The 72,089-nt window shown below is 38.9% G+C and overlaps 2 protein-coding genes and 1 pseudogene across 4 annotated transcripts in view; 1 reads left to right on the top strand and 2 right to left on the bottom strand.

Moving 5' to 3' along the window:
• Positions 1-19,301: 19,301 nt before the first annotated feature.
• gap43 (growth associated protein 43) lies at positions 19,302-56,891 on the top strand. The gene is made up of 3 exons (XM_066699131.1): positions 19,302-19,587; positions 34,022-34,667; positions 56,329-56,891. Exons 1-3 carry the CDS (start codon positions 19,558-19,560, stop codon positions 56,415-56,417), a joined length of 765 nt encoding a protein of 254 aa, XP_066555228.1. The 5' UTR covers positions 19,302-19,557; the 3' UTR covers positions 56,418-56,891.
• Positions 56,892-61,224: 4,333 nt separating this feature from the next.
• On the bottom strand, positions 61,225-63,002 carry LOC136747114 (piggyBac transposable element-derived protein 4-like; annotated as a pseudogene).
• An 8,961-nt stretch (positions 63,003-71,963) lies between these two features.
• Positions 71,964-72,089, bottom strand: part of lsamp (limbic system associated membrane protein) — a 614,372-nt gene continuing 614,246 nt past the window's right edge. For all 3 annotated transcript variants that reach the window (XM_066699129.1, XM_066699128.1, XM_066699130.1), the window contains one exon: positions 71,964-72,089. This exon is cut by the window's right edge and continues 6,519 nt beyond it. The gene's annotated coding sequence lies outside the window, so the exon portion shown is untranslated.

The raw sequence follows: 72,089 nt of genomic DNA, 5'->3' as shown, positions 1-72,089 counted from the left end.
GGGAATATCTTCACCAAGATCTCTGTGCTTGTCACCTCCCTTACAGACATTTCTCATGTGGAAGCTGTCTTGGCCCAGTCTGAATCCTTCAGTCTGAACATTTCTGTGGTCTCAAGACAGTTCTCTTTTTACTACACCACGTATTTGGCTGTAGACAGTATGTAGCTTGTAATGACATCCCCAGTTTATGAGGGAGCGCGACGCGTGAAGCAGTTTTAAATAATTTAACAGCAAAAATGTATGTAAGACATTAGGAAGCATATTCAAAAACAGTACAACCTAACCTGTAATGTGTGTAATTTAAGCACAGACTATGACAAATGTTAATTGAACACTGTCATTTCATTTCACAATTGTCTCTTTCTAGATATATTAGTTATTCTATCTAAATGGCTGTACAATTATTTTCTGTCTGTCTGGTGGTCTGTCTGTCTATCTGTCACTGAGCACATACCATTTTTAAAGCAAACAGCAGGAAAAGAGCACAGGCGAAAATAACATGCAAATAAGAAATTGTTGAATACACTATGACCCCAGAAACATAAATCACTTTTCTAAACTGTCTGGGTAAACTCATTATAATTCAGCTACTTGGTCAGCAAGTGATAGCTATAAAATTGAATGTGACTAGAATAACAAGTTACCACTGATGTAGTTAAATCCAACCAGTAATGTGCTATAATTCTACGAGGGTGAAATGGATAACACTTGAAATGCACGGCAAGCAGGATGATTCTAGCGGAAAAGCTCATTGATGAATCATCACACAGGTTCACGATTACACCATGCATCATCTTCCTGTAAAAATCTTTAAAGAAAATACCGCAATATGTATTTACTGATTTAGTGAAGGATCAATACATACAATACATAACGAAACCACAGTAGTTTGATATTTATACATATAGAGGGAACATGCCTTTCGCCAGCTGTCACCATTCTGGTAGGTATTGAACAGCCGTTTGTAATATAGTTCTGTACTGATTTTGGATAATGAACCTTCGAAGTTCAGAATACTGAATGATTCGCTGTCTGGTGAACTTAAATAGATATTAAAGAGTGTTGATTTGTGCCTTTTAGCCTCCTAATGCATTTGAGAGCTGCTATTCCCATTTTACTCAACCTTGCAGTTCATACTCGCCTGGCTGGGCTGCGAATGAAAATATCCACAGTGTGCTCAAGGTGATGACAGGTTCTTCTCTCGCCTAAATATGCGCCCAGGGAAAGATAGAGAGCAGTTCGGCCAAACAATCAGTCATATTGGTTATCCTTCATAGAGGGTTGATGGGTTGAGTATCACAGTAAAAGCATGGTAAAGAGTAGTAGAGGATAGTAAATTCACTGAGAGGTTACTATGAAGTACATACTGTAAGAATAGGAATAGGTAAAGTGCATTGGGTTCCATCACTGTGTCTTTTATATGCTCCAGTGTCCAGTGGTGAGCCAGAGAGGTCTTCACAAGCACTCACTGAGGAAAACTGCCATTGTATGTGTGAAGGAAAGCAGCAGTGCAAAAGTAACACAATCAAGTTTGATTTTGTTTTTCCCCTTTAGCCTTTCCAAGTACAGTGCATTTTGGTTTAAGGCCCTGCTCACAAAGCCACTGGATTATTGACACATGGTATCTTCAGACAAGTGGATAGAGGAAACAGGATCAGCTTCCTAAGCCGCAAAATCCTCCCTCACATGGCGTGATGTACTTTTAAGGGGCTTGCCAATCACACTAAACTTAGGCCGACTCTTATCTAATCGGAGATCCAACACTACCTTCTAATTATGTCTGCCACGTTCTTCGAAAGACGAGACCAGTCCCAGGCAGAAATCAACATTTTTTATTTTTTTTTCCATTGCTAACTTTGATATATTTTTTCCCCTCACCAGTATGTCAGCAATTCTATCACAAATTAAATCTTCTTCTGAAAGAAGCTCCATGGAAAGAAAAATGATACTGCTATACAGAAAAGAATGAAATAATAATAATGAAAAGAAAAACATTTCCATCAAGGAGATTACACTTTTAGTTAGTATTTGAAGTACCCCCGACTTTAGACCTGTAAATCTGTTCATTTTTAAGTATATTTAAAAGTGTATTTATGCACCAGACACAGTTCCTTTTTAAAGCTGCAATCTCAGATTTTAATAACTCTGTCCATCAGCTGTGCAGTACAGGAAAGGCTTGCATATTATTCATATTGTTATTGTTATCTGCTGTGAGGCCAATCAGTATTTTTCTTCTTCCTCTCCCTGTGAGATGTTATGTGGACTCAGCGTCTCTATGGACTCAGTCTCACCCATCTCTCAGTCCTGCTTCTATTTTTAAAGGCTTCAGTGGTGGGTCGTCAGCTGGTATTAAGAAACATCCAGAGCTGCAAGCATTAAGCCACCATTTCCCCACTGAATTCAGATGCCCCCTCAGATTTGTGTGCCATATATCCACGTCTCTACCTGGCTTTACCCAGTGGGGCTTTAGGAATGCCGATTGCCTCCCCATTGTTGTGTTTCTTCTTTCTAGTTCCTTGTGATAATGTGACCTTTCACTCTGACAGAATGCATCGCATTGGAGCCATCACAGGTCAAAGGTCACGAACACAAGACCAGCACAAAACAAATAAATACTATCTATGTTCTTCATTCTCTACGGAGGGAATGGGACATAAAAGAAAACACAACTCCCAAAAGTGTGTTCTTTGTATGTTTTAAGAATTTAAGGCTGCCTTTTTAATGGAGGCAGACACTATGTGTGATCAGTATAATGCGTTGCTTCATGGGTGCGGTCAAATATGCGGTCAAACCCGCTTTATTTGAATGCAGCTCTGTGTGGTCATAACATTTGCCATAACATTATGAGTGTGTTATGAATAATGATCCACCTGTTATGATGCATGGAGAAGTTGTCATAATGTGTTATGAATGCTGTTATGACATTATGTAGGCTTTATAAAGGCATTATGTAGGCTATACAGGGCTGCATTCAAATAAAGTGTTACCCAAATTTGAGTATTTTGTGTCAAGGTGTCAAAGGTGAGGTTTTAAATTATTTCAGATAATGCCTATTATTAATCTATGGGAAACAAAAATACAATACAATTCAATACAATAATTTTCTGAGTTTCTTTCCCCCTTTAATGTACAACCTATTGGCAAAACAAGGTGTGCCTCTGTGACCATTCAACCTAATTCCCACTCAGCTACATTAGACTTCAAGAGCAGCTCATTTGGGACAACAACAACTAACAATAATAATAATAATAATAATAATAATAATAATAATAATAATAATAATAATAATAATAATAATAATAATAATAATATATACAATTTTGGTTCCTTTGAGCTGTCAGCTCTGTTTCTAGGGACATTTCATTCAAATCGTATCTATTGATTCTGTGGAGATCCATGCATGACTCAGTGGCATTTAGGGGACGCAGCTGCTGCTGTTGCAGTCGTGTCTCTTAGGTGAATCAAAGCTTCTCTCCACGTCTGACCAAAATGGATTCACAGTTGGGTAAAATATATGCATTTTTTACACAAGTGCAGGCTAAAAGCTTGTGGCAAACCCTAATGTGAAAGAGAAGTGAACAGTGCAATATCAGCTGCCTGCATTGAGATAATTTAGCATTGGCCCAGAGAGACATTAATGGCAACATTATTGGGAGATTTACATCTTTACTTATTACACATCTTTCTCTGGATTGTTTGCTAGTTAAAAGCCCAATCTTTCCTCCACATGCGCTGAGTAGAACGTAGTGGGAAGGTGGCTACAGGGTTAGGCTTTTGGTGCAATTCTATAACTCATCATTGCAATGAAATTGTGCACATATAGTAAATAAATTGCACAGAGGAGACTATATGGACCATTCTTTTGTAACGTTATCATGAAGGGGAAAAAAAAGATGCATTATTCTGCTTTAAGGGAAATAATATGAGCAAGAAATGTGTCTGGAGATGCACTGTGAGTAATGTAACACTCTAAATTGTTTAGGGCTACTCCAATTACCCCCATGACAAGTGTAGTTGTGTCGGGCTCTTTAGGTGGCCCAGCAGTAGATGTCAGCACAAGAAAACGACTCCAGTCCTGAGGGTGCCCAGACAAACAGATTTTATAATCGTTCTGAATCAGCAGCACAAAAGCAAATGTGGCCTTTAAGTAAACTGCAGCAGTTAACAAACTGAAAATGCACTAGACTCCTGTAGTAAGGCACATATATCTTACAAACACTTTTCCCTGAATATTTCAGTTTCCTTCCTGAATTTATTTTGGCACTATTGATGTTTGTCTCGCTGGTGCGGGTGAAATGAATCACTCAGTTCCCTGTCTTGTCAGGCCCATGAAGATCAAAAACTAGAATCTGCGTAAAAAAAAAAGAAAGAAAAAACGAAAATTCTTCTGTATGACCACCCCCACAGCCCCCCTCACTGGCATAAAGCACTTCATGGAGAAGATCCAGTCTGACACTTAAATGTTAAGTTTAAGAAGTTGTATCCCTCTGGATGGAGCATATTTAGATACTACAACTACTTTTGAAGCACACAAGTCTTCACGAACCAGCCAGATTACAAATGCTGATTAAAAACGCAATCATTACAAACAAGCAAGGAAAAAAACCTTACCAGAGGATTAAAAAAATAAATATATATATATTATTTTTTTTTGCCTCCTCCCCTCTGCTTTCTCTATCCAGCCTCCTCAGTCCTCTGAATCTTGGCTGTCACTATAGCCAGCTGCTCTGCCGGGGTTTCCATGGCAACACTGCTGTGATGTAGAGCGCAGAGCAAAGGAACAAGGGAGAAAGGGAGGCTGGGAGTTTCTGAGGAAGAATACCTGCACTCTCTCACACAATAAAGCAATTTAGACCTCTCTCTACCAGCACAGCCAACTCGTCACAAACTGAGGGGGGGGGATGAGTAGGGTAATGAATGAAAATGCTCAGCAGTCTACACATTTTTACCCTATCATTCAACTTCCGAAAGTCAATCACACCACCGACACAGATGAAACCAGTCCCAACTGTAGTTTTCATTTTTCATTTCATTGTGATTCTCAAGGTTTTTAGTTAAGGCTTTGAGACAATATCCTGATTAGACAAGGGTTTGCACAATTTGCAATTCTCCAGCACTAGTCTGGAATACTGTTGGGATTAAAATGAGACATCTAAAAGCATTGCTTTGCTCTGTGACTTTTGTCTCCTTACGTTAAAAGGCTGCTAACATTAATAGAGTGAATTGTTGCTGCAGATGAAAAGAAAGCAGGCGGGCTTGTACTTTCTGGGAAATTCATTTGATGCTTCCAGAAGATGTGGTATTATTCAACCTGAATTCGCAGCTACATTTCCTGAAAAGGGTTTCTTAAAAGGGTACATCTTTAAGGTCAAGCTTTCCCATCAACTGAAGACTGTGAACAATGTTATCACAGTGGCAACGGGCCTCTCAACTGGCCCCCAAAAACAATACATCAGCTTTATGGACAAACATATTTTTTGTCTGACATGATTTCAGGAGGTCAGATTAGTCATCTATGACAAACATGATCCACGCTTCATTAGCACTTTTCATTCTGAATTAGATAATAAATGCAATGATCAGTTAACAGCTTTCAACTAATTAGTCTTCTCTGCAGACGATGGGGGATGGGGGAGGAGATTTGGGTTGTCATCCCTCCAGGAGTGTTCATGAATGAGAGATTAATCTCCGGGACCCTGAGTAACTCAGGAGGAGAAACACTCAGAGGAGTAATCTAGATGTCTATTGAAGAACGATTTACATTAACCCTATTATTAGCTTCATACATAGTGTGCACAAGTGTTGGAAACAATTGAGAATTTTCTAAATGTTTAATTAAATGCACAAATGACTTTAGATCAGGTGCTGCAAATTACAGGCATTAGTGCTTCATAATTTCGTATATTAATATATTATAATGTCTCATTACCCAGGTACAAGTTGAAATCAACTAATTATTAACTGCATGTTATTAACAAACGGTTCACTTAATTGAAGTAGATTTCTGTGTTAACATGTTTGTTTATAAATCATTTATAAAGCAGTCTCTAAGATGGTCATAAACACTAGGGCTATCAATGCTGACAATTAAACGTATACAGCTTTTATCGGTGAGGCATGCTAGGTACAACATGTTTTCTACATTTTCTGCATGATCATTCCTCTCACAGCAGTTGACACAGTTTTGCTTTATTCCCAGATGTTGTGGAGTGAGGTTCTCATAAATATAACTCCTTGGAGAATGCCGACTTCAGCAAAATCGGAGTTGCTAAGATGGCGTTAATTGTTCTGGCTTTAGGTGTATAATTAGACCCCACTGTGAGCAGAGATTGATGTATTAGGCCCACAGAGCCCATTAGTTTCTGGCATGATCATGGGCTATTTTTCTTACCATGCTACATAGATCATCACAGAGCGAATCGATGATAAACTCACAGTGAATAGCTTGCTGCCTTTGCATTATATATTCTGACAGCAAACTATGTTGAGTGAATGGTGAAAACATTTTGTGGTATCAAACATTTTAAACATTAAACATGTTAAAGCCATCGGAGGTGAAGACTGTGTTGTATGTTCAGATTTCAAAAAATGAATAGGCAAGATGAAAAAATGTAATTAAAGTGGGAGTGTGGATATGTTACAATACATTATTATTATTATTATTATTATTATTATTATTATTATTATTATTATTATTTCTTGGCAGACGCCCTTATCCAGGGCGACTTACAACATAAGTGCAAACAAAGTGCAAAAATACAGAGAAGTACAAGGCATCAATCATTACAAATTCAACTTAGCTAAAACATAGCAATTCAAAATAATACATTTTACAAATTCCAATTTACAATTTACACAAGTAGACTTGTAGACTTCCTACATCCTGGACGGTGAAAGCTAAGTGCTGTCAAGATGTAGGGTTACAGACAAGGGCTACGGGAAAGGGAGCAAGGAGGAAAACAATCAAGAATGCGAGGAGCATAATAAAGCTGAAGTGCTATCTAGCAGGGATAGAGGACTAATATTACAAGTGCTGTTGGAAGAGATGCGTCTTGAGTAAGCGCCGGAATGAGGTCAAGGACTCTGCTGTTTTGACTTCGGTGGGCAGGTCTTTCCACCACTTAGGGGTCAGGGATGAGAAGGAGCGGCTCTGGAGGAAGGAGAGTGGAGAGGAGGCAGAGTTAGTCTTCTGGCGCTGGAGGAGCACAGTGCTCTGGAGGGGATGTATGGAGAGACGAGTGACCTGAAGGTAGCTTGGTGCAGTGTGGTCGAGACAGCGGTAGGTGAGGGTCAAAGTCTTGAACTGAATGCATGCCGGTATCGGGATCCAGTGGAGGGAGCGGAGCAGTGGAGTAGCGTGTGTGAATCGTGGCAGAGAGAATACCAGACGAGCCGCAGAGTTCTGGATGAGCTGGAGCGGCGGGTAGTGGATGCAGGCAGGCCGGCCAGGAGGGAGTTGCAGTAGTCCAGGCGGGAGAGGACCAGTGACTGGATGAGATCCGGCGTATGTTGCTCAGGAAGAATCTGCAGGTGCGCGTCAGCGTGGTGATGTGCTGGGAGTAGGAGAGCGCAGGATCGAGGGTGACTCCTAGATTTTTAGCGAAAGAAGAAGGAGAGAGTGTGGTGGATTCCAAGGGGATCGAGATGGGGAGGTCAGCAGAAGGTGAGGAAGAGTGGGGGAAAAAGAGGAGATCTGATTTGGAGAGGTTGAGCTTGAGGTGGTGCGAGTGCATCCAGGCAGGAATGGCAGACAAGCAGGAAGAGATGCGTGAGGGGATGAGAGGGTCAGAAGAGGGAAAAGACAGGAAGATCTGGGCATCATCAGCATAGAAGTGGAAGGAGAAACCATGGGAAGCGATGAGGGGGCCCAGGGAGTGGAGAACAGGAGAACAGGAGCGGGCCCAGGATGGAGCCTTGGGGAACGCCTGTGAGGAGAGGTTGGGGGGTGGATGAGGAGCCTCGCCATGTCACTTGGTAGGACCGGTCATTGAGGTAGGAGGAGAACTAGGTGAGAACAGTCCCAGAGATCCCAAGGTCAGCGAGGCAGGAGAGGAGGATGGAGTGATCAACGGTGTCAAATGCTGCAGAGAGGTCAAGGAGGATGAGGACTGAGGAGAGGGAGGCCGCCCGAGCACAGCTGAGGGAGTCAGTGACAGCCAGGAGAGCCGTCTCAGTGGAGTGAGCTGTGCGGAAGCCGGATTGCAGAGGATCAAGGAGTGAGTGTTGGGACAGAAAGTCCGAGAGCTGACGGTGGACCACCCGCTCGAGAGTCTTGGAGAGGAAGGGAAGTAGGGAGACAGGGCGGTTGTTCTGAGGAGAGGTGGCATCAAGGGTTGGTTTCTTGAGCAGTGGGATGACAGCAGCTTGTTTAAATGCATATAAGCTTCAGTTCAACCACTTCTTTATATTCATAGACGATTTTGAATGATCAGCAAGCTTTATTGGAAATCCCTGACCATGGGAGCAATCATGAGTTAGAGGGGAATACAGTGCTCAGAGACTTTCCTGGACCCCTTAATGTGTTGACTGGAAGCGGTGTGACACCTACTGACAAGTTTTAAATGAATATATGCAAGGCACTCAAGGTAGCTTATTCTCATATCTGTGTTTCACCATTTATTTGCAGCAGCAACATTTCCCATAATACTCCTTGCTTGGGAAGTAGTTAAGGAGGCGTACTCTGAATTTAGCACAGTCACAGTAGCGCTAATTCTGTTCATTGTCTGAGTGAAAGGGAAGGGGAAAAGATATCATTGTTATTATAGGTAAATTACCACTGCCCCTGTTTTAATGTGAAGTTAAACATATGCTTAGCACTGCACAGATGGGATTTAATGCGATGCTAAAGTATCACTTTTGTTGTAGTGGCAGTGAATGTCAGGCCATGTTTATTTTATTATATATTTTAGGTTTTCAGCTTCCTTGTCTGCGCTGACAGTATGATAGTCGGTACACTGTAATACAAAAACAAGGTCAAACTAACCTTAACTCTCTCTCCTCTATGAACTTTTTCTTTCTTCATAGTTTGACAGAAGTTATTTTGTTAGAACAGTGTTGCATAAAATAATAAATCAATATTGTGGCACCGTGGGGGTTGACCACAGTGCTGGGCGGGGTCTAGATAATACTCTTATGGTGGGTGTCTTTGTAGCATTCAGTATCCCGAATAGTGTTTATTCTAGTACACTGAAGTAAAAGCACAGTAAACTGTATTTAAATGGAAAGGCAATTAAATAAGATAAAAAGGAAGAAAACGCTTTTGCAAAGTATATTCAAATGAATGGAAAACAAAAGGCAAACAAAATCTTTGGAGCCAATTAAGGATGACAAGGTCAGTCACAACATGGGAATTATTTGTTTTGCTATTACAAATATGCTCACAGCTGTTTTGGTACATTAGAGTGACACCCCCCATCCGCCCCCACCCCCCCATTCCAGTTTCACAGCACTTCTGCAGTCCTCTGTCTTTTATGTTGCTGCAGCTGGATACTGATACTGCATTATCTTTGCTATAATAGAAAAGCCAAAGAAAATCTGGAAATAGCAAATTGTAATTATCAGATGGTCTCTGGCTGTTTAATTGTACATCACCATCATTAGTACTCTACCCACGGAAGATCTGCTTCATGAGCATTTTAAGGAAGAGATGAAAATGATGAGCAAAATTCCAAATTAAAACGGCAATCATCGGAGTCAATGTGTTGTGAATCTCAAATAATAACGGCACAGTGTCTGAACCCATATGGAAAACAAGTATAAGGCCGTAGGTTTTCAAAATATATTTCTTTATATTTTCTAAATGTGTTTCAATATTTTTAATGGCCACGATAGTAATAGATTTATAAAACATGTTTTCACAATGTGTTATATATTACACACACACACACACACACACACACAGTGCATTCTTTTTCTCTTTAAAGGTAACATCTTTCAATAAAAAATAAAAACTAGGCAAATGAAAGATCAAAGTAGAATAGGACCTGCTAATAATATCATTGTTGTATAACAGAGCAACCAAAAGCAATCCACATAATATTGACATTATATCAATACTATGCTTCAAGATATTTGACCTAGTTCATTGAAGCTTAAGACCAACCAATTATGTCTAACAGATCAATGCCAGAGAAATCTCACAAGAATTACATTGAGCTGTATATCACTATGAAACAGATTCCTTGTTATGTACAGTTCTGTTCAGCTTGTGGTCTCAACAGGTTTGTTATGAAATTAATTAATCAAAAAACGTAGGCCTCTCAGACGAGTGGCTAAATACACTGTGTGGCTTCAACAAGTACATTCATTTCAGAGGCTGGGAAATAAAAATCACACCTTCACTGAAGGGTGGAGGGAATATATTTACATCATCCATTACACTTCCATTATCTTCCAATTTTGCTTTCCAGGATCTGCCTATATAAGGTGATGTATATGTTCATGTCTTTTTTTTTTTTTTTGTGTTACCAAGGTTGTACATAAACTGCAGAGAAATTGAAGTCAGGCCAATTCAACTATGAAGCTGCAGTCTGGATACGAAATCTGTACTTTTTAACCATGAATGCTGTTGTCCCCACACAGTATTTATTTAATGTTGTCTGAGAGCGTTGAATAAATAGCTGTCTAAATCATTTCAACACTTCAAACCACCATTCCTGCTCTAGTCCCATGGATAAGGAAAGGCATAATGAAATTATCCTTATTCCGGGAATGCAAGGACAGCTCAGTCTTACAGCACGTCTTACACACGCCGTCTTACAGTAATCAACATTATAGAAGCCTCTTCAAATATCAGCCCATTTCGTTTCCTCGTATGAGTCATACTCGTACCCAAGGGTTTGAAGCCAGCTCAAAAAATGGCTCTGCGTCAACAGTGAGATTTACAATGTTAATTTATTAAGGCCTGACTCTGAGAAAGGGCCCAGTGCTCTTTAAGGAGGTACAGGGGCATAGAGTGTTTCTCATTTGGTGCGTCTCTGAGTGAATGCATTGGTAACCTGCACTCATTTTTTAAATCGAGTCCTCACACGGGCAAAGTGTGGAGCCCAAATCTGGTATCCCTTAGGACTGAGGCTCACTCATACAGGCAGGGTGCATCTCACACTGACTGTTGAAACAAGCCTTCAATTTTAGGTACCTTCTTTGTGGTTTGATCTAAAACAAATAAATCAGTGAATAAACTCTAGTTTCCAGGTTGTTTATTTCATGCCACACTGGGGATGGGATTGTAAAAAATAAATACATAAATTACAAACAAAAAAATCCTTGGGAGTATGTCCCATAAAACACACTCTGTCGGCCTCCATAAATGTTTAAAATTGAACATGCCTGCACGTTTTTAAAATAAAGTGCTGCTCCTGCATTGGCTTTGTTAATTAAACGGCTTTTAATACAGTTTGAATGTGTATGGCTCTACTTAAGGCACAGATCCCTACAAACTCCAATCTCTGACTCCAGCTGCACTAATCGACTCAATGGAACAGCCTTCATGATCAGGGCGATCTCAGACCATATCTCAGTCTGTTAATTGCATTTCCTTCCACTTATTATAACTGTCTTCCAAACTAATCTGCACACTAAGTTATGCCTGAAAATATTGGATTCCCTAATTGATTGTGAAGTATTATATCAAGTGAACTCAAACCATTTTCTCCCCTCTTTTGAGTTGATCATTATTGGAGATCTTACAATAAAACTGATACTCTTAAATAGTCGCATATACATACAGACGGGTGACAAATTAAAGGAAAAACCTGAATAAATGAGTGGAGGAACATAACGAATGCAGATGCCTCCAAAGAGGTGTACTGCATGATACAATTAAGCAATTAACATCCTATCATGCTCTGTGGCATGTATAAAAATGCTGAGCAGGCCCAGCTGACCTCGATTTTGGATCAAGATGGCAAGATGAAAGGATCTAAGTGACTTTGAAAGAGGGGTCATTATTGGGGCACGAATGGCAGGAGCTTCAGTCACACAGATGCTCAACTGGCTAGTGTTCTGGACAAGTGGGCGAGTGCATGTGTGGGACACCAAGAGAACGGGACAGGCCTGACTGCTTGACCCCTACAGTGAGGGGGTCCGGAGGCTCTGTTATGCTGTGGGGGGCATTTTCCTGGCATGGTTTGGGTCCACTTGTCCCCTTAGAGGGAAGGGTCACTGCAAATCATTACAAAGTTATTCTGATTGATCTTCTTTATCCTATGGTGACACATTTCTATCCTGATGGGAGTGGTCTCTTCCAGGATGACAATGCCCCCATCCACAGGGCACGAGGGTCACTGAATGGTTTGATGAGTATGAAAATGATGTGACTCATATGCTATGGCCTTCGCAGTCACCAGATCTCAACCCAATTGAACACCTATAGGAGATTTTGGAGCGAAGTGTTAGACAGCGCTCTCCACCACCATCATCAAAACCCCAAATGAGGGAATATCTTTTGGAAGAATGATGTTCATCCCTCCAGTAGAGTCCAGAGACTCGTAGAATCTGTGCCAAGAGCATTGAAGCTGTTCTGGGGCTCGTGGTGCCCAACACCTAACTGAGACACTTTATGTTGTTTTTCCATTTAATTTGTCACCCATCTGTATATACTTTCTACTAAATGATTAAGGTAAATGTCAGCAAGGAGTTTAGGAGAGAGCCATTGGTTTAGTTCTGGGGGAAACAACCCTAATTTATTTTGATTTTTAATTCATTAACATAGTTTTCAGCAACAACAACAACAATAAATAATCTTCACCTGACAAAGATCTAGGGCTGCTGTAAGAAGGAATACAATTTTAACTGCTACATGACTTTGTCATCCTTTCACCCCCCAAATATTTAATGACGTACAACATTTCTGTATCCTCTGCAGAATCGTGAATCTCAGTAATGCTGTGCTTGCATTGCAATTTAACATTTCATATACAAAATCTTTCTTGGGTAAAGATCTTCTATGTGACAACTGAATTATATTTTGGCCCTGATCCCTCTGCTTTAATAGTAACGGTGTTCTTGCGAGAATCTGTCGAAATGCTTCCTTCAACAGTATTGTCCCGTGAATTGAAAGCAGTATCTGATGTATTCCTCCGACTTTATTAAAAAGATGCTGAGCTCTGATAAATAGAAACACACTGACTTAGAGATGCTTGATTTCAGCAAGAGCCAAGTGTGAGTGCTGTGAATGCTTATAAACATGATGATTAGCATTTTCTTGGGTGAAATTTTAATTTGTACTAATTATTATAGTTATTGTGAGCCAGTGTAGTGAAAGGGAATGTCTAGTTTTACCATGTTGGTATCAGCTGGGATTTAATTTCCTGTTGTTCTCTGATTGTGATTGGCTCGGCCCTGAACATGTGCACAGAGGGTAAGCATGGCTACCAAGATAACAACAGATGATTACCTCCCAGAACTTCATATATTACCTCCAAATTACACACTTGTCCATCCTGCTGGTGTGTTTGGTATTGGATCCTAGTATCTCATCCAGACAGTGCCGAGACTATGAGTGTGTGATTTTGAGAAATGGTCTAGAAACTCAATTAACTGTATTGAATCAATTTAGCTGAGGAACATTTGAATGTAGAATGGGTGCTTTAGCTAAATCAAAAAACACCACAGGCTGAGGATATCCTACTGGTTCGGAGTTAAATTATTGGACAGAGAAATTGTTTTAGTCTTATATCGGGTGAATTTTTGCGTATTTTCACACAATTCGTCATGAAAACCTTCTCCAGCTTAATACTGCTGACCAGCCCAAACAAAATCAATACAGCTCCCTCTTGTTTGATGTGTCCCCCGGGACGTTTAATGTTCCCAAAGCAGATGGCACCTCTTAGCAGAAACACTTCCAAACACAAGGACATTGTGGGGTGTGGTTAGGCCCTGATCTGTAGTCATAGCTGCGCAGAGACACGGGCAGGCATGCTCTTCTAACAGTACATTAAGTCACAGCTCTGGAACAGTAACGCTACAGCTATCTGAATGATTCGGAAATGACATTATGCTGCTGGATGGGTCAATAGGCCAATTTGTCCATAACCAGGTGGTATATCTTTGTGCAGATGCTGGTGAGATTCCACTCCTCCAGTTTGTAATTTCAGTTTCGATACCATTAAGGGCAGAGAGGGTTTGGTCAAGCTTGACATTGTATAACATAAAAAATTAAAAGTCAAATTTCAATCAATAAATAATATCTAAAGGCTGTGAAGTACAATTGCTACTTTCATCTTCCTTTGTTTGGTCAGTGAGGGGATAAAATACCAAATAAAATAAAGCGTAAATAATCCCAGCCCCTCATATTTCAAATGATTCACCTTAGTTTACTCTTTCCCATGTACCATGTACAGTAGAGTAGATTGAACATCATGCATGTTGTCTATGCAAAATCTTTTGTTGAGGTGTTTGGGTGAAAGGACCATTGCTGAACACATTTGGCAGCCATTAATACACATACAGCTGTGATTACAGACTTTTACAGGGAAAAAAAACAACAACTAATCGGCCAACATTGAAGAAGCACTTAGATATAGGTCATGTCCAGAATGGCGAATTAGTAGGAAATAGATTACATCCTGCAGGTTATCTCTACAATAAATCACTTCACAGTGTTTGTCACAAGGGGGGGATCCCAACTAAAAAAAGTGTTACTCGATGAAGGAGGATGTGCGATGTAAATGGATTTTATCTGGATCTGACTCTTTCTCTGTCTATCATGAGAAAGAATTGCTGGGAATTGGAATTGCTGCTGTGGACTTTAACCACCGTTAAATTACCAAACATTTCTTCCATGTTTGACTCCAGAACAGCACAACTGGATGAGTCATGGGAGGAATTATGCATTGCACAAATCATACCTCTGTGGCCTTGTTTTAATGCGGTTTTCAAATAAACAAGAACATCTCAGATGCAGAATTACAATTTGTATGTCTGAGGTATAGGCTTCCAAGGGTGTTAATGTGTGCTATGAAAGAATTCACCATAGTCACTGCTGTGGCCAATTAGCGCCTACATAAACCCCTATAATCCATGCTTCTGTGTTCTGTGCTGTGAATGGTACAATGGATTTAACTGTGAAACATTTCAGCGACACTCAGACAGACATTGGAAGCCAAAAAAAGGTGCGTCTGTCTACTAAACTGAGCACACCAAATCCCAGACAGTAAGAGGTGGCATTTAGGTGATATGGCACTGCTGTTTCCATCAATGGATTCACAATTGCATCATCTGTACCAGTTGATTGTGAATGATGTACGTATTTGAAGGAAATTAACCCTGTATTAATAACATCCATCCAGGGAAAACTGAAAGAGTTAAACATAATAATTCCTGTAAAATGACCTCTCTCTTCATAGTTTCTTCTCGATTTTATTCAAATAAGAGACTCTTCCAATGGAAATGAAACAGGTTTGTTGATTCCCAGTGGCTCATGGCTGGATTTCGTATGACAGTTCAATTCTAGGGTCTGATTGCATTTACCAAACAAATGTATTTATTTATTTTTAATTATATTAATCATAGGAGTAGTAGTCACAGTATAAAAAGAACACATGGGTGTTCGGACCACAGTTTATCTGATGTTTTGCTTCCTTTCCTTTCCCTGCCAAACTGGGCTGTCTGTGATCATCTCGTCCTCAGGGGAAACTCTGTGGACTAGTGATGCTAAAGAATCCCCTGTTCTGGCCAGGTGAATAATTAATGCCGGAGGGGACGGTGCTCAAATCAATGAGATTTGTCAGAAAAGCCCTGTGAGGCATTCGACTCGGCCTCTTTAATCTCTGGGCGTGGCTGCAGGAAGCTGAAATTCAGTGGCTCACGCAGGCCAGACTCTGCACGGTTTTGTTAACCATGCAGCAGCTTTGCCGTATGGGGTGCCAGACATAATATTTTTCAGTGATCCTCCATGTAGTGTGCCCTTCTGTCACCTTGCAGCTTGCAGGTTAGCATTGATGGGTACATATTTTACCCCTTAATTTGTCAGCCAATATTTCACATACATTTCTCCTATGATATGCTTTCTGTGAGGGTTTTTACACAAATTCAGAAACCAAAATCTCAACTGCTTTATTATGGATTATAATGTTGCTAATTGAGTTTTTTTTATTTTATACAATTTTATAAAAATGTAAGAAAAGTGAAAAACCAACACCATCATCAACACCATCTACACCACTGTAATAATCATCATAAATAAAATTAATATTTTTTTTTAATATACAAAATATGTTTGCATTGGTGATATTGTGTTGCAGTAACATTGTTATTAACTGAATTTCTTTTCACACAAAGACCATCTGCTGCAATTTCCTGCTGCTTTACGTTTTTTATCAATGTCTTACTTTTAATAATACATTCTGTAGGACTTTGGAAATGATATGAAAATAATTACATCTATGAACGTGTGCATTTTAAGAATAATATTGTATAAAGGCAATCATGATTCTTACTTCTAGTTCATAACAATATACAGGAAATGCAGTTTGAACTTAACACCTTTAAACAAAACCATAGCTGCAAAATTCATGCATGAGTCATTTCACATCATTAATTAATTTAATATTAACTGGTAAGATTCTTTGAAGACTTTTCTCTTCCCTTCATTGAACATGGTCCAATATCTCATTAACAATTGATGGTTTAGCAGAGAGAAAGAGAGAGAGAGAGAGAGAGAGAGAGAGAGAGAGAGAGAGAGAGAGAAACAAGACTCTCTAGTTTTATGATGCTGTAAAATAAGTAATTACATTTACGGGATGAAAACTTCTTTCCAGTTAATGTTACGTAGGCTGTTTGTAAATTTCTTTTTAAAGAAAACACAAATAAGTTGTAATGTTATCCAGTATCTTGGCTACTGAGATCATGACCCCAAAACTATTGTTTTAAAAGCTCTCTGTGATTGTTTTATCCAAGACAGCAACTGTGCAAAAATACAATAAAAATGAGGCTGCTTTCACCTAGACAGATTTGGACACCTATAAGTGTGAGAAATGAGAGGTGATATAAACACCTTCACTATTTCAAAATCCCTGACCAGGTCTTTAGCAATACCCTGAACAACAGACAGAAGGTTGAGGCTTTACAATCTAGAAAATAGGAAAATGTATGGTCTGTCTTGCAGGAACCCAGACAGAGTGTAACCACAAGGAATTTCTGGATCTGAAATTTCTCCAAAGTGAAAAACCATACAGAAAAAGTAATTAGTGGAATGAAACAACAAAAATGAACTGTGTGATTAGGGGGCTAATTTTAACGGAGGCTTTATCCATTGTATTGGATGTTATTTTCAGTTTAACCCTTAAAAGGCTGCTCACGTAACAAGCATGAATTTAGCATCACACTCCATGTCTTTTTGGTTATTAAGAAGTTATATACACAATATACATTTCAGTTAATCCACTGGTGAATTAATCCCATTGTACATTCATTTCAAAATACTAAAGCACATATTTTGTATTTTGTCAGTTTTAATTATAGATGTAACCTCTTATTTTCATTCTACATTAAAAATATGTCACATCAAAATGTAAAATGAGGTCACCCCCACCGTATGTGACCCTATTCCCATTTCAGATTATGGCATATGCCTCCGAGTTGTTTTCTATGCTGCATTAGCAACAAGGAGTGGGAAATAAAACTGATTGAGACATTGAAATAAGTCTAAATTATTCACCACGTTGTAAAATGTACATTAAGCTGTGGGCGTGGCTTTGGTGTGGATGCCGATGAGAAGACACTTGTGGAAGAATCCTGACCGTTTACCTTTGCTCAAATACCAGGTCTGACCAGGGGAAGGGCTGCCATTTTGAATATGCAGGCCAGGCTTGATGGAGGCGCACAGAATTCCCATCAGGAATGCAGTGTAACATCACTTATACTATATTACACACATATAATATTCTGGACCAACTTTGTCCTGAAACACTGCTGATCTGGTGGATGGAGAGAGGAGCTGCCTGGCACAGCTTAGTCCTGCTAGGTGATGGTATTGCGAGCTTATCCACACAGTATCCTCTCTTTTTCCCTTTGATAGTATTGGTAGAGTATTGATTTCTAACTAAGCCTGATGTGTTTCTAAGCGCCTTCGTGCTTTTTCCCATCTGTCCAGTGAGCTATAGTGCTGGGCTGTCCTTATTCCACCTTTCAACCTTTCAACCCCTCCATGGATACGTTTGACAATCTGGTCATTTTTAAAAGGAAGACAAATCTCTAGTTGGCCGGCCTCTCCACTGTGACTGTGATTTATGACACTGAAGAGCAGCAGCATCTTGTGAGATTCTATCTAGTTTCGAAACGATTTACTTTACTCGACACAAATGAAGGGCCGTAAAGGAAAATATGAAGGTTAAATTAACCATATGCCTTCAGCAAAGTGGCGCTGAAACTAAATCTGATGTTGATCAATTCTGCCCAATAGTAACATTACACTTTCAGGATTTACAGGTTGGTTACAGCAAGTCGGGCAGCACAGAACAGAAAATGTGTTTGCTGGAGTGGGGGACCATGTTGTATTCAGGGCCACAATCCTTAAAGAAAGAGTGGGTGCAGCTCAACTAATTCTAACAGGGATGATCTACCGAAAAAGTTTAATAATTAGCGATGAATAAGGTGCCACTCATTATCTCCGAGTGAGGAAGGAGGATGCTGTGTAGGAGGGAAACGTCAGATTGTTCTATTTCTTAGTTTTTTGTGACACAAATTTTGACAATGAGAGTGGCAGTTTATTCACTGGTCACAATGCATGTAGGGAGTCATTTAGACAGGATTGTAATGATCATGTCTGGTGAGTGTGTATGCTTCTCTGTGTGCATACAGTATTTGTTCAGGGATACTGGTGAGTATATTTTATCATTTTTGTTGCGAGTAATTGATGCTTTGTGATTCAATTTAACAGGTGTAAAAGCAGAGGGGAAAAATAGGTCATCGCTGTTTTGCAATAGTCTTTATTGCGGTTTCCTTAAATAAATGATAAAAAAAGAAAGATGCACAAAGAAAAAAAATGGGCTTTTACATAGCAACTAGTGCATTTCCAATTTTTTTTAAATGGGAATGCCCCCTTATTCTGATTCTTACATACTCAGAGCCACCACCCCAAAAAAACCAAAAAAATCGTGCAAAAATCTGAATTGTCTGAGGCCAGATTGTAGGCATTTAATAATTCATAAGGACAGCAAGACTGGGAGGGGTGGTGGTTCTGGTAGTGGTTACATGTGGGATGGAGGAGGAGGATGAAAAGAGAGCTGGGTGGGTTTAGTTCAGTCTAGAGGAGGGGGTGAGGGGGATGCGGGGGTGCGGGGAGGGGGGTTGGAGGGTGGGCTTGTAGTCATTGTAAGCCAGCAAGTCACAGTGAGGCGCTCCGAGCCAGACTGTGTGAGAGTGTGTGCGCAAATTGTGATGAGTAAAAGCATTAGGCGACTGAGCTGCTGATACAGCCTGGGTGTGTGTGTGTGTGTGCGAGCGAGAGAGAGAGAGAGAGAGAGAGAGAGAGAGAGAGAGAGGGAGGAAAGAGTGAGAGAAAAAAGGGAAAGAAGGAAAAGAAAGGAAAGGAGAGGAAAGGAGGATACTACAATCATGCTGTGCTGCATTAGAAGAACAAAACAGGTAACTGCTCTAGAATTTTAAACCACGGTGTCTGCATGTAATGCTTTAATTATGTAGATATACATCACATTTTTTTGGCCATTTTCTTAACCATTTTATGCTTTTCTTCTGAATGAGTGTGGACAGACATGTGCAGGTTTTAAAAGCATGCTTAGTTACTGGTTGCACATTATATAGACTGAAATGCATACTTACCATACAATGGTTTTAAAATAAATCAGAGAATGAACAATCACACTAGAATATTAACTTGTTGTACTTGTGGTAGAGCTAGATATACTGTATGGTGTGCCGGCGTAAATGCCTGTAGGTTGCATCTTTAAAATGATGTGTGGCAATAGCTGCTTCAATAGCTACCTATCTTTCTAGCTGTCCATTTCTCTATCCATCTCTGCATCTATCAATAATATCAGGAAGTGTAGTAATCTTATTCATATGCCCAACTGCATAATGAAGTGACAGAAGTAGCACTCACACCTCACCTATTGGGCATCCCTGCCATTTAGTCAATGGAAATATTAATTTGGACTGCAGCCTCATTAAACTACATAATATTTAAGTGCACATTAATGTCTTTCAATAACTGTCTCAAAACCTGAAAACACAAAGCCATTTTTAATGAACTACTATTATAATATCCAAATACTGTGCAGGTAGATATACAAGACATATGCATGGAGAAAAAAGCGGATAACAACCAGACTATGCTGGCACTGAGCTAGTCAGAAGGGACAGGCGTGGAAGAATGAATTGATGTCTTGAAGGGATTATTATTGCTTTAGGTTAGGAAATAACCCTTGTCTTCTGGGATAACTTGATTATGTCTGCATCTGGTATGAAGTATAAACTTGTTTTTCTTTATTAGTAGCTAGATTATTAAAGGTGTCAAAGCTTCTTATGAATGCATAAGCTCAGTGAAAGCAGAGGTAGGTCTTTGAGAGCTGAATTTTAATTCATACTTGACTTTCTAGTAAGTGTGCAAAAACCCTCCCATTTTATTCTGTGCTTGCATGTGTGTTTTTTCAATGACCATCATGTACATGATAATGCTTCTGTAAAATACTTTATGGACATTTGAAAAAGCCCAGTATTCTCAGCATGTTTGATTTTTTTTATGTTTGATTTTTTTTTTCATTTTCCTTGCTGTGACGACTGTAACACAAAATGCAGGCTTTATTTTATAAATTACAATACTTGTGTGATCATTTCACTTGGGTGCAAAATGGCAAGACTAATATCAGAAGGTTTATGGCACACCTGATTGGCTTTTAAATGTCAGCCTGTATGAGTCATGCAGTGCACTTTGCACAAGGATGGGTGAGGCATCTTCCTGTATTGTACCCATGCTGCATTAGACAGTGGACATTATCTTTCTGTCAAAACCACACTTGGTCTTTTAAAACCATAATACTACTACTACTACTAATAATAATGATAATAATGATAATAACACATCTGTGGTATAAGTAGAGCAATAGCAAGCTGTACTGCTTTCTAAGAACCAGAAATCAATGAAAAATGTCACTGCCTTTGCACAGCAGATTCATATACTGCAACTTTAGCAGCAGCTACATTGGCCATCTCATTTTGGAAAGGCAACAATAAAAGCACCAGTGTGAGTTGTTCAGGGATGGAGAAAAAAATCCATCAGGTTGTACTAGTGGGTGACATATTGGGCTGAGGTGATGCTCCAGACCTTAGAAGAGTGGGTGTGGCACCTTTGTTCAAGGCTGAAGTGCTTAATATGGGTGCAGCTCCTCTGTGCTTCACAGAAAAAAAAATATGTATAAGGGGATGAAGTACAAATATATATATATATACACACATATATATATAACAAGATAACTACATGGTTGCTTTATTCTATTAGAATCACAAATCTTAATCCCACATGCTTTAAATGAATAAGAGTATATATTTAATGAATGAAAATCCATTTGAAATTATAATGATCATATTAATAATTATGCCTTGAAAGCAGAACAGGTAAAATGAATCAATACAGTTTTATCCTGCAAAATTACATACAATCTTCTTGGGGAAATGTAATAAACCTTCCCCTCCTTGGCTCTCCTGCAGAAGCAGCTGTAAGAAAGGGTGTGGTGCAGAGTGAGTAGGCACACAGTACGGCACACAGTACAGCACACGGCACATGGAAGGATTTAGCTGCAGACTGCATCCATTCTGTATTTCAAGTAGGATCCATTGTATTCACAATCTGCATAATGAACTAAAAAAGAACAATGGATGAAAAAGGGAAGTAACTATACCATAACCTATACTGGTTGCATTGGTTGTACTGGTTGCAGATTAAATAAATACATTACAAAATTTGAAAGCATGCACTTTGTTAAATAAAATAAAAATGTTAAATTGTAGCATATGCAAATAGCATAGCCTTCCATGTATGCAATGTCCCAAATGAGGGGAACAGCTGTGTAAGACTCTGCTATTGATCAGGGACTGCTATATGTCTTGCAAACCAATAACAAGGATTATAATTACACAAAGACCCATGGTAATATCCCCAAATGCTTTTTGTCCCCCTCTTTGCACAACTCAGGATTAATAAAGCACAGAGCACAGGGAGAGTGTCTATGCAAAAAAGTAAATGAAAGCAGATCCATACATGTTGTCTCTCTCCAGTTAATGGTAATCCAATGATTTGTAACCAATGTGAAATCCCAGTAGCAGCATCAAAGCTGGCATGCTTCTAGCACTCAAAGTGACTTAATAGCACTGTCTCCAACAATGAGGTCCCTACTGGCTTCCTCAGCGAGGCGACGATATGTCACAGCAGAAAAACCTCACACAGCCACTTTAAATACAGAGCGCCCCAGTACCACCAAAGGGTGTGGTGCCAGTGTCTTATTCTTTTTATATTGCAGGGAGGACATGATTAACTGAGCTCCAGTAAGTGCATGATTCTATAGGAAAATCACAGTTACTCTTGATATTTACATATGTGAAGGCTTTTCATCCAAACTCTTTTAAAATTAACAGCACCATGAACAATGTTGTCTCCAGTAAAGAATTACAAATCCCATTATTATTTTTTACCTTCATCTGATTATGCTGCAACAAATGGATCGTGATGTGAAGTTAATGACCCAATTTCAAATTAACATACTTATTTAATTATAAGATTTTGTTCCCTGTTTTTACTGAACTGACAAAAATAAATAGAAAGGAACTGTTACATTTTCTTTGACAGAATGCCCAGAGTATGTGCAGATGTCATAATTAACAATGGGGAATATTTTCATTAGAAAAGACTGAAGTTAAATGATTGCAAAACATGTTTTTGTTTTTAGGATCACTCTTTACATTAGGGTTTTAAAATGACTTCCTAAATCCTTTATTAACCTGTTAATAATGTATTCATATACAGTTAATAACCAGTTAATACACTTATGAACTAATGATTCATCTCATGTTATTACCAAATTCTACAATGTTGCCCATCTGTTAACTATGTTTAAAATGGCAATTCAGCATTTAAATAAATCATGTTTTAGTCATTGATAGAGTGAAATGTATAAGTTGAAAATTACTTGCTGAGGCATGAATCTCTACCACCATTGCCTGTTAGTATAATCTTGGCATGGTTTGCTCCTATTACTGAAGCTTGTCCTTCTTGGGGGACGTGTTTCGCCTTAAAAGGCTTATAAAGGTTGAAACTTCAGCTCAGCTTTATGTATTGAGGCCTGAAATGATTATATATTCATAGAATGCCATATCACAATAACAGACTTTCTCTATCCCTCTACAAACACATGTTGAAGGGAGGCATAGTGAGATACTGAGCACCAAGTGTGTTATTCTTCCTCTAAACCCACTATTAATTCTTTTTTGGAAATCACACTAAATATGAGTCAACGAGACTTCTGTAACATATTTCCCAAAATCGATTTCCCATGGTCAATTGTTAAGGCCCATGTCAGGGTGTGGCCCATAATGTTTTTACCAGCCATATTGATTTTGTTACCTCGCTTATATTAAGATCAAGTATGAAGATAGAATAAAGATCTCTAGGAGAAAAAAAACAAATTTAGGAAAACTAATAACAGTACAACAGCCATGGAATCCATCAAAGCCCTGTCAACTGATGGATACATGTTTCTTTTTTAGATCTAAAATAATTCAGTTATTTTATTGCAACATTACTGTCCCTTTTTAGAACCACTGCTTTGTGGGAGATTTCCATGGGGTAACAGGATTTTACATCCCCCCTTCAAATAGGTTCTCGCATTATCTGAGTGACAGCTGGAGTAGTAACTGCGACTATGACATGAATGATGGCGGCTCTATACTATCGGTACTGTAATCTGTTTTCTCTAGCCAGTTTAATCAAAAACTGGTTCATAGTCCAAATTTTATTGTTTGAAGCCGGGCCTGCCCCGAGTCGCCTGCAAAAGTTACATGAATCATGTTTGTTTTATGCACACACTCTTGGTCTGCTGGGATTTATTCAGGATATTGTCCCCTTTTTTATGCCACTTAGGTAATCATCCAAAAGCACATGCTGATTCCACCTCCATTGACTGGCCCACCAGTTGCTTGGCCGTTGTGCAGCCCATATGTACATTATCTTGTCATGCATGAGAAAGCCACCACTAAAATTGCTTTAGGCCAGATTCAGGCTCAGCTCACTAGGATGGAACCTCTTCTGTAGTGATTTCCATTATAGGGTTAGAAGAGCATTTGAGCACTTGTGTGGAAATATACCAAAGCAAAGGCAATTCAGCTCTGACTAAAATATAATCTTACTTCATTATTATTATTATTATTATTATTATTATTATTATTATTATTGTCTCCTGAGGGTTACTTCGTGACAGCTTTAATAAAATAGATATTACATGTAAAAAAGTAATAGAATGCCACTTTTGATTCATGCAATCCCAGTTTTTAAATTCACAGCATATAATGACATGTTAGTGTACTGTAGTCGTTATGCACATTTTAATTAGGATATGAAGAGGTTCTAGGATAATGGAAAACACCTGCCATTCAGGAAATGTATTACACTTTATGCTGACTTATGTTTCAATGTATTTGTGATGAAGGAAGGTGATGCAGTATCTTAGAAAACATTTAATATGTCTAGAAAGCTGCAATTACATAGATACAGAGTATCCCTGGTTCTGGCACTCCCTTCATTGTTTGATATTCAGTCACCGCACCATGCAGACAAATTCAAAATCAGTATCGCAAGCGTGCTTCTTCTGGAGAACAAGAAATCAGCATATTGACTCAACTTTAAAGACCGTATTAATAATAGATCAAACACCATCGCGGAGTAGTGTCCTTTTAATTGTCTTTCTATTAATATTGATAAAAGACAGCACTGCCAGGGTGTAGTACACAAATACTTCTCAGGGCTTCTCCCTACCTGTTTATCTGTCAGTCAGCAATGCCCCGCTCCCTTATTAATGCTGGTCCAGGTGATCACACACACAAAATGGGAGCAGATGGGCATGCTGTTTTCGCAAGAAGCCCAGGTGCTGGAACAGGACACAACAGAGAAGACCTGCTGTCCTGAATTCCTCGTGCTATTGCACAAATCAGACCTTGCATTTGTGTAATGCCCAGGGGTTTCTGTACACAAAAATATCTAATCACCGTGACTTATGTGTACAGAACCTGTGTACAGGATATATACAGGATATATAGTGTGTATGCAATAGAGTCTGAGAGACAAATGCACCCTTTGTATAACTTAATTAGGGATAATCTTGTCTCCAAATGGAAGTTTTATCATAATTGTTTTCAATTGTTTCCATAATTCCACTGTCGAATCTGGAATTCATGTCATTTCTATAAATAAGAATGTCATACAATACAATAGGCCCGACCTACTCAGATTACTATTAGTTTAAAAAGAAAAAGAGTATTATAGTCAAGCTTTAAGAAAACACATTTGCAATTAAGTAACCTAATGCTGATCACTACGCATTGACCCTTGATTTTTAGGAAACTGGATTGAAAGTTGCCTGTCAATTAATTTTGATTACACCTAAACTGATGACTATACAAGCAGATTCATCCTGTTAAATACTTGCTTCAGTAACACGATTGATTTGTAATAATAATAATAATAATAATAATAATAATAATAATAATAATAATAATAATAATAATAAATTAAGCCCTATAATAAACAGTTCAAGAGGCTTAGATAATCCACCACAAACTTCAGTACTCCAGATTTTCATTTCTGCCGTTTTGCCATGATGAGAAGTTAACAATTCCTTTTCAATATACCTGTAATCCATGTGGAAAAATTTAATTCAAGAATACATTAATATGTCTCTGAAATGGCCAGGGTAGGCTATGGAGTGGGATTGAAACAGCAGGTCGGCTGCTGTCTTGCCTAAAGGAGATTGAACCTCCCACTGTTCTGTTAATATCACTTCCTACAACAGTGATTACACCCAATTCTGGTCTGAAAATTCTCAATTCTGGTTAAAATCCAATTATCCAACTTCCCTTTTGAACCAGATTTTGTATTAACTATATCCAGTTCTCCTTTCATGTATCTTTAAAACATTCCTTCTGATTGATTAAAATCTTCAACGTAGATTTTTTTTAAATAATTGTTCTCAGCAACTCAAAACTACAAACCATTATATTATTAAATCAAATGTCTGAAACATAGTCCTCTGCACAGACAGCAGTGCATTTGAATGGAAATTCTCATTGTTACAAAACATTTATTCATTTATAATCCACCATTCCTTTGCATGTTTTGCAGAAGTCTCAAACACTCAAACCAATCATTTTGGTTCAATATCCAGGTGAAACTAAATTTAGAGCTACATTTGTTTCCAGTTTGTCTTTGCATCATTTTTACATCATAAGCAAATTTTTCTTTCCTGCCTCTTTGAGACCTTGATATTTCAACATACCACACTTGTGCTGAGTTACTTTAAAGTGTCATTTGCATTGTTGAAAACTGAACAGTACATTTTAGATTAGTCACCCTGACAATTAAGACTAATTAAGACTAAGCTGAATTAAAGACCCCCTCTGTATAAACTATTTATAGATACTTGTGGGGAATGAATTGCCACTTCCTGTACACACAGTTACATATGAGGGACTGAAAGGTGTGAAGTAGCATTAAGGTTATGGTTAGGGTAAGGGCTAGGCTAAGAATATAAATGTTTTGTACCTGTTTATCAAATGTATTTCCTGGTAAATGTGCAAATGGTGAAGAAAAAAATATTTTCAAGGATCTTTTTGATTTTGTTTCACCTTGCAGAAATGTTGCCTTGTCAATGATTAGTGGTCTTGCGCCATCAATTAACACTGTGTGGCCAGAGTTTGAATTAAATTGTATAGGAAATAATTAATCCATAAAAAGCATTTTTTTGTGTTTATCCGTGCTCAGGTGACTTAGACCTAGATTACAATAAATCAAATTTCGACCACCCTGCCAGTCACACATCATAGTTTCAGTGACTGATTTCCCTCTCAGTAGGTGGAAGAAACACCTTACAAAGTAAAAAGCCATTAGCCAACACTGGGTTTATAATTCACAATTGTGGGTAGGCCAAAGATTTGATTTAATCAAGACCTTAGTATCAACTCAAGGTGAGACTGAACTGGGACAGGGGTTACATTTCAAAGTGGCCCATAAAAGAGCATGAGACAAGGATACAGTAGAAAAAGATAATTCACTTATATGAAAATGCTGTAGTTTACAATTTTCCATGTCTTTCACCAAAGGCTGCTGTAACATCCATTTTACAAAGGACTGACCTGCAGATTTCCTGTCCTGTACTTCTTGTGCCATAGAAAACCTTGGTGAAAGTGGATTTAGTCATTCTAATGCATTCTAAAGCTCCCATAATGAGACAGAAATAGAGCATCATTTTTTTTTTGATCTGGTGTTATTTTATTTGAGTTTGTAATGTGATTCCTCAAAAGTTCCCACAAAAAACTACTTTAAACATGGTTTATGGTCTAAGTCTATGTGATTTGATTATATAATTCATCTTTTATACGACAAAGGTGAATGCAGGCCTTAAACGCTGTAACTTGTCATTCCTCATGACACTGACACTGACTTTGGACACTGACCTTTGACACTATCACTTAGACCCAGATTAAATCCAAACTCCGCCCCCACCCATCAATCCAAATTATAAATCAATATTTTATAGTGTCTCTCCGTCATCAAGTGACACTGTTGGAATTACAAATCGTACAATAGTACCTTATTATTTTCTAACCTTTTCAGGCACGAGTTAATGTCTGTAATTTTCCTTTATTCAGATGCAATTTAATATAAGAAATACATTTTAAGTGATAAGGGGAACAGATTGCAGTTGAATATGATATGTGTGTGTTTGCGTGTTGCGTGTTATATATATAGGGTGTTAAATGCCGTGGGAGAGACCTGTGCTGATGTGCTTCAAATCTCAGTTAGAGTGGGTTGGTGGGTTATTGATCCCTTCATCTTAAAGTGCTGTTTTTCTTATTTCTCGTTCCCTTCATGTAGCCTAAGGTAGTGCAGCCATAAATGACAGAGAGAGGTGTCACACTGTCAAAAGCAAGAGGCTGCCTTGATGTGTATTTCTGCACAATTGCACAAAAATTCAGAAAAAAAACAGAAGGAATAATAATTATGGTGGGGGGGGAAGGGGGAGAGTTCTCTGCTCTGGTGCAGATCACATTTGCTGCAATTGCAAAATGTGTATTTTATGTATTTAATATAGTGTAATAATATTTGCTGTTGTTGTTTTAGCAAATTATATTGCAGAACTAATTAGGGAATTATCTGAGCATTTAGATTCCTTGCCATGCCTATTGACTGACAACTAATTACACTCTTAATACTGACTATCCAGCTCCATATTCATTTCCAATCTCCATTCTATTGCTCTACAGATCACTGTTCAAATGTGTTTGTCTGTGTGTGTGTTTAAAGGATTTAATTTACATTTTGAATATGTTTCTATATTTTAATTTCTAAATGGTTTCTTTAAAACACAGGCTACAATGGCATGATTGAATCTCCTGATGATGTTCTGATTGATGTTTTCTTCTCTTCTTCACAACCTAAATCCAAACCTAAATTATATAATGGATCTTTATAATGAAAAACATTTTTTTAATCTAAATGTGCAGTTTTGCATTTCAGTCTGTGTCTTGTCTTGTGCCTCATTCTCCACCGACAGTGAAAACACAGCCTTTCTGGTTTTTATGGATCACTGCATTTGTTTTCCTTGTTACCATAACGTATGCCCTACTAGGGCTCCCCCCCTGCCTTGGCGATTGATCTTCTGTTGAGATAGTGGCTCTGGACCAGCCACCCCTCCCCCAACAGGCAGGGCTCTGGTTGCATTGGGTCTCAGGAGGCGAGTGGTAATTGGTGTGGGCTGCTCCTCCATGCAAGATCTTCCCTGCTGCACGCAAATACTGACGCACTTTAATCACCTGCCATTCCTTACAGCCCGATGCTTATGGTGGGGAATTAAAAGGCTGGTGGTTGAAAAGCATCTTTCCATTTTTATTATTTTTAAACACCCCATTTGCCAAGACCAAGGAATGTAAAACTGATTGATGGCCAAGATAGATGTAATTAGATGGATATATTGGTGTGGGACAGATGCCAGACTAAAGGGATGTTGCTTTTTACTCTCACTAGTCTTCATTCAAAAGAGCACAGGCTCGTAAGTCAACCAAATAGATCTTATGCACACACGTGTGGTGTCACCCCACTTTTAATTTACTAAAGCCAAGGACGATTGTAAAACACAGTTTCCTTCTTATTCTGTTTAATGAGCTGTAACACAAATTCACATCAGCTGCGCCTGTTGTGGCTAGCATTTGGAGTAATTATATAAAGAAAACAGAAAGTAAGATTCATCTTGTACTGAATACCGAATCTACAATACTTCTACAATATGTATAGCACTGACATAAAACTCATTTGCTTTGGTTATTAACACTGGGAATAATATAACTGGACAATTAATGTTTTCCATTAACTGTGATGGTGTTTTTTCTGTAAAACTTCCAAGCTATAGTTAGATGAACTGAGTTATTAGCAAAGACCAACACAGATCATTTGTTATTTGTGACTCCAGAATTCCCAGAATTCCTTGCAAAACAATTATTTACATTTACAGTTACAGTTACAAAAAAAACACCATACCTTGACTTCAATTGAATCTTATATATTTTTTTAAGATTATAAAAGCACATGCATTCATTCTGTAGTTGTACATTATTTTTGAAATAGGAGAGACAAGGTATTCTGAATAATACATCATAGTTTATTGCAATTTATAAAGCCAGGCCAATTGCAAGTTGACAGCTTTTTTTTCCATATGGGCCAGCGGTTGGATAATAGCCTGTGTGAAGAACAGTCTACCACGAACATGGCTGTGACAGAGACACTTAGGTCATTTGGAAAGCAATTAAACAGCAGCTTGGGGGCAATGTAATAAAGGGAATGAGGCTCAATGGGCTGAGTGGCCTTTCGTTTATTCCCTTGTCTCATGTGCTTATGTTTAATGTAGGGGTCACAGCAAGGTAAAGTAGGGATCCTGGTAAAATCGTGCTTAATCTACAGAGCATCTTAAAGCCGCAACGTGAGCATGTGAGTAAAAAGATTAATTTGGTTTACAGCTTGACAACTCTAGATCACGGCAAAACCCAGGATTACAAGAAGGGTGTTGGTGTGAATGCCATCCCTGCAGAACAATTACAGAGGCAGAACTTTCTCAAACTCAGCTGTGTCTTTAATCTGACACAATCTGCTCATTGTAATCTGAGGGATCGAACTGTGGTTGTCAAAGGCCAGCCAGATCAGTTTTCTCACGACTTTGTTTTACGCTGTCATTTCAAAGTAGATCATCTAAAACTTTTAGTTACAAAACATGTATTTATTTATAGATTTACATAAGACCAGTTTATATTTAAAAGTGAAAATCACTACCGCTGGTACTCCCACTGCTTTTTCCTTCCAGATTGTAAAGCACACATTTAATAAATACTGAATATTAGTCACAGTGTTCTTCACCCGGGTTCCAGACATCTATTTCACATGACCTCTGCTTATTTATTTCCGTCGTTTGTCTTGCATCCACCCATGCATGGACAGGCAAGAGACCACTGAACAGGCATGTGCAGAAATATCTCTTTCCCAAGAGATGCCCCAGTAAGGTGTTATTCAGATCACTCCGTGTTGCAGCAAATGTTTCGGGGGGAATCCACTGTACTTGCAAATAAACAAGAATGGACATTTTGTTTCCTGTAGCAATTGCACTGGTGAATCAGTGAAGCATGCTGCGCTGCATTGATACTTTGCTCTTTCCACAGATAATAAGAGCCACTTAGCCTTCTGTGCCTCTAACTACTAATTCAATTTAGCACAAGGAAATTTCCATCATATCTGTAGGCTACAGCAAGAAGACGATCAACACCTTCGCCAGGCTCAAGGCACAGAGTTAGACTTTGCAGTGGTAAAGCACAAAGGTTATTAAAATCGGCTAGGGTCTTCATTGCCCAGAAGGAGTAATTGTTCTTTGACATCCAAATTGAGTGGAAAGCATAAATGTTCTCACTTCACTGTCATATCCATAAGTGTATATGAAGAGCTCTTACATTATGGGCTTGCATTTCTCTGTAGGTAAATTCTGCTTCCATGTAGTTAATTTAGACGAAGTATAAAACCGTCCTGAACCTTGCAAGAGCAACCCTTCCAGGAAAAGCAATAATGTAATGGCAAACCATGTACTTGAAAAGGTGTGCCATGGTAAGTCAAAATGCTTAAAAGAGCGTATTTTCTATTCTGAGTGGATAGCTTCAGCAGATGTCTTGTTGATAAACACATAAAGAGTTAATCAGTCCACTGTCATTTCTCTACACATTACTCAGGTCACACGGAAGGTGCTTTTGTACAACTATACGATTGTCTCATTGGCTGTCACATTGTTGAGGCCTATTTGTTTTCCACAGAGACACCAGTTTCACCCCTAGTGACGTATATAAATGATATAAAATATCAGAGTGAAAAACCAAAGCAGCAAAGCACATCTGCACTGCCAACAACCTAGGCACCCCCAACCCTTGGGGCCATTTCCCGAATTGTGTAGTTTTGCCTGCAGTTATACAGACTTTATTACTGTGGAAATAAATTATTATAGCAATTTAGTCCAGAATATCACAACTGTGTATCAAATTGACACAATGTAATAAAGCAGCTGTCCTGACCGTGCTTACATAGTCTCTTTGTGAAGGCAGAATGATGGCTCAGGGGCTTGTTTTTAGCATCGTGCTAGTGAAAGGTTAAGGATGGTTAGGGTTATCGACGGTCAGGACTTCATCTGTTCAGTAAGACGTTGCTGTAGAATGCCTCAGGCAGATATCTATATGGATGTGTGTGCTAAAAATTAAACAGAGAGAGTGGTGTTTGTTTGTTTTTTTACTATCTCCAACATATTTCTATAAATATTTCACAAAAGGTTTCCATTTTCTATACATTTTCCTTATAAATGTATATTTGAAATATTAGCATTTAAAGGCCTTAAAGATTGAGCAAGTGTTTCTATGGTAACCAACTTTATCAGTTGGTAATGGCCTTAATATCAGCATAATGACCACTGACCGCTGATATAAGACCAATACTGTGGGTTGCTTTTATTGGATTACCAGTTGAATCAGATTCTACTTATAAAAGTTAATTGCTACTTTTTCACATTACGTGACTTAATCATAGAATCTCTCTCCTTTGTAAAGATTGGCTATTGCTCACCTTCTCACCGTGAACCATATCTCACTCACTTGAAGGGACAAAATACTTTTCCCCCCCACTCCTGTGACTTGTGTATGAACTGGTTAAAACACATATAAATAGGCATTAAAAGGTAAAATATATACATCCTTTACAGGGCAACAGTAGCCTTGATGACTCCCTTTTATAGTTTGGTTACAAACCCTAGGATAGAAACGAATTGATTGACTGACGAATCAGAATTCCTAGAATATCATGCTGCTCCTTCACTCAATGAGACTCCCTGTGGACAGCATTGGACACAGCTGGTGATGGATGCAATAAGATAAGGGCAGGCCACACACCAGTCCTGTATAAACTTCATGTATGTGAATACAATTCTTAGTTTTTAGTTTTGTTTTTCTGATGATCTAATTGCTTAATTCAAGCTGAATGACAGGCGGTCAGTCTACAGTCTGTTATCAATCAAGATGTTAATAGTGAAATTAATTCAAGTATGTTTCTACAGTGACTTGGATGTAGATGGATGATTTACTAACTTCAACAACATCCCTCATTCAGACTTAAAGGAAATTTTGTGTATTGTTTAAATTACCTAAAGGGACTCTTTGATTATCATCCTGAAAGACACATCTGATATTTCTTAACTTCATTATGTTTTCTTCTGATTAGGGAAACACAGGTTTAAACAAAGAGTGGTGGTAAATGTTTTATGAATATTACATTTCAACCTCAAAGCAGCATTTTTCCATCTTTTCCAACATTTCAATTAAATGAGCTACCTGTATAGTCACATTTAAAAGCTCATATCAGAGCTGTTTGTTTAAGAAAAACTACTATTGTTTTTGGTCCTTGCAATGTTTCCAGATATTTTATGAGGAAAATGTTTAACCAAAATGCTACTTTTTGTAATCCCACTGTTTATGAGAGGAACTGTGTATTTGTTCTTTCTGGAAATATGGCTCACAAATTAGGATCTCACCATCTAGTCCACGATCCTATAATAGATATTCACAATTCTATTTTCTCTTTAAATTAATTGAAAATGTGTATTATCTAGAGACTGGGGAAAACAGCATTATCAAAATAGTCTGTCTTTAGAGTTGAAAGAACTTAACATATCACAAACCACTAATTATATAGATCAAATAGATGAATATGTAATCACTGCCTACCGGATAATTCAGCTGAATCTAAAATAATTTGATCCTATTAAATCATTAATCCCACATGAGCTAGCATCTCATTTATCTGTGGCTAATGGGTACAACTTCATAAGATTAATGACACCTAAGCAATACAAAGTACGTTTTCCAATGAATGAATCTGATATTTAATCATACCTGAGAAGAAAAAGGAGAATATTGTAAGGAGACAATAGGACAAGTGTTTAGTGTTGCAGAATACTATGGCCTTACATAGAAATGTTGTGATCATGTGCTCAGTGCTTTAAGCAATACTTTACTTGAAATAACAGTATATATCTATGTCACAAATAAAATAATGAGGTCTTAGAAACCTCAAATATAAGAAAAAACTAATTATCCCAACAATCCATTTGGTACTTTAGTTGATTTTGCTGTCCTTTCCTGATTTGCACCTCACACCTGTGTTTTGTATTTAATTTTTCAAGTAGATCTCCCTTGCTTACTGTCCATGGATTGTCATTTATTGTTAATACAGGTTGAGAAGAATGAAGAGGCTGACCAGAAAATTGAGCAGGATGGCAACAAACCCGAAGACAAGGCCCACAAGGCTGCAACTAAAATTCAGGCTAGCTTCCGCGGACATATAATCCGAAAAAAGCTCAAGGATGAGAAGAAGGTGGACGGACCAGAGGCTGCAACGGCCGAGGGCGAGGAAACAAAAGGAGAAAAGGCTTCTTCTCCAGCTGTAGAGAACAAGGAACCGGCTGCAGATGCCACAACCGAGCCGAGCTCAGCGGACAGCGAAGCCAAAAGTGAAGAAGCAGAAAAGGCCGCCACTACTCCTGCTGCCACTACTCCCGCTGACCCTGCTGCGTCAGAATCCAGCAAAGAGGAAGATAAGTCCGCCGCTGCAACGGACGCTTCGGATAAGGCCAAGGATGTAGCCTCCCCTGGAGAGAAGACGGCACCCGCAGCAGAGAGTGAAAACAAAGAGGAACCAGCTGCCAAGGAAAGTGCGACCACCACCAGTGCTTCCACTGAAAGTGCCCAATCGCCGAATGCTGTTGAAACTGCAGAGAAGGAAGAGCCCAAACAAGCCGACGTGCCTGCTGCCGACTCCAGTGAGACACCTAAGGCCCAAAGCGAAGAGACTGATTGCAACCAACCACAAGACAATAAAGGTGAGGGTCTGTCCCAGTATACTGTGGGTATCATCTATTCCAAAGTTTTAGCAAGTAGCTGCAACAACAGTTTAAGGCCATATTGTGTCTAAGAAAACTGGATATTCATTGTTAGTATATGAAGGAGAGTCTAAACCAATAAATTAAATCCCTTTTTGGTAACGTTAAACTGTTTGATTATTTACAAAACTGCTTTCCAGCAATCCCACATTGACCTTATGCTTAAAAAGTGAGTTCTAGGATTCGGGAGATGAGCCCTGCAGACTTTCCCTGGAAAACCTTAAATGCTCTGCAAAAACAAAAATGACTGTCAATCGCTAATTCTCTGTAGTCATTTAGATAAAAGATTCTCTTGAGATTTATGAGACCCACTTATTTTACTCATCAAGATACCAAATTTGTTCCTGAAACCCCAGGCATTACATTGTTCCTCCTGTGTACTTCCCATGAGACAAAATCTGAATGTAAGAATATAGAACTGTATACATAATCATTGATTTTTATATTGTAATGTTGACATAGGTGATCTTTTGTGACATTTAACATATTGTGTGTGAGCATGAGGGAATCGACCGTCTGGGGCACGGAGAGCACTGGGGCCCAAGCCCACGCCCTATTCTCAGCCGCTATAACAATCAAAGGAAAATGTTAATGTATACAATGCATTATGACTGTAAACAAGACATATTTGGAGGGAGCAGAAAAAGAACACAGTAGGTAAGTTTAGCGTTTATACTGTGGAAGGCACAATGTATCCAGATAATACAGATCTGTACTATAACCAACAGACATGAGGACGTTGTTCTGCCAAGCGCCTTCCGATCCCCATAGTAGATATATTCTGCTCTTGGTTTATTATCTCAGAATAAATTAATTCATGGATTAATTGATAAATGGATTCAAAGTGGATGTCAAAGTTTGCTGACAAGATGCCCCCTTATTTACATCTAAATTAAATGAAACATTGTAACTGTGTTGCTATGCATGCTGCCTATTAGTTTTAGACTGTAGTACAGCCAGAATATATGCGTAGTTGAATGGCAATTTCTAGTATGCTACATAACAGGGATAATTCGCCTACAATGCTTTCATTTGGGTGAATCAGTTTTTGTTCAACAACAAAGGAAATACAAATTATTATTCAGTGTACAAAATCTGCAACATCCCCAGCCTTTATGCTGTAGAGCAGTTTGTACCTTTGTTTGAGAATTTTGTCATCCTTTCTAGTCAGAGAAAGTGGCCTACAATTAAGGTTTGTTGATTCATTCATTAGATTTGAATATAAAACACAGTGAACCCATGTGAAAATGACTGAAATGGAAAATCCAAATTAGAATTAATGTTGCAGGGATGTGGACTTCTATTGGCAATCATAGCTGGCAACAATAAAATAACATTCTGAGTCTTCACACTGAGCCTCAGGTGGGATGTGGTTTATTTTTATTTTTGTGTAATTGCGTGACACACCTCATACACTCATGTCACAACCTTTAATAGGTAATCCTGCTCAAAGCAACCTGATCCACTCATGCATATCCACTTTTGATACACCATAACTCTGTATCTGTAACAGCACCATTTGAAAACCTGTCACTATGTATTTTCAGTATGAACCTCTGAACCTTTCAAAATGAGCCCTGTCATTTTCTATTTATTTTTTTCACCATGATGTGGACAACTTCCTGAGATAGAGTCTTCAGTCCCAACTGTTACCTAAGTTTTGTATTATTATTATTATTATTATTATTATTATTATTATTATTATTATTATTATTATTATTAGTTTAAATGTATTTTGTTTTAAACTTTTTCATGATTTTTCATGAAAGTCCATTGCTGTATAAAACATAGCACACAAACTAGAACAAAAAACAAAGCAATTCTGGTTAAGTATTTTAAAGGATTCACTTGCTGAAAGAACATTTGCATGACACATTTTTAATCCTCTGTATATACATGGACTAAGAAAAGTGAGACTATTTTCTGGTAAATGATGGTGCAATACATCGCTTAGCTACTGTTAATCAAATTGGAGGTTTGAAAGCTTTTGCTAACAGTATTCCCATAGGGTAATTTTTCCTGGTCCAATCCATCATTTTCTGACAGTTCAGAGAATGTGGGAGATGCTAATGCATTGCCTTTTCAGATATTGCCTCAGATCAGGTTGCATTCAGAGGTTGTGCACCCTTTAATGTGCCAAAGCCCCAATATTGCTAAATGGTGAAATAAAAAACTACAGGCCTATGTACTTGGTCTGTTTTAAATATAGGGTCACTAGAGACAGACACGTGTCAAACATCTGTTATGTTGATGATAATAATCTCTTACACTAACTCCACAGGCACAACATATTCAAAAACACGAACAGATTTTTATATTTTATTTTAATAACATTTTATAGCCATTCCTATCAGCAAAGGAGGACAACATTCAAGAGTAATTTATTCCATGTGTTTTTCCATCAGGACAACAGGGCTATGCCAAAAAAAATGATATGGTGGCATAAAACATCTCAGAGTATTAGGTCTTTACCAACATTTGTGTTATTCAGAAGTCCAAAAATATGATCCATTGCCATACTGAATCAATTCAAATATTTGCTCATTCGCAATTTTCTCACTCTGCACACTGCTCTCCTCCTGCCTCGCCACACCCGGAAGTGAGTCGCTTCCCATCTTATCGAGGGCGAGCCAGTAAAAGAAGAATGCAGCAGGTTCAACTGTTTATTCCCCTGCCCCTGACATCCGGGGAAGTCTCTCCACCCAACACGGCATCACAATGAAAATGCACAGTAAATTTTATATTTACGCCAATAAAATCATCACTTATTTATTATTGATTTATGTCTTCCATAAGAACTTGCAAATAGTGATGCACTGTTTCTCTTGATCACTTTTACACTAGGTCCCATGATGACATTATGGTAACCTTGCCATTTATCATCAGACACTACTCAAAGATGGAAATGTGCAGGAAATTAACATGCCAATGGCTATATAATTCCTGTTAATGGAACCTACTCACCATAAAATGTGACCTTTCTTTTTAATGTCTGTTTTCTGTTTGTTGCTGCATAAAGGGAGGCTGTAAAAAGAAACCGTGGCACTAAAGCGCTATTTTCAGCTTATTTTCTCCCCGGGTTTTGACTAAGGCTGTTGCATACATCTAATTACAGCAACAATGAAGCACAGGTTCTTTTGTGGTAACCAGAATTGACCCAGTTTGTAATCTTGCTGACAGACTGATTGATTCTATCACCAACCATGTGAAAATGTCTAATGAATTCAAATTCGTGGCTGCCTTATAGAAGTGCTGATGCTGAGCTGTGCTGTAATACTCCTCTCAACTGACCACTGGGTTGTAGAGATACTGGCGGAACTGCTAGATGGGAAGGTTTTCATTGGCATCAAACATGGCTTCCCCTGAGTGATCTCAGAATGATGATTATTTTTCATATATCTGAAGAGACTCAATTTCCTGCCCAGTACCATATGGTATAAGACATAGAACCACCACACTCTCTCTCTCTCTCTCTCTCTCTCTCTCTCTCTCTCTCTCTCTCACACACACACACACACACAATATTTTACAGCAGATGCAAGAACAGTTACAGAAAGATGCAGAAAATTGCAGCAGACAACCTCACTAAAGTAATACTTCCCCAGTATTGCATCACATTCCTGCAAGATCCTCTCCCCACCCAAGAAAGGTCCTGCCCAGTGCACAAGCTTTGTGTTAATTGAATAAGGGCTCTGGAGGGGAAGGGATTTTTTCAGCTCTTTTGAACACTGAATAATTGATGTTTGACTGCTGCGCACATGATAAATGGTCTGCATTATTGAACTAGTCTGCCTAAACTACAGATGCAAAGATTGATGTTTTTGAATAATGTTTTTAAAAACAATACCACATAGATCTGGCCTTACACAAGGAAAACTATTAACTGAGATGATTTAATTTTGGTTGATACAAATGGAATAATACTTTAGATATTGCTAAAGTAATTTTTTTTTTAATAATTTTTTTTGGGTGTTTGTGTTGTTACTTTGTTTGCATTTTGTTGTTGCCCCTCCAACTAAGTGTCTAATTATAGTTTTAATTTACTGTTTGAAAACACCAATTTTGTTTTCAGTCTAACACGGCACGGCATGGCTATCTCTTTCATTAGATAACCTAATTATAACCTAATTAATTGACATTCACTGACAACAGTGAAATACAATGCTGAGATTACAAAAAGATAAGAAACTGTGATCACCTGGAATATATGTGATCGTCAATTCACAGGAATGTCAATACGTCTCACTAAATGAGTGGACATCTGTTCAGAGGAGAATTTCTGTGCCTATAACTATGCCAAATGTATTTAAAATAAATGACTACTGTTTAGCAAATCAGGCACAGAATGTATTCAATTCAATCATATAAAGGGTCTGGAACAGTTCCCCCCAGATTCTGATAGCCCTCCCTGCTGTGGCGCTTGCTTTTTCGCCTGCTGTTTTTCAGCACATTTAATCTGTATGTGAAATTTCTTGCCCACATGCTTAGCAATTTTTCTTTTTGTGATTGTGAGTGTTGGTGCATTTCCCATTGAAATCTGCACAATTTGACAGTGTTTTTAATATTCATACTCAGTTCTGTTCTTGGTTCCAACAGTTTGATTAAATACTATTAGTGTTGCAATCACAACACATTAGAAGTTGAATGCTCTGGTTAACATTCTTACTTCTCTTGATTTGAGAGCACACATACATCAAGTCCTTTAAACGTATATTTTTATTTATTTAAACTTTTTCAAAAACCTTCACCACTAAACCTGAACACAATGCACATATGGGTAAATAATTATATGGACTCTTAATGTAGAGGAATAATTATTATTATTATTATTATTATTATTATTATTATTATTTGCATTATTATTATTTGATGATTTGTCCCTACCCTCAATGGCCAACAGGTATAGAGCAACAACGGAACTCCCTCCAACACAGACATCAAAGTGACAGCTGGCAGACATTTTGTACAAATGCCAAGGAGACAGAAAACGTATTGATTACATTTGTCTTCTGTGATATCAGACCATTATCTGCGATGATGTAGTGAGCCAGTTGAAGATGGATCTGCTCAATTCTCCATGGAGTTTTAAGTAATGCATATAATCATGTCTGGGCAGGGCTGCCAGAGCAAATGAGCAATCTCCAAACCTTTATGATGCTTTCGCCATTAACCATGAGGACAGGGTGGCATTAACAATTAATGCCATTTCCTTTGTATTCATCAGGGCAAGTTGAAATGATAGCTTTTGAGTAATTCACTTTCACATTCAATGATTTGACAACTTAACTGTCAGCTTGAGACTCTGCACACCTAATTATATTGTACAAATGTCAGACTAACAAAGTGTTTTAGATATCTTAGGGTTTCATAAACTATCATTTTAATTTCTGGGAATACCTTCTGAAAACTTGTTGTGATAACTGCAGTCTAAGCATATAGTAGTTTGATTGCTGATTTTACAATATACGTTTATATGAAGATGAATTTATATCAAGGTATTTTTAGGCCTTTCACTAACCTTCATACAGGTTTTGCATGGTTGTGGATTGAAAGCTCCATTAGTGCACTTCAAACTTAAATGTACATTCAGCAGTGTGTCACCTGACTCTTAACAATATGACAGGAAAAATAAAGTACTGCTTAAAAATCAGGTCAAACAGATACCCATATGAAAGACTCCATCGTTAAACAGTCACAAGGCACAACAATGATGAGCTCTTTGTTTTAAAGGAACTATGTAGCATTACCAGCCGCATAACAATATAATCAGATCAGAGGAACGCCCGTGTGGCTCATACAGGACTCCCTGGACGTGAGCCAGGTTGAAGCATGGCCGTTGTCAGAAGCCCATATTAGATTGCAGTAGCTGGGCGATGTGGTCTGCAGTCTGGCCAGTACAAAAGGCCTTTCCATGTCTAACCTGATGTGTTTCGTAAATGTTAGAGAAGAGGATTGCAGTGAGTGGGCGTGAAGCTCCCAGGGTCCATATCCAGGCTTTTGACTTTGTGTCTGCTCCTGGTATTTATATCTCGAGTGCTGACAGCTACAGCGTTTCCGATCTCTCTGAGAGGTAAAGGGTGATGGGCAGCCTTTATCAGCCTTTTCCTGTCAGGTCTTTAAGCCTGTAAGTGCGAAAAGTGGGTGAAAACCACTGGCAGTAATATATAGCACATTGGATTCCCTGGACAAGAGAGAGTTATAATTTCTCGCTATCTGTGAGTTAGTAGAGGGAGAGCCACACACCACAGTGCTGGCATTCTCACACCGAGCTAAAAAACGCCTGACAGAAATACAGTTTGCGCTGCTGAGGTCTACAGTACGAATGGTTGAGGGCTGTAGTGGGTTCACTTTCCTGTTAGCATCTACACTGAACTTGGTGACTTTTGTGACAGTGTGTGTTAAGTGCATGTCATGCTGATGTTGCATTGTGGGTAAAGCAAAGTAAAAAATATATTTTCTTCTGAGTTCGAGGTTACGAACAGATTAGATGTACTTAATTCTTCTCAAAAGTAATTCTGTTCAGAATGCTAGTGTGTTTTCCACAAAATAATTTACCAGTAATGCACATTTTACAAGTACTTGCTGATTTTGACTGTCTGAATTTCCAAAGTTCATTAACCCTTAGCAATACAGTTGGTTTCCTTTAGCAGGATTGGTCAAAAAAATAATGTAAAAATCCCAATTTCCTAAGCCTCTGTGACAAATCTTCTATCATTTTCCCCAAGGATTAATTATACCATAAAAGCAAAATAAGTTATAATTTATTTTTGTGAAGATGGGCATGAGACTCAGAAACATGTGAGTTATATGAAGCAGCTGTTAAACCCATTTTTAGGCATTTCAAAGTTTGGTAATAGATTCTGACAGTCTTGGCTGGAGGCCTCCTGTGATGGATGGCAAATATTTATTTTGAAAATTGCCCATGAGGTAAATAGGGCAAAGAAATAAAGTAAAAAAAATCCTCAGGGCAGAAGCAAGTCGTTCAGGAAAGGCATGGGAAGATGTATGCAGCTATTTCTCTAATGGGGTGGGTGTGTATATTAAGATATAAATGGTATCCGCTGTGTGACAGCAGATCCAATTAATGCTTTATTTCGCAAGCCCGCTGAATTTCATTACAGATGCGCCCCAGACAAAGGTCAGGGGAAGCTTCACTACAAAAGACAGCTGTCAGGACTCAGCAGAGAATGGGAACTGTGTCTCCAAAGGGAGGAGGAAATGAGACGCAGACAGGTTGTAAATAGCTGTGGGGGGGCTTTAATTTCACGCTGTCGTTTCGACACTGCGTTGCTGTCAGTGGAAGAGGCGAAGGAGGCAGGAGCGAGGTTGTTACAGCACCACTGAGCTGAGTATGATGAAGTAATACCCCCTGCTAAATACTTGGTTGGTACATGGGTCCCTGCCAGCCTCAAGCAATTATTCATAGGCACAGAGGGCTACATTGATTTTTTGAACTGTCTGTCATTTCCTTAATCATAAGATTCACAGTGATGCTATAGAAACGTAGCGAAGAATTGAGAATAGAAGCTAATACAGTCTCATGGAAATACCTATGACAATAACATAAATATATATTTTTTACCTCTCAGACCTCTGTTCTTGTTATTTGTGTTGAGGGAATGACTGGGAAGTTGTTTTGTTTGTCAGCTGTGACATCACAGGAACACATACAGGAAACTGCAACTCCCTTGTGATTAATTCACATTTTTTAAGGGAGCATACGTGTGTGAACTAGTTGAAAATATGCATATAATCACATAACTAATTATCATATTATACTAAAACAATCAAAAAACAAACTATGAAATAGAATAATATAATTTTGTTACAATGTGAAACCTAATTCTAAATAAAATACTAAATAAGAATATTTGTTTTTTGTATTTTCTGAGTAATAGCTTGTGATTTATGGCTCAAGCTATAAATTCAGACCCTACAGCCTGTAAATCCTAAGCAATTACTGTGAGCAATCAGGATTCTCCAGCTGTTGTGTAAACGGGATATTACATCCCTGTACAAATGTGGGTATCCCATTACCACCCTTTCCCAAATGGGGATCACCATGAAACAGGGGAGCTGGTGTAGAGGGTGGGGGTAGGATGAATGAAATTTATTTTAACAAAGGCATTTTATTTATACCTTCATGTTTCAGTGAGAACTAAAACACGTATGCCATTTTGGTCTGACTTTCCCATACACAAACACTTTCAATAGGCAATAAATAAAATCTGGCTTTGGTTATGTTTTAAGAATATTTTTAGTTTTTGTTCTTCTTTGCAAAAAGTGGTGCATTATTCCCTCAAACAAATAATCATCATGTGACCATTTTAATATAAAAATACCTTGGGCATCTACAGAGTCAGTTAATCTTCTTGACCAAAGCAGTTCAATGAAGTAACATTGGCATCAGCAGATTTTTTGCATCAGTATGTCCACCTTTATTTCAAATCATAGTATACCAGCTAGAAGTATCATTTTTCAGGGTCTCACTGCCCCTCCTTATTTAATATAAGGTAGGTGATTCATTGCATGCTTCCTGCTGCTGTGATCTCAGTTTCATTTATTTTTATTACTTTTTTAAGCAAAGGACTTTATAAAACCACTTGGGCTTGTTGTACACACAACCCCCCACCTTTCAGAATGTCAGATTTCACCCCACTGTTCCCTACTGTAAGGCTTAAGATTCCCATTTTATTGCCATTTGTGGTTTTATTTGTATTTTTTAATAATAAAACAGACATTCACCTAGCATCCTTATATATATTTTTATTAGAATATTTCTATTGAGGTGCTGATATGGCCACTTTTAGAATAGATCTGTTCACCAGTCAGACAGAATGCAACATTAAAGGCTTAGAGCAAAACACAAATAAATCCTAAGACTTTCTGCATTAAAAAAAAAGTGTTTTGCAATAATTAGCATGTACCTTAGTTTTCTCCAAAGTGGATTTAAATTAAATGAGCTAAGTGGATGTCAGCAATATCTTACTGAATTTTAAAAGAGCATTCACAAGTGCAAGAAAGTGTACGAAATACTTTGAAATGCAAATGGTATGTTTCTAATCCACAGAAAACCATGCGGAATGCATTTTGAACAGCTTACATACAATATTTACACCATCAAAAAAATACTGAATCTGATTTCATATATAAATCTGCTGTAGCATCCAAATGCCTTGATATTAAAAAAGGTACTCAACTCTACTCTGAAAAGCAGACAATATTGTGTATTTCACAGTGCACTGTATTCCATAGCAGTGTGATAACAGTATAAATAATGTAAAGCATAAGACTGGGGCTCAAGAGAGATACCTCACGGATTCATTTAACTTTGATGCTCCACTGCTTCCTCCCTGCTCAAGAGACGTCTGCTGTGAAATAACACATCTTGAGAGAAATAGATTTTTCCATACCTGCTTAAACATGTGCTTAAATCACCGGGGTCAAAGGTGACAGACAGTGGACAGCTGAAATAAATTGACTCTTGTTTTCCAATTTAGACTCTTGACGATCTGTCAAGGTCAAAAGACAGAACATGCTTTCTTAGAGAGTGTAAGCAGAATATGCCAGGGTTACTTCATCCATAAATTCAAATCCTCAATCAGAAACTCATCAGTGCTACTAGCACATCGTCCCATGATTTATGATGAATCGAAATTAGCACACCTTTTCAGGCTGCATTGTCTCACTGAAATCTTGCCAATACTTGGTTATACTAGGGCCTAATTGAACTAGCACAAGCCTTGTACTGTAAACACAACTGCCATCACAGTTTCAAATCTTCTGCCTAAGAGTACACAAGCGGGAGACACCAGAAGGCAGCTACAATGAGACAGCCTCAGTTGTTTCACTGAAAAGGAAGGGTTAATTACCGACAGAGGATCAGGCTGTTAGGTGGTTTTGTTTCTGGAGCACAGTACACATGGGAGTTGGGTTGTTTGCAGTAAATTCGAGGAGAGATTGTAATGTGGAGCTGAAGCACAGGTTTGCTCATCGCACTGGGGATTTCAAGAGGATGTGTCGACTGGTTTGCTGTAGAGGGGAACAAGGTGCTGGGAGGAGTGTGGCACATTTCAGGAACACTTCTTCAATGTTCGCCACAGGGATCCCTCAGCTTTGCTTCCTTTGAACATCAGCACAGAGAAGCAATGCAGCTTCAGGTAGGAGTGGGGAGGATTTCCCATTCCAGCCCAGAACAGGAACCTCCTCACCTGAGACCCACTGCTCTTTTTCATGCTCCTCGTGCATTTCGAGACATAGCTCTATTTACTAGAAATTCTTGGCACTTTCCTATAATGTTCGTTTCCGTCATGTGGCAAGAGAACCACGACAACATCAAAGGCATTCTTTCGGCATCCTGCTCGTTTGACCTTGTCTTGATCAAACACATCCAGGAAGAGTTGCGCAGATGGAAGTGCCAACATCAAACACGACCGCATCTGCCCAACCAACTGTTTCGGCGCTTGTAGCAATGATAGGCTTATGAGCTCGAGGCCTGAACATTGCGGAACTTAACACAACTAGGCTGTCACAGGCTCAAAAAGCAGGCTTACCATGTACTGAAAGTGCAGACACCTTCAACATCACTTGCTACCCAGCACAGTTGGTCAATACATTTCCTTGCTGGCATGAATCTCAAACAATGAAGTCCAGATGACTGATACACCTTTAACTGAAATTATATGCATTACAGTTCCTTTTGAATTTACATTTTAGTCCGTGTGGTGGTGGTGGTGGTGGGTGGGGGCAGGACCTTAGATCAATTATTAGTTAAATATTGTTTCAGAAGAACATGTTCATTGTCTCAGTGTAGAAAGGCAGCTACTGTGGCTGACTGTTGCAATCATTCATCTGTAAACATTATTAGAGAAAGAAAAATATTGATTGCAGAAATATTTGTCCACTTTTCCATTTTTTTCTTATTAGGTCAATACCTGTCAGACCAACAGAGGAGACCCAAAGGGTTTCTATGGCAACCTGGCTTAGAGGAGCTAAATTGTCTTTAGAGTAGTCTCATGCACAGGTCACACCACATGTGTCACACAGAAATAGATATATACATACATTCACACACACACACACACTATTTTGACAGATGATGTTATGTTTTCTGTAATATATTTAAAAAAATCTGGTTGATTTATTCGTTTTTGAAAATCAAACAAATTCACAATCCTTATTTTTAAATTCTCATTGATTGGTGCCTACAGGTTTTGGCATGACTGCCTGTTGGGATTGTGTGTTGTTTGAATAGGGACTGGCATCATTTTGTTCTTGCCTTAGGATTTGCAATTCACGTCTTTACCTTTCTTTAATTAAATTGATAATAATACTAATCCCAGAAGGGATGTGTAAATGTTCCCAGACGAAAGCCTTTGAAAGATCGATGCCAGTCAATGCTCGCTTTCTGAAGGGTGGTATTTAAGCAGTATTAGCAGATGAGTCATGCTGAGTCCTTTAAGAGCAGAACAACGGCCCTTCATCACCCAATATATGGCGGAAAGAAAATGTGTGTTTTTTATATCAACATTTTATGAGCTCTCTGTGATGGATTGGTATTGTATTTATTGTGTTTGTGTGGAACCACACAGCATATACCTATAGACCTATATAATTGAGCACCCATAAAATTGCATATATGCAAGCGGATAAAACAACGAGTGAGTCTACTTTGAATGCGAAGCAGACGCGATCCGTCAATCAATTTTTATGTTTTAAACTTTAGTCTGTTTTACGACCAGCACCATAAATGAGAGGCAGTGAAAGGAGACTAGAACAATACATATATTACAGCCAGTTGATCCGTAAATGTCAAATATAAATCATGTGTAAAAAAACTGTTACAAGCCACAGAGCACATACAATTTTGTATTAGACATGACTGATTCATTGAAAGGAAGACATTGCAAAACAAACAAAAATAAAAATAAATACATACATAGATACGGGTCATCTTACAGTGATATATAAATCTGGGCAAATAAAATCAAAATATTTTCCATATATTCAATATATTCATTATGAATTATGCCCAGCGTCTTCTGAGAGCAATGCCAAATTTTCCAGTCTATTGTATCATACAGTAAAAGTATAATTTTCAGTCATGTCTTCTGTGTATTTATCAAATCAGTACTGAGATCAATCAGCAGTGGACCCTTGGCTTCTGCACTCGCATCTTCAGGCATATCTTGCCACTTCATCGCAGGGAATGCCTCTTGATTAGGACTCTAATGCTTACATGCGCTGTGCCCCCTTTCTAATCAACACCTCCAGTGAAACAGCCTTTGCCAGCATGAGTCAATGGAAGTGAAATGCACGTGAAACAGAGCCACTGTTTGGAGCGCGCTCACGTTTGTTGGCTCCTGATAGAAGGTGTGTTAAAGTAGTAAAGCACTGCACTACACTGCGGTACTTCCAATCCATACTCTTTCTAATCCTATTATATGTGTTCTCTATGACCGTTTGTTGTCATCTCTGCTTAAAATGTAATTTGTCAGGCTGAGTATCTCAGGAAAATACAAAAAAAAATCTTTAAAGCCTCCTCAGGGCAGGTTGCCAGGCGCTGTACAGTGGCAGCTAATTACAGCCACATAGAAGACAGGCTTCTGATTGGTCGGCTGCAAATTAACATCTCTGTTTGGTGTAGTACTCCCGGTCTCCCTCACTTTACTTCCTTTCTACAACTGTCTGTTCTTGGTTTGTTATTTAGTATTTTTGAGCTGTGTGTAAAGCTAATCCTCTATTAGGGCAGAATTTGCACACCATGTAAACATAGTAATAAATACATCTAAATCAAATGTTTCAAAAGAGCGGATAACTGAACTATAGATGTGAAAACACCAGTCACTCGTATGCTAACTATTTTAGAAATTACATTCATGCTTAGTGACTTTATACTTATTCAAACAACTAAGTTATAATGATAATTATCTTTATATTTCTATAGGGTCAGCATTTGTTCATGCCAGAGAATTATAATAGAAGACGTTTGCTTCACTTTTACCAAGGTTATTTTAAAGGAGATTTTTCATCATGTAACTCTGACATCTAGCACAGTAGACTAAATTCAAATTGAGTCCATTTACTATGTTAATGTATTCCAGATGAGTTGATAATGCGATGATTTATTTATTAAGTTACACAGGCATATATGAAAATGTAACACTGGAAAAAAGATGAAGTCCCTCCCACTGATTCACAGGCAAGTAAGAGTTGCTTTATACATTTATATTAATACCTATCTCTACAGTAGTCTGGGTGATCAATCTATATTAGGGACAATGGTGAAGCTGTTCTGCTTGTAGGGTCTGGAACATTACAAGAGGAAAAAGACAATGTAGACTCTTATTGTGCATTATTGGATCTGTGATGGCCCCTTCACCTTTGTCACAGACACCTGAGATTGTTACAGAAAACAGTGCATCATTATCTGATGATCTGGTGGCTGTGAAAGGCAGTTTCTCTCTTATCTCTCAGGCTGTGCATCTCGGAATCGTTTACTTTGTATTAAAATTGCCACGCTGAACCGGCAGACTTTTAGTGGAACAGCCTTGAATCCCATTAATTTTACACCTCTGCAAATGATGGGTTTTCCTGACTTGAGGGTTTTGCAGACATCCGAGGCTGAAGTCTTGCTTCAGCATAAACTACATTTGCTACAGAGGAAGAAAAAGAAGAATGAAAAAAAATAACTACTCTCTGGAGCTGTCAGTTGCATACCTTCTGTGTTGATTTCTCCACTCAGTTACAAAGACGACACCTTGAAGAACTGAGAAAGTATTGTTGAAAGGTTAATAGCCACAGGGAATTTCTGTATTCCTTCCAACTGCTGACCTGTAGTATCCACAGCACAGGATTGTTTATTGTATTAAAGACAAAGCAATGGTATGCATGAATCCGAACATGCATGCATACACGCACAGGCACACACATAACAGCGGTGTTACAAGAGGGCTTACAAGAGGGCCTCTCTGTGAGGAAGAGCTCTTGTCTGACGCCAGCACCGGGCAGCCTTTACCTGTTGAATAAAGCCGCCGGCGTGTCCTGCTGGTGTCGTGTTCCTGGCACAGCTCCTTCATGAGGTACTTGTGGTTTCTCTTGGAGGCCGTCCAATTGCACTATCAGCCGCTGCCTGGAAAGTCCTGTACATCTACCTTCATTAAAGTGGGCAAATCAAATAAAGCTCTCCTTGTCTAGTGTCTTTAACAGCCATCATCGAATCTCAAACCTCCACGTCCTCCATTTCTGATGATTAATTAGGGCCTAGGACTTCTAGGTCCTTCACTTATTGCAGAAGAGGACATGTTGACTTGCTCATATTTACTGCAGCGGGAAGGTACTTGTAACAAACCATCTTAATCTGGGCCGAGATAAGATCAAAATGTCAGATAGTCCTGGGAAATCTCTGTTGATTGTGAAGTAGTAAAACAACACACTATCTTGCTTTACTCAGTTTTTTCTAGGTGGATTCCCTCTGAGGGAAAGCATGGCCACATAACCCTCATGTATACAGATATCTCCAGATAAAACATTACAAGGGTAGTACCTATAAGTTTTACATTGCTTTATCAGGGGGAAGCTGCATTTAAACTATCAATAGGGTGTATCGGAACATGCAAACCAATTTGGTATATTTGATATAGAACCACAACCTGGAACCATTATTTTCCCCTTGGCAGTTTTCAAGAAAATATAATAGATAAACATGTAAAAATATTTTTTTTAAATCAAGTACTAACCCTTTAGATGAACTATTATATATATATATATATATATATATATATATATATATATATATATATATATATATATATATATATATACACACCGATCAGCCATAACATTATGACCACTGACAGGTGAAGTGAATAACACTGATAATCTTGTTATCATGGCAACTGTCAGTGGGTGGGATACATTATTTATTATTTAAGTTGATGTGTTAGAAGCAGGACAAATGGGCAAGCATAAGGATCTGAGCGACTTTGACAAGGGCCAAATTGTGATGGCTAGACGACTGGGTCAGAGCATCTCCAAAACTGCAGCTCTTGTTCCTGGTCTGCAGTGGTCAGTACCTATCAAAAGTGGTCCAAGGAAGGAAAAGCGGTGAACCGGCGACAGGGTCATGGGTGGCCAAGGCTCATTGATGCACGTGGGGAGCAAAGGCTGGCCCGTGTGGTCCGATCCAACAGACGAGCTACTGTAGCTCAAATTGCTGAAAAAGTGAATGCTGGTTCTGATAGAAAGGTGTCAGAACACACAGTGCATCGCAGTTTGTTGCGTATGGGGCTGCGTAGCCGCAGACCAGTCAGGGTGCCCATGCTGACCCCTGTCCACTGCCGAAAGTGCCTACAATGGGCACGTGAGCATCAGAACAAGACCACGGAGCAATAGAAGAAGGTGGCCTGGTCTGATGAATCACGAGTTCAAGGTGTTGACTTTGCCTCCAAATTCCCCAGATCTCAATCCAATCGAGCATCTGTGGGATGTGCTGGACAAACAAGTCCGATCCATGGAGGCCCCACCTCGCAACTTACAGGACTTAAAGGATCTGCTGCTAACGTCTTGGTGCCAGATACCACAGCACACCTTCAGAGATCTAGTGGAGTCCATGCCTCGACGGGTCAGGGCTGTTTTGATGGCAAAAGGGGGACCTACACAACATTAGGCAGGTGGTCATTATGTTATGGCTGATCGGTGTATATACAGCTCTGGAAGAAATTAAGAGACCACTGCAAAATTATCAGTTTCTCAGGTTTCTCTATTTATAGGTATGTGTTTGGGTAACATTATATTTTTGTTTTATTCTATAAACTACTGACAACATTTCTCCCAAATTCCAAATAAAAATATGAATGGAATGGAGTGGCTGCCATACATGTAGAGATGCTGATTTAAGAAAAAATTGCAGTGGTCTCTTAAGTTTTTCCAGAGCTGTAAATATATATAATATATATATATATATATATATATATATATATAATAAAGTACAAATACATGAATGAATGAACAATTACAAGATAGACTGCAACCAACCTCAAATTCTACTAAGGCTGGACGTGTCTCCTGGCTATGGTGTGTGATTGGCTGATTGACCGACCAATGAGAGCATGGATTACAACTGCATTCTCAGGCTGGTTAATTTGCTAACCAGACTTCCCAGAGGAGAGAACTATCCAGGCGTATTAAGTTAATGCATTACGTTAACTAATTAAGGGTGGGGCAATAACACTTTTTTAAAATGTTTGCGCTTTGTTTAATTATTAATTTATTATTCAGAAGGCCGCAAGGTTTTGAAAAATCTTCAGAACGTATTTTGCTTAATTACTTGTTGAGAACCATATGAATTTTAATTTAGGCTTGCTTGTTAAGAAATAGAATGTGTTTTTTTAAATGTTTGTTCAACACAGATCAGACTATGCAAGAAGTTGCAGTGTAGGCAAAGTCAGAGGATAATTGGCCCTGAGTATCAGATCTGTGTGAAATTTACTTTAATCTGCGTCCTGCTGATATAATGGGCTTTCTGATCGTTTAATAAACCATGTGTCACTTTCAATTAATATAAACAAAAAAGGCCAGATTTCCTATCCTTCCATTGAATTAATGATTAGCAAATGTGATATAACTGTATCTATATATTTTTTAAATTGTCAATTTAATATTTAAAAAATATTAACATACATTTTCAGTACATTTAATTTCAGATGCTCTGGCAATGCAATTCTGCTCTGGCTGTGTAATACAGATGCACACAGAGACAGGAGTGATGGGTAATTTTAGCATGAATGTATTTCACAGCAGGCTCTGAACAGTGATTCAATTTTGCTCAGGTTACCCACCTAATCAGGAAAATAAAATAAAAAAATTGCAAGCTATTTGGTGCGACACCATGTTAACCTAACACAAAAGAAAAGCAACTTTTAAAGGCCTGTATCAACACTGTGAAGTTGGATTTAAAAAAACAAAAAACAACACCATTGATCACTTAGGGCAAAAAACGAAAAAAGAACACGAGCCGGAGGCATTAAAAGAGTGTGCTGATATACTGAGCTCCAGCAGAAGCAACAAGAGTGAAAATTGAATTGAAGATCAAATGAATCTCCACTTGCTCCCAGGAGACACCTCAGCACAGCAGCCAGAGGTGCCTGGTTGCCATGGTAACAGTGCTGTCAGTGTCTAGACGAGGCAAGATGTGCCTCGCAATTACAGCGCCGAAGTCTGGCTCCCTTGCTGCCCAGACGCTAATTTACTGCACAGTAATTCAGAGTAATGGGTTTGGCAGACAGGGCTTTCTACATACGGTGCAGGAAGATAATACTTAATTAATTGATTGATTAATTAATTAATTAAAATTGTTTTATTATTATTACTATTGATAGTAGTAGCATTATTATTATTATTATTATTATTATTATTATTATTATTATTATTATTATTATTATTATTGCTATTGTAATTACACTGTATCCCATGCAAGCAAATTGAGCCTCAGTTGAAGAATAATTCTCATTTGTATGCGTCACGTAAAATGGGTGGAATAGCCTCAGCGAGGGCCGGAATGTGGCAACAACCTGCTCTGTGATTGGATGACGCGCTCTGTGATGGGCGGTGGCTGACTCCTGGTCCTGGACAGACACAATCCAGCAGATTTTATAGGTAGCCTCTTCAATGTTTAGTGACCTGGAGTAAGTACAGCATTGTAATCAGTTTTAGCTGGCACTTTGCTAGTTTGTAGTAGTGAGGAGTGGCTATGACTGGTCCTGGATGGCTGCTTGGTGTTCCAGATTATCTGAAAATAACTTAACTCCTCGAAATGCATTTTCTTTCACAGGACTTATCATTTAAGGGCGAGTTATAAAACTGTCAGGGCTGTGTGTCTCCAGGAGCAGAACTGTCTGACTCTAGGGCGTGCCTGCAAGCAGGAGAAAGCGTCAGGGAAGATATGGTCTGTAAATAGCTTTTCCTCAGAGCGCCGGGCTGAGCTCTCCTTTGGGGTTCCCCGTGATGAAAAAACAGTGCGTCTGAATCAGTCTATTACTCAAACTGAACAGCAGGAGAAGGCAGTATAACACAGCCTTGATAAGTCCAATTTAGGAGAGAGGGCTGCATCTGGGGAGGAGCAGCAACATCTCCCTCGAATGATTGTTGTCCCGATGAGTCTAATGAACGCGCCTGGGATGACCCGGGTGCCTGGTTCTCTAGCGAGTACTAAGTCTGATTTCCGGTTACTCCTGTTGTAACACATTAACTAATATAGACACTAGCAATTTACATATGTGCAGCAAACTATGGTGCTCTCTGACGGGCTGAACCCTGGGCCTGGACAGATACAATCCAGCAGATTTTATAGGTAGCCTCTAATCTTTGATGTCTAGTGACCTGGAGCAAATGTAATTTTGTAATCAGTTTTAGCTGGCAGCTTTTTCATTTGCAGTAATGGGCAATTTGATTCCTTACTGTATAGTTCCTGGACTACTGTATGCGTCTGTATATAGAAGCCATCTGTAACCCATTTTAAAAAGAATTGAACTCTTCTTGACTCTCCCACCTATTAAAGCTATGCTGACTTGCTTTCTGTTCTTGGCTCATACTTTGCACTTGGATAGGATCAGTCAGGGTGACACTCGGAATTGCAAGCAGTCCAATGCAAAGCTCATGGACCTACAGCCGTGTACAAGTTAATAGTGATTTATTACACAGAACCCAGGGTTTTAAATCCTAAATATGCAATTTGCTGCATGTGTCTCTGAACAGCATATAAGCCATTGGGTAGCATTCCTATAATAACTCTCGCTGTTTCAATTTTCATTACTTTTATAGGCAAGGAAAGGGCATGAAAAATGAATACATAGAGCTTCTTAGAGTGGAACAGAAATTCATACATACAAGATGTGAAAACAAGACAGTTTCAATGATTGAAACTGTTTTTATATATTATTTTCACTTTAGCAAATGCCTTGACGGTATTTACATTTTTTCTATATTATACCTCTTACCTCTTCATCCACATTCTTCGGGTGTGGCCTTTTATGAAAATTATATAGATTTTCCCCGTGTATCCTTTTAATCCCCGAAAACCATGAATAAAAGAGATGCTATTTTAATTCATAATGTAGATGACATTTTGTGGAAGTGCATTTCATTCAGAAAGAAAAAACACAACATGTCACAGGATGAAACATTCATGCATGTCTGAGAGCACTGCTGGCAATTAAACAGAGACCCGCCCAGACTCCACAAGCATTTACACACAACAATCATTTGTGTCTTTTTTAACTAAATTACCTCTGTGGAGAATAAATACACACCTGAATTGAAGCTTAAATCAAAACCTACACCCTTGTAATCTTAAACTAAGAGGCACAAAAAAGGTCAATTGAAACATAAAATTTAAATTAATTTATTTTTTAATCCCTTGCCTTCCAATTTGTTTAATGATTGCACAGCTTCCATTATTTTCTTCTCTCACTTGTATTATAGTCAAGCGAACAACACTACTTGAACATAGTATTATCTCAACCTGTACAAACAATTCCTATGCTAGCGTTTTATGGTTTTGTAGTTGACAGGCCCTCAAAGTCCAGAGAATTTGCGGGCAGGAGAAGTGTGTCTGTTCACGTGTGGAAAGGATAAAAAATTTAAAAGCCTGTTAGTCACTTGGCAGCCTCCCGAATGTGTTTCCCATGCCTGGCAACCAAGCCGTCATTAACTTAGAAAGGCCTGTGTTATCTTTAAATGTATGTCAAAACCACCTGCCGTTTCCAACAGCGAACACCTTCGTTAAATTATTTATCCAGTCTGCAACATCCTAAACCTCCCCCGGTTCCCATAACATTAAAGACTCTCCTTCCTTGTCCTTTATTGTCAATGCTACAGTGTGCCTGACACAAATTTACCAGAGAGCATCTGGCACTTAGGAATTACAGGGAGAGGCCCAGTAAGCAGTATGGTTCATGCCCCCTAGTGTTCAGATGGGGACATAAACTTCCCGCCGCCCAACCCGTGCTTTTAAAACCAGAGCCAGAGGTTACATTTTTTAATTTGTATTATTTAATTCATTTGGTAAACCAAATCTTCGTTAACATCCAATTGCTTTTATGAGAAAAGAGTTTCCTCCCTTGTGTGATGATGGATGTCAGCAGGTATGCCATCTTAAAAAAAACTAAAGACAACAAAACAAAAACAAAAAAAATAAGAAATGTAAATACAATATTGAATGTAATGGATATGGATGGAAAAGGTGTCTAGTATAGGATTCATTGTAATCCTTAACGTTTCAATATCAGATTAACTCAATAACATGTGACTTGCCTGTGTGCGCAAAACTCATCTGATCCGGATCAAAGGTTAATGCTTTAAAGTGGACCTGTTGCCACTTCAAGACTGTTGCTCTCCATGACTGGGGCTGGCCACACCTAGAGCTGTGAGGTCTGCTCCTGTCGGGAGAGGAAATACGCCCCCTGCTGGTAAAGAGAGAGGTGAAGAGAGAAGGGAACGAGAGAGAGAGAGAGAAGGGAGGAACCACACACGGGTGCACTGTGGTATTTAAAATGGTTGGTGAAAAAAGCAAGAAGATAAAAAAAGAAGGAAAATAATGAAATAAAGCCTGTTCTGTAAGCCCCCCACCCCCGTTATATTTAGCAGTCTGTGTCAAAAAGGACTTTCATTTCAAGAGCACTTTGTGGCTGTACAGTTTTAAAGAGAGGAGGTCAGAGCATGGCTTCGTTTTCCTTCTGTAATTGGCCCCAGTGTGCACAGAGAGATTCTCACAAGAGGGCACTTTTGCCAGGAATGTGGCATAGAGAGAGACTGGGTTTCACTGCTAGAATTCATTAGAGAGTTGTCAAGCCCTGGGAACAAAGCCCATTACAGGCGAAGTTGGCAGTTTCAGGTTGAACTTATGGTCCTTACTTGTATAATTAAATTGCAGACAGTTTACTACAGAAACGAAGAATAATAATACAAAAAAGATGGCTGGAAGCAAATTACTTCAGTGTAGAGAAAAGCTGCCTGCATATTTCCAAGAGAAGCTGAATAATGTATTTCTGGCACAAAAGATAAGATACTTAAGAAAAGAGCAAAACCTGCTTGTCTTTTTCTAGCTCACTCCCTTGTGGCTTCTTAATGTTAAAGTCTTGCAATGATTAATGGGCTGAAATCACAAATTAGAAACTTGCATGATGATAAATCTGCAAAATGCATAGTATTTGAATGCAGTTTGGTGTTATAATCATTGGAGTTGTAATAAATCCTTTGTCTTTCAGTGATATCAGTAAAAAAAGTAAACAAAACAAAAAAACACAGCTAAACAAGCCAGTTTACAGTTACAAGGCAAAAAACATGAAATATCTCCATCAGTAAAATGGAAATCATTGATGAGTGTTTTCTTTTCCGAGAACACTGAATAGGTGACTAGTCATTATAAATGGACGCCAAATAAGGGAAAATGCTGAATAAGAGTTGTTGTGACAATGTACTTACAGTTCTTCATACACACAGGAGGGTAAATGTGGTGTAGTTCAAATGACAGTTACATTCACATGTTATATAAGCTCTCCAGAAGCTCAGTGCCACTAAATACTGTATGTTGTTCCATTTTCAGATGCTGTAGAAGAATCCAAACCAACTGAAAGTGCCGACACAGAGGCGGCCAAGGAGGAAGACAGCAAGGGAGATCAAGAGAATGCCTGAACAAAATATTATTAATAATAATAATAATAATAATAATAATAATAATTATAATAATAATAATTATAATAAAAATTAAAAAAGAATGAAATAATAGGCGCTCTTACCCTATTGATTGTGAGGACCGTCCATTTAATTTTATTTTTTTTGTGTGGCAAAGATTTTTTAAGAATTGGCGGGAAAATTTTGCAGTCAAAGAAAAACACAAAAAAAACAACAAAAAAACAAAACGTGTGGCTTCTTTTAGGTGTACTCGGTGTTGTTATGACAGTTTGATATGACCAATCATTTGGAATTATTATTGCACTGTATAAAACAAAATTATTCTGGTTATTTTCTATGTTTCAGTGCGTGCAATGTTCAGTTTAAATATAAGGAGTTTCAAACTGTAAGTGAACAAATGGTTTCATTTCAATGTGATGGGAATGAACTTTTTTTTTTGTTTGTTTGTTTTCAAATAAAGCAATGTGCCAATTATTGTGTGTGAGGCTTTCCTTTCTGAGTTATAGCCCACTTTTATGGTCAACTTGGTCATGTAGTAGCTCTTTTTTTTTCTTTAAATGGTCCTACTTTACTTTTGAAGACTATGGAATTGAAAAGTCCAAGGTCCAGTTCTCAGATTAGATTAGACAAATATTCACATTAAAGGTATCATGTTTCTCTCATGATATTTTATGGACCTCTTCAAACTAGGTACGGTACAACCAAAATGTCTTATGTCTTATTTTAATTCACATAATCCACTTTGGTCAAAAGCTGCACAGCTCATATAATATAATTTAGATATGAGTCATGATACACTTGACCATTTGAAATACTGAGGCCATTAAACTAAACACAGAGGGAAATTTGGAATTAATATTGATCTGTTCAAATTACATTAAAGGTAATTTTCATTGCTCTGATGTTCTGACTAAGACAGAGAGAGAAATAGATCAGTGATTCTTGAAATAGGCATCAATTCCTTATTCTTTTACAGATTAACACTTGATCAGCATGTAACCAATTATCTCAATGGGAAACCGAAATACATGTAAACTGACCAAATGTATATATATTTCAGGCTTATACTGATCCATTTAGTCTGTATAATAATGATTATAATAAGAGCAAACAGACCAACAGCAAGGAGAACAAAACGACAAACATAAACATAAATCAACTTGACTTTCCTGAACTGTAATCAAGTAGTCTGCACTTATTATAAATGTGCAAAACCAGAAATAGAGAAAAAAATGAGCAAAGAATGGGTTGCCTCCTGTTTCTGAACTGTGCATGTGACATATGACTGTGTGACATATTATTTCAGAAGTATATGATGTTTTTGTCAGAATGTTCAAAATTACTTCACAGAGATATCAAGTATAAATCACAGAATAATGTGCACTAAAGATTCAAGTTCACCATCTGAAAGAAATTTGTGCAAAAGATTGAAACCAGGGAGGAATAATTCCTTCCTTTGAGATCCCCCAGCATGCACTAGGCTGAGCTCTGGGACTGTGACAGAGGTTCTGCCGGGTAAATGCTCTCTTGAGAAAAACAGCTCTAGATAAAGCTCAAAGAACCATAAACACGGCACAGAAAAGATGCTTCATGAGTTTTCAGACTGAATGCTTCATTGATTAATGGTCTCTATGGTGGTAAAAAAAAGAGAAACTCATAGGGAGAATTTGTTTTAAAAGCCTCTATGGAATAAGTGAAGGGCACTGCAAAAACTAATAATAATGGAAGAACAGGAGAACAGGGAAAACAAGGCCAGTTTTAGACCCTCAAGAGAGTGAACACTCTTGAGTCCGCCAAGACAATCTCCGGCAATATGCTCGCAGAGGAAGCTCAGGCAGAAAGAGTCCAAAGGGGAAACATGACTGTTGAAATGTCAGCTGAAATGATGTGCAGTGAGCTGCCGGCCGCCCACTTGCATTGAGGGGACTCTTCCGAGATTTGAGAATAGTGAGCGAATAGCACGAGGTTCCTGTTCTTCACGCGGAGATATAGGTCACATGAATTGCCTTTCCGGCCTGAGTAGAATCACAGGCTGTAAGACAGGAGAAAAAATGACCTTTGCAACAAAATCAATAGCATCAAGCTGTTTCATTCATGTTTTCCAGCGCTGACTAGAGCCTTTGACAAACATCATCTAATTTGGAAAGTGCAACACCAATTAAGTGCAGGAATGTGTTGCGTCAGCTTTCTGAGTCATGTCCAGCTGTCTTGAGCCTATCGGCTTAGTGATGGAGATGGGTTTCTTCTTTCTCTAAAACTTTGTTAAACTGCACAACTAAATTATAGAGAAAATTAAAGGGAACTTATTTCAACATTTTCCTTTTTTTGCAAGATTGCAGGATTCCTACTTCTGTAGCTTTCTTAGAGTATTTCAGTAATTTCCAGTGTGAAAAGTAGAGTTTAACAACTGACAATTTAACAAGAATCCTTTCATTTACCTGCACTTTGATCAAGCACTGCAATCTCGATTTTATCCTTTGAACATAGTTTTTTGTTGCTGTTGTTGTTTTGTTGATCACGCTTTGCAATACTGCAAAACAACATTTTTTTCTAAGCTTTTTGTAAAAGAAAAACATTTCAAGATACAAGAGCCTGCAAGGTCAATGATCAACATGTGTCTTTTTACTGAGTTTGGCTTCTTCAAATGTCAGCAATATACTGATGCAAAACGAGGCGAGTTTAGACCCGCTGCCATTGACCGGCTATTCTCCATTTCAACTCTCGAGCTGGAGGTCCCTCTCCTCCCGATTTTACGTACTGCATATTTATACAGCATCCAGTGTCAAAATGTTAAAATTCAGTGTTCTCTTAATCGAAAATGCATCTTTATTAAATTACCATATTAAAATGTTAAATCGCACACAAGGACAAACATAAAACAAACTAAAACAAACGTATCCTTAAAGGACAATGTCCATTTTACAACCAAAGAGAACAGGAAGTAGGAAAGTTGTTTACTGATGAAGCTTTTACATGGATATATATTTGGTATTTGTAAAGACTTATTTTTAAATACTTTACACACCTCAAACAGATAACATTCTTAAAATGATGTATTCCATAAGACACTAAGTCAAGGTTAATCCTCGCATTATGTTGAAAAATTGTTATATCCATTATGTCACTGGTCAAATTGACCCTCATAGTTAAATCTATTGAAAACAGTCAAGTAATTAAGAAAACTGTACAATCTTTGTATTTTCAAAGTGCAATATAATATTCTTTTTTACAAACACAAAATTTAAACTTCTAATTTAACACATTTCCTGTTTGTCAAACAATGTGATTTTCTTTAAACTAGTCAATCCACTTCAGATTTGCATTTTCATTTGAATCCAGAAACACTTGGGTATGCCCTTGAGCCTTCCACTCACTTTACTCTCCACATGAAGTGCAGAATGGGTGTGTATGCTTTTTGCAGATTTACGTCCTGCATTTGGTACAAGTGGTACAGGTCTTGCTGTCATGGCGTGGGGGCAGGGGAATACTGGGAAGTCAACCAACGTATATTGCCAGCAATTTGATCTACATCACAAGTGAGTGCTGAGTAAATTAGTCAAATTCGACACAATGCAGAAGTTAGCACGTTCCAGTACAGTTTTTGCAGTGTTCAAACATGTATACATTTTTAAAAATATTTTTCATATATGGTTAGGGTGTCGTGGAGAAAGCGACCACATTATCATGACAGAACGCAAGCAGAGGAGCTTTTGTAATGCAGGCACAGGTTCTCTCCTTCTGGCACCAGTCCCCAAATAGCTAATAATATTGTAATGACCCCCAGGGGTGGGTGTGATTACTAAAATTATACAAATGGAACCAGAACTTTACCAAAAACAAATAGAGCTTTTATTGGCTGACCAGGGTTTTACATCCACTTTCCCTATCCCTGCACTGCACCGGCAAAAACACTCCTAGTAACTTGTTGACTCCCGCTGGAACTTGCCGTGCGGCACGTCATCAGTTGCTTTTACTCTCCCCTCCCATGTGACCCCCACCTCCAAATCACCACTCCCTGGCTAAATCAACCCTAGAGATGGGGGGAGACACGGAACCCCAGAACTTCCCACAACATAACATCCTTCCCCAACCCCAACACATCACAGTAACCCCACACAATTACTAATAACTAAGCCCCACCCCCCCAGACACACACACACACAGGGTCCCTGATCTGAACCACCCACCCTCTACACACACGCCCACCCCCCCAGTTTAAAATGATCAAAATTCTGAATCCGGTGGGATTATCTGTGTGTGTGCTACAAAAAGTGCACAGATCTAATAAGAACATTTTTTATAAAAACTACGTTCTTGATATGGTAATGTGATATGTGAAAATACTTCAAAAAATGTATATGTTTAAACATTACAAAAAGTGTATTGGAGTGTCTAACTTCCACATTATATTATTCTGTTACTGTATGCAAATCTCACTAAAGCTCACTCTCTCTGTACCGGGATTCATTGCGCATGGGAATTGAGGCGGAGTGGAGTATCTTGTTACTATAGAAGATCTTTGACTGACATGACACTCATCCACTATCAATACAATAGATTCAAATGAAAGACGAAATCGGTTCACCAATCCTGTTGTAAGAAAACCCTGACAAATCAAATCAGGTATTGGCCACTCCTCCTCCTTATATATATTATGATATTGGATTTAAGCGATGATGTGTGCGCGTGAGAGAGCGAGAATGCCCAGTTAATAACAGTGTGTCATTCTCAGCATGAAACGGGCAGACAAAAAAAAAATGTAAATCAAACATAGAGCAGCGGCCCACACAGGTCCAAACAGATCGGCTCACCAGGGATTCTCCCGCACTTCCGCCCCTCTGTGGGGGAAACATCTGACATCTTGCAATCTTACAGTTGATCTGGGTGAGGGCCTGGTTACCTCAGCACTCTGGACAATTGAAGCAGCTGCAGTGGATCTTGATAGCTGGTCTCGCCTCTGGATCTGGGGATTAATAAGGGCCCAGCCAAGTTCCTCAGGAAATATCTGACGTCGGTACAATTTTCCTTCATTCCACAGCTGGTTCATTTCAGTCCAGAGGACATAAGCGTTATGTAGACACATCCACAGTGTTGTAAAAAAATCACCAGAGGCCAACGGGGAGTCATGCGCTGACAGCTATATGTTTCTATCACCTTATCAAGGTTGTCGACCCCTCCTTTGTTAAAGTTGTAGTCCAGGATGATTTGTGGCTTCTTATCCTGTCTTGTGCTCAGAGATGCATCTTTGTGCATTGTGCTCATAACAAGGACATTCTTGTTGTTCTTTGGGCAGTATAACATGACAGTGGTACTTTCAGAGAAAGCACATTTTGAGCAATGCACAGCTCTGCCCTGTGTTTTCAGAAGCTCATCAGGGAGCTCTAGTTTATTTTTTCTCACTGTTCCAAGCATGATCAACTTCCTCTTTTGTAGCTCAACTCCAAGTTGGTAGGATGTGAAGAAGTTGTCACATGTTATGTTATGACCTTGTAGCCCTTCACTCATATCCAGCACAACCCACATCCCCTGATTCCTCTCAGATGCTCCTCCAGGTGATTTTCCTGTATAGACCTGCACATTCCACACATAGCCAGATTTTGCTAGACAAATTTTCATCCACTGTAACATAAGGGCCAGGACTTGTACATGTGAGGCAGGACCTCTACCCATTTATCCCACAAATCTCTGATTGCTGCCTGCTTGACTCTTTCACATCAGGCAGGTCTGGTATCACTGTAGAGATAATGTGAAATGATTCCACTGACATTCTTGCTGGAAAAAATCATCTTCCATTCACTGCATTCCATAGACTAGTAGTTGCTTCTCCTTTTGATTTGTAAACTCCAGCTAATATCAGCAAACCTATGTATGCATGCAAGTCAGTCTGATCAAGTGACTTCCAATTCTCTTTTAAGACACGCCTCCGTCATGTCCAGTATAATCTTTTTTTATTGCTTGAAGAGTTAAAATGCTGATTGTTCATTATGGATTTGTGTGACTGCAAATCTTGTTGATCCTGGCACCATTTTGATGACATTGGACATTGGAAGGTGACAGCCTGCCTTGACTTTGTTTGGGTGTTGCAGACCAATCTATTTTTCCATCTGGAAATGTAACCATAGCAGATTGCTTTGAAAGCGCCTGGCCCTGTGTCCGCGCCCCATAGAACACAAACAGTTGGTCTGTGCACAGTGCGTTCCAAATAGCACCTGAGGGCCCGCACAGGCAGAGCAGGTGAAGCTGTTCTGAAGAAAAGGAAGGAGGATGGAAAGCCATCAACTCAATAGGCCTGTTGACATGAAAAGGAGACAGCACATTTGGGAGGAACGCAGGGTTAAGCCGTAGCGTGACCCTGGAGCCATCTCCCGCAAAATGGACACACGATGGATGTACCGACAGGGTGTGTAGGTCGCTTACACGGTTTGCAGAGGTGATCGTGATCTTGAAACAGAATCTGCAAGGCCACCAGGATGCTACTAGCAGAACTGTCACTTGTTCTCACCTGATCTTCTCCAGGACCACTGGGAGAAGGAGGAATGGTGGGAGACAATGGATCTGGTCCATCCTGCCGTTCAGAGCCAGCATGGTCACGTCTCTCTGCCTGTCAATGGAGCTGGACCTCCTGTGCCGACGCCTCGGTGGGGAGGGAGCCAGCGGTGGTGAGGAAGAGCAGGAGGGGGCCTGGGGGCGCCACTCCGATGTTCTCCCTGGGCGCTCTGCTGCCTGCGTGCAGGGGTGCCCATTGTCAGTCCCCAGGCACACATGGCAAAGGACCTCCCCCACTCCAGGAAGGCCAGGTTTGGTGGCTGCAAGTGGCACACCAGTGGGGGTGAGCGGAGGAGGAGCGTGGTCTCTACATGCTCTTAGTGAATGCCACACACACGTGTTGCCTGTAAACGTGCAGCAGGGGCACTTGGGGGCACACAGCAACTAGGACACCACTGCGGCAAGTGGAGCGTCTAGCAGGACTGGCTGCTGTAAGCATGTCCCCACTTGGCAACGCTATGCTTGGTTCAACATGGCCACCAGCCAAAGCAGGCCTAGAACCGAGGCCTCACACACGGATGGTGGAGTGCAGCAGAGCTCGATCCCAGCAAGCTGAGAGAGTGAAGTCTCCTACAGCCGCAGCTGCGGGCTGTAGTTGCAGACACAAGCTGGGGGAGGAACACCTCACACGGGCAAGATCTCTTACGACAGACCGAGGCTTAGGCCGGGCGGCCGGGCCTCGGATTTACTGCCACTGCTGATGCTCTTGATGTGAAAACAGCAAACAGTCTGATAATATACACCGATCAGCCATAACATTATGACCACCTGCCTAATATTGTGTAGGTCCCCCTTTTGCCACCAAAACAGCCCTGACCCTTCGCGGCATGGACTCCACTAGACCTCTGAAGGTGTGCTGTGGTATCTGGCACCAAGACGTTAGCAGCAGATCCTTTAAGTCCTGTAAGTTGCGAGGTGGGGCCTCCATGGATCGGACTTGTTTGTCCAGCACATCCCACAGATGCTTGATTGGATTGAGATCTAGGGAATTTGGAGGCCAAGTCAACACCTTGAACTCGTGATTCATCAGACCAGGCCACCTTCTTCCATTGCTCCGTGGTCCAGTTCTGATGCCCACATACCCATTGTAGGCGCTTTCGGCAAAGGACAGGGGTCAGCATGGGCACCCTGACTGGTCTGCGGCTACACAGCCCCATACGCAACAAACTGCGATGCACTTTAACTTTAATTAACTTTTTCAGCAATTTGAGCTACAGTAGCTCGTCTGTTGGATCGGACCACACGGGCCAGGCTTCGCTCCCCACGTGCATCAGTGAGCCTTGGCTGCCCATGACCCTGTCACCAGTTCACCGCTTTTCCTTCCTTGGACCACTTTTGAAAGGTACTGACCACTGCAGACCAGGAACACCCCACAAGAGCTGCAGTTTTGGAGATGCTCTGACCCAGTCGTCTAGCCATCACAATTTGTCCCTTGTCAAAGTCGCTCAGATCCTTACACTTGCCCATTTTTCCTGCTTCTATCAACTTTGAGGACAAAATGTTCACTTGCTGCCTAATATATCCCACCCACTGACAGGTGCCATGATAACGAGATTATCAGTGTTAATCACTTCACCTGTCAGTGGTCATAATGTTATGGCTGATCGGTGTATATCACTATATTAACACAACTATTTATTTTTAAACTCTCTCTTTGTGAAACCGAAATTGAAACTGAAAGCGCAGCCGGGCCTCCGTGGGCGGACAGAACAGAAAAGGAATTAACTATAAATATGCACATACACAAGATAGACAGGATGTAGCAAACGATGGTGAACAACGCTGTAAGTGAAGCCAGCCAGCCGATAATGCAAGGTTTGTGAAATCAATTGCAAAAGAGGAAGTTCCTGTGCAGACATCACCTTTTATACAAACAGGAAGTGGGAAGGGACCTGTTCGAGTGACGTGCACAAGGGCCAATGGCAAGAACATAGAAAGTTTACAAATGAGAGGAGACCATTCGACCCATTGTGCTCGTTTGGTGTCCATTAATAACTAAGTGATCCAAGGATCCTTTCCAGTCTATTTTTAAATGTTCCTAAACTTTCAGCTTCTACCACATCACTGGGGAGTTTGTTCCAGATTGTGACGACTCTCTGTGTAAAGAAGTGTCTCCTGTTTTCCGTCTTGAATGCCTTGAAGCCCAATTTCCATTTGTGTCCCCGGGTGCGTGTGTCCCTGCTGATCTGGAAAAGCTCCTCTGGTTTGATGTGGTCGATGCCTTTCATGATTTTGAAGACTTGAATCAAGTCCCCACGTATTCTCCTCTGTTCCAGGGTGAAAAGGTTCAGTTCCCTCAGTCTCTCAGTAGGACATTCCCTTCAGACCTGGAATCTAGAGCAGCGATATCTTTCTTGAAGTGTGGAGCCCAGAACTATCCACAGTATCCAGATGACCTCTAACTAGTGCATTGTACAGTCTGAACATTACTGCCCTTGTTTTAAATTCTACACTTTTGACAATATACCCTAACATCCTGTTTGCCTTTTTTATTGCTTCATCACATTGCTTGGATGGAGAAAGTGAGGAGTCCACATAGACTCCTAGGTCTTTCTCATGTGATACTTCATCTAGTTCTATTCCTCCTATAGTGTAATTATAGTGGACATTTGTGTTACCTGCATGTATTACCTTGCACTTGCACATTGAATTTCATCTGCCAGGTGTCGGCCCACAACTGAATATTATCTAAGTCCCTCTGAATAGCCTGTGCTGCCAAGATTATATCTGCTGAGCCGCCTATTTTAGTATTATCTGCAAATTTGACAAGTTTGCTAACTATCCCAGAGTCCAGATCATTAATATAGATTAGAAAAAGCACAGGCCCTAGTACTGATCCCTGTGGAACTCCACTAACAACCTCAGTCCAGTTAGAAGCAACTCCTCTAATCGACACCCTCTGTTTCCTATACATTAACCAGTTCATAATCCATCTACTTACATTACCCTGAATGCCTACAGCTTCCAATTTGAGGATCAGTCTTTGGTGTGGAACCTTTTCAAAAGCTTTTTGGAAATCTAAGTATATCATATCATATGCTTTCACATGATCTACAGCTGCAGTTGCATGTTCAAAATATTCTAATAAATTAGTAAGACATGATCTGCCTCATCTAAACCCAATGTTGACTGTCTCCAAGAATATGGTTTTCATTAAGATGCTCCTCTATTTTCTGTCTAATCATTTTTTCCAACATTTTACAAGTGATGCAGGTGAGACTGATTGGTCTGTAATTTCCTGGCTCAGTTTTGTCCCCTTTCTTGTGGATTGCTATGACATTTGCTGTCTTCCAGTCAGTTGGCACATCCCCTGTTCTAAGTGTCATTTGGAATATTTGAGTTAGCGGCCTATAAATAATTCCCCCTATTTCTTTAAGTACTGTTGGAAATATACCATCTGGCCCAGGTTATTTGTTTGTTTTTAATTCTGCTAGTCCCTTTAGTACCTCCTCCTCATTTATCCTGATCTCTCTTAGGGTTTGACTGGACTGATTGTTAACCTGTGGCATGTTATCTGTCTTTTCATTTGTAAAACCTCTGTGAAATACTCATTTAGAACGTTTGCCACATCTTGTTCATTTTCCAAGATACCTCAATTTTTGCCCTTTATCTGTTTCACTTCCTCCTTTATTGACCTCTTGCTGTTGTAATATTGAAAAAAGCTCTTTGCATTGGTTTGAGCTCCAAGAGCTATGTTTCTTTTTATTTCCCTCTTTGCTTTCCTGATCCCTTTCTTAAGATCTCTTTGCAGCTCAACATATTCTATGTATTTTGTTTAGTCTCCGTCCCTTTTGTATGCGCTGTACAACATTTTTTTTATATTTTTTGCATACTTCTATTAAACCATTTTGGCCAATGTTTTTTGGTCCTCAATTTGCTAAGTTTTGATACAAATTTCTCCTGAGCCTCAAGTAGTATATTCTTAAAATATAACCACCCATTTTCAACTGAATCTGTATCCAGTGTGCTCCAGTCCACCTCTTCTAAGTGCCGCCTCATACCTTCAAGGTTTGCTTTTCTAAAATTGTAGACCATTGTTTTAGACTTGGTCCTTGTTTTTTGAAAGAATGCCTCAAAGCTAACCATATTGTGATCACAGTTTGCCATTGGTTCTCTAACTAGTGTTAGTGTTAGGGCTTTCCCAGTCTAAGAAAATTGAAATCCCCCATTATAACAGCCACATCCTTGCTACATGCAGTCCTGATTACACTTTACAATGCAACATCTTTCTGAATATCTGAGTTTGGTGGCCTGTAACACACTCCTACCACTAATCCTCCAGATCTCTTGTTCAAAAGTTTCACCCACAAAGATTCTGTTCTGTTACTGGGATCTAATTTGAGTTCTTCTGCCTCAAGGTCATTTTTCACATATAATGCTACCCCACCCCCTCTTCAGTTTTGCCTGTCTCTCAACCTGTTGACAACATTCACAAATGAATCCTTCTTGGATGAGTTCATCCAGGAAGGCAATCATTCTGCAAACCTGACACTGTAGTGGCCACATGCTTCTAAATGTTAGTTTTTTTTGTTTTTTTTTTGCGTCTCTTGGTTCCTGTTGCCTAGTCAACTGCTTAACTTTTGTGAGTGAGAAACAGTGTCGCTCTTTCTCAACAGCTGCTTCAAGTAGCTTTTGTTTACCTACCCCCAATTCACACCTAACTGGCCCCACCTGGCTCCTCCTGCAACAGAATTCCTGCAAGTCCTAGACAGAAACTCCCTTCTACAACCTGTTTACTTTCACCAACTCAGCAGCTGAACTGAACTGACTTCAATTTAGGCAAACTACAGACAAGATTAATTTAAGTTAAGGCAAAGTTAAAACAAAATGAGCAATGCTAAGACTGGTCTGAAACTAGTCAAACAACAAGATGGCTGCCTCTCACCTGTACTCTCCTGTCTCTCTCTGTGGCAACTTGTAAATACGTCTGTTTACCTCTTGGTCTCAACAGCTGCTTGAAAAGATAACTTGAAAGATAACTGATTATATATGTATTTTTACAGTAAATCTGAACTGTTAGAAAAAAAACATTAAAAAAAGTGTGTTTATTAATATGGATCAACAGTCTGGCTAGACAAGGGTTAGACAACCATGGTAAACATAGACATCTATCAGTGTAGGACTGTGTTTCTACAGGATAAACAGGAAACAGGAAAATAGAAAGAGTTAAGGCTCTCCAGATATTTTGGTTTTGGATAGGTTTTGGGTTCAGTCAATATCTTGATCCCCAACTCTAGCCAACACTAAAGTTTGAATCTTCGTCCAAGCCTTCTCTCTCCCTGTTTTAGTTAATGCTCTACAAACACAACCCAGGCAGCAACCCAGTCCAATCTAGTGTCATAGCCAGATGATATTTATTATGTCCAACATAAATAATCCTTCCAAAAGCAAAACATTCAAAAACATTAGGATTTATTATAAATCCTAATATTTCTCCAGACATTTTGCAGTGAAGGTCACAGAAGAATTCTATAATCCCTATTCTACTGACGTACATGCCAGTAATGATGTCTTACACCATATATTTTCTTGGTTGAAAAATGCAATAAAGAGTTGTTCCTTCTGTTGTCCCCTGTGTAGGATAGTGGATAGGAAGCTGTCTGGTACAGCATATGGTGGTATTAGTAATAACTACCTTGCTATCTCCCAGCACACTATGTGGGGGCTGGCAATTTGTAACCTGCTGGAACTGCGGGAATAATGTTGCAACTGCATTGGCAGCTATGAAGAAAATTATTCATATGATATGCATAGATACCTCCTATTTTTGCATAGATTATGATGCGTTAATATGTGTCCATGTATATATGTGCATACAGAATAAAAGACAAAAACATTCACCATTCTCCATAAACTATGCAAGTTAGCAATATGGTAATTTTGTAGCTCAATATAGTTGTTGTCCCTGTACCAAAGTATTTGCTTTGGTTATTCCAAAAGAACATTGTATCGTCTATTATTATTTAAACAATAAGCAAACTGATTACATCAATGAACCCAGCATTTTGCTTTCTGACAGCCCATTTTGGCCTGAAAAGAAAAATACCTTCTTGGATAGTTTCCTTCTTGTTTTGAACTAAAAAATAAATAAAAATGAAGAAACGTATTAATTTCAGACTGAGCTTCTTAACATGTAATGCACCATATGCAGCTTTTTAAAATGTATCTTGTTGGATGTATGAGCTCATCAAATGCTCCCTGGGTCATTATGGGTATTGACGTACCAGTACGTCTTGAATTTTGAACATGAATTAGAAAGCCTGTATAGTTCCAGTGGAAGCTATACAGTTACTATTGGATACTATAAACACTTTGCATTAGTATTGACTGCCGTCTTCTGTTTTATTTATGGAAGTACACATACTATTTATTGTGAAACACCCCCTATATGGCCGCATACCTTTGAAAAAGCATGAGGAATGCAAAGGAAAGGAAATTGAGGTAAGTGAGCATTTGGATGTGGATAATTTTGATTTGTGCCTTGGGTTTTTGTTTTGCTTTTGTTTTGCTTTTGATTTGCTTTGCTTTGTGAATTACACTGCATGTGAAGGTATCGGTGTATCTCCCCCCACTAACTTATGTAATAAGTTGATTGTTGAACCCCAACAAAACAAAATAAACTGAGCTTCTGTATTGAGGTATTCAAATTAAATAAAGACAGAATAAACGTGTTGATTACAATTACATTACTAGAAAGACAGATTTATAAAATAACCTTCTTTTTTGCCGTGTTTTTATCTGTGTATCTGTGTATCTAACGGTGCTTAGAGTAACTCAGCAGATATGCAATATGTTCAATGAGAACATCATGAGAACGGAGGGCAGCAGTGTGTAGTAGCAGTCAGGGCTCTGTCCCAGGTGGGGCACACTACTGTTGTACCCTTGAGCAAGGTACTTTACCTAGATTTACCTAGGAAAAAAATAATGTGATATATTGTAACAATTGTAAGTCACCCTGGATAAGGGTGTTTGCTAAGAAATTGTATAATAATAACTGAGAAGGTAAGTGTTCATCAAGCACTTTACAGGAGCTCAGTTTAATTTTATTTTGCTTTTGTCTCACTGTATTTAAGTGCTAAATTACACTGAGAAGTTACCAGTATCTCTCTCTCAGTTGCCAGTCTGTTTATTGCTGTGTGAGTTTGGGGGAAAAAAGCTTCTAGTAATATAACTTTAATCAATAAATGTTTGTTTTGTGTGTATTTTGTTTACAGTGATTGATACAGACACTCAGTATTGTTCAGTTTATTGAGGGATTCATAGAGCACCTTATTACAGAAGTGAATATGAGAGAGATACCTCCAAACACAGTGTAACTCAGCACTCGCAATAAAGCACACAGAAGCCAAACAAAACAAAATAAAGCACAAATCAAAATCACACTCATAGAAATGCTCACTTACCTCTACTTTTTCATGCATTTTCGTCAGTGTGCAGTATGTCTGAAGGATGTTTTGCAAGGGGTATGTGTAAATCCATAAAAAATCTGATGGCAGCAGATACTAATGTGAAATGTTGAAGAAGCACTTTATTATTAGATTCTACATTCATGCTTGTAGATATGTTGTACACTGAATTTCTGCAATATTAATCATAATAGGTGGAAAAATAATACGCGCCTGAAAAAAACTCACTCACAGTGGCTCAGCGCGGTATTTAGAACGGAGTTCACATGGTAACGACAATGTCCCACCCTTCTTTGGGTACGATCTTCTTTCTCAGATAACTGGGATTGCATTCGTAACCTGTCAGCTTGTTTTCCTGATGCTAAGAAACCAGAGGCAGTGTAATAACCAAATCAATAAACAAGATAAAGAGGATGACACATCTAAAAATTCAGATCTCTTCTTGATGCGCTCAGTTTTCCCAGCATGCTTTTCATTCACAGTATTAGGGTGTTGAAGTGGTGCCTTGCACCATCAAACAACAGGCCCACGTGTAATTAGGAATCAATGTTTCATCTCTTTTCATTTACTCACTTCAGTTCCTTCATTGAGATCATTTAGAGAGTATCTCTCCCAACCTGACAGCTTTTCATTGCTTTCTGCCTTATTAATTCTAATATTCTCAGCAACGAGCTTCCCCATCAAACTTCTTCCTGTCTTTCATGTCCACTAATTGAAGTCTTCGAAACTGTCTAGATGCTATTGCAAGAACTGCTGAACATTCAACAGTTTGACTCAAAGCAGCCAAAGTGAGTGTGCCCTAACAGTTTTAACATCCATCATGTTCCTTACTTTCAAACTTGAAATAGGTCATGAGGTTAAACGTTAGGGACATTTCTATATGGAATTACAGTAATATGGTGAATTGTGGAGATAAATAAAAACATTTGGATCTAAAAATGCAAGGTCTTACCCTTGAACATGGATTCATTGACTTTGAAAATGTAAATACCAGTTATCTTTGTGTTTATCTGCATGAAATAAAGAGCATTTCCCTGGAACTTGTGAGACATCATTTTCCAGACACCACTTAAGACAGAAACAGTTCATATAAAATGAGACCTAGATACGCTGACACCTGTTGTATGAGTTTTAGACTCTTGCTCCAAGGTTATGGTAGACATTTGTGAATGTGTCACGAGAATGGAGGCAAGGATATTACAAACAGGAGATCCACAGACTGAGATCAGGAGGTTGCAGCAGAAACTGACAGCCATTCTGTCAGCTGGTTTCAGAACAAAGCTGGAAAAGCAAACTCCCCAGACTCTCATGGCTGAAAACTGGGACAACAGGACAGACTTATCAAGGACAAAAAAAAACTACTGAACTACTTTGGAATAATATATACATATATATATATATATATATATATATATATATATATATATATATATATATAGAGAGAGAGAGAGAGAGAGAGAGAGAGAGACATCGACATTGTGAACTGACCAACAACAACAATTCATATGACAAGCCATTTCAATATTTGTAAAAAAATTGTAAAAGTATCTGTGATGAAAATAATACTAATAATAAATAATAATAATCACATAGGTCACTTTAAAACATTTTTTTATTTTTATTTATTTATGTTAGCAAACCCAAAGCAACACAAGCCCGTGGAAAGCAGTGAGAATAGAAAAAAATCCACTCACTGGAGTTAAGTTTAGATTCACACACA

Source organism: Amia ocellicauda, chromosome 3 (assembly GCF_036373705.1).
Source record: "Amia ocellicauda isolate fAmiCal2 chromosome 3, fAmiCal2.hap1, whole genome shotgun sequence".
Classification (NCBI taxonomy): domain Eukaryota; kingdom Metazoa; phylum Chordata; class Actinopteri; order Amiiformes; family Amiidae; genus Amia; species Amia ocellicauda.
The sequence above is the reverse complement of the archived record's forward strand: the minus strand, read 5'-3'. Positions and strand labels throughout refer to the sequence as shown.

What these genes read in the sequence shown, in the direction of transcription:
- gap43 (XM_066699131.1), top strand. Translation starts at nt 19,558, where the DNA reads ATGCTGTGCTGCATTAGAAGAACAAAACAG. An exon ending in GCATTAGAAGAACAAAACAG is followed by an intron (nt 19,588 to 34,021) that starts GTAACTGCTCTA and finishes TTGTTAATACAG; the next exon opens with GTTGAGAAGAATGAAGAGGC. An exon ending in CCAACCACAAGACAATAAAG is followed by an intron (nt 34,668 to 56,328) that starts GTGAGGGTCTGT and finishes TTCCATTTTCAG; the next exon opens with ATGCTGTAGAAGAATCCAAA.